Below are 72,089 nucleotides of genomic sequence, written 5' to 3'. Positions count from 1 at the left end.
GGGGGGCAAGTTAACCACCGGTATCCACTTCTAGTAGTCATGGGTGAGGCTTGTCCATCCAATAGGAAAAGGGTAAGAGTGATCGCCGATGAGAGGCGCACTCTAATTGGAACATTCAAGGGTTAGTTGGCTAAGCATGGGCGCCCAAGTGTGAATGGATGAGCTCATATAAAAGTCACCAAAACCTAGAAATCACTCATTCTCTCATTTGTGCAATTGAAGAGTGCTCTTTCTCCTCTCCATCTTCTTGTGTGTGTGTATGCGTGAGAGTGAGTAAGTGAGAGAGAGAGAGAGAGAGAGCATGATTGAGCATTGCGATGGCACGGCGGTAGCGAGGTGGTTGAGCGTGGCATGGTGGTAGCTCCCTCTTCTTCGTTGCGAGGAATCCTCCACAAAGGCGAGCGTAGGACGGTGAGCGACACACCCTTGCTCTCTTGACCTTGCTAGATTAATCTAGTTGTGTGCTTGCAGCCATTTGTGTCTCGCACAAAGTGTACGACAAGTCCCTTGCATTGAAACGTGCGACAGATGCGCACAAATATTAGTTCAAATCTAATTTAATCTCTATGAAACTACACTGACTCGACATGGGTAAGGAGTTGAGAGCATCATTGGGCTAGTAGGTCCACTATTTTCACAGACAAGGAAGGCATAAACCTTCATTATAGAAAAAAAAAAGGTCATTCTAGTTCTCTTTCAATTTTGTCTATGCAAGATGGAAACATTATATATATATATATATATATATATATATATATATATATATATATATATATATATATATATATATATATATATATATATATATATATATATAAAGAAATTCCAAGGATTGAGTGGTTGAGCAGAATAATCAAGTTATTGCAATCAAGGGAATGAAACCATTTGCCAACAATTAAAGGGAACAAGATACAAGTACAAGGCAGAAGAGTAGTTAAAGTTAATCAATCGGTCAAGAGACTTAAGAAACATATATTCAAGCATTTCATCAACTTCAATAAACCCAAGAAGGAATCACCAGGCTTGGAATCCAAAAAGAAAAGAAAAAACTCGTGATAAATTTTATTCAAGTCCATAATATTGTATTTTTCATGATTGTTAGCCCTAGGGGTTTTAAGACCAGTCCTCTCAAAAGCATGAAGTGGGAGATCTTAGCATTTAAAAAATCCTAAAGAAGTGTTTCTATTGATCGTTACTTATTTCCCCAAATGTAGTTTTAGATGTGATAAAGAGAATCCATCTTTTGAAGTGTCTAACTTTTTTAAGAGGCCCTTGTGTATTTGTGATATTTATGAACCTATCACTAAGAGGAAGTGGTTTTTTTTGCCATTCCCATAAGAATATGCCACGTAAACTCCCAAGAGATAGAGATTCTTGGGACTCACCTGTAACTAACACTTTAGATTCGGTGCTTCCTAATACATAAGCACAACCAACACTTGTCCCTGTACCAAATCAGATGTCACTTGCTACAACCCTTGTAGAGGATTTTGGATGTGACAAGGATCTGAAGGCCCTGCTCAAATCTATGCAACCACATTCATTTTTAGGCACGAGTGATGGTGTGCCTATCCAGCTAGAAGAATAGATAATTTAGCTAGTTGACTGCTTTGCTCTTGCCGGCTATAATGTAGTTGCTCCACGAATAATGGGGAGAGCTAAGCTAGAAGGACAAGTAAAGACATGGTGGAAGCTTAAGTGCCAATCTCGCCAAGTAGCTGAGGTGACCCAGAGTTGGGATGAGTTAAAGCATCATCTCAAGGAGCGATATCTTCCCCTAGACTACTCTACCACTAAGATGAATGAGTTTCTTTCTTGCAAGCTGGGGAATAGGTCTGTTGAAGCTTACTATGAGTATTTTGTCCAATTTTTCATGATATTCTTCTCTCATGACAGAGGAACAAAAGCTAAGTCGCTTCATCCTTGGGCTTGAGAAGATTTGGCTCCCGAAGTAGAGTCCCTTTGACCTGCCTCACTCCAGATGCTCTAATCTGGGTCAAGTCAAAGCATAAGAGCCTTTTCAGAGAGGCACTATAACCAATAGGAAACAAGAATTTCCTTCCTATCCCAATCAACCTTGTCAAGCAACCGAAGTACCATTTATACGAAAGGTTGTTGTCCAACCCCAATCACCACTGCGCTTTGTTCACGTGAATGCTCTTCGAGTGACTCTGAGGACGGAAAATGCAGAGCCATGAATGCCTAGAATTTGGTCATAAGAAGGCCCAGTTTCCTAAAGGAAATGACCCTAGTAATTCAAGCCTCCCTATTAACCTTCAGAATCCACCCAATCAAGGGGGACAATTCAAAAACCTTGGATCAAGAGGAAGAAATCCAACCCAAGAAAGAACTCCCCCTACCACTTGTTTTCATTCTCAAAGGCCAACCGTCAATCCACCTAGATCAGCAATAGTATACTTTGTCTTAGGAAAGGATGAGATAGATGAACAAGCCAATGTCTTTGGTGCCTTGAATGCTAGTGACAAGAATAAAAAATCTCTCTTTCTTGAGGTTAAGGAAGAGTACAAGGAAGGAGCTAGGGAAAATTTTAGACATGAAGGAGCCCATGCTGCTCCATAGAGAATTGTTTAGGAGATTTTTGGTACAATGGGAGGACTATCTCGCTGAAGATACTTACTCGGAGGAAAAGGAATGCCTTACTTCTCAGTTTATCATCTTTTTGATGAGAACTTTCCTCTTTTTTTGCTCAAAATGGACCCTACTAGCCCATGTAATTACCACAACAAGCTCTATCTTACTAACATTTTGTGTCACCCAAGCAATATAACCTGACTATTTTGCTACATAATAACAATATTAGTGTTATCCTTTGTAGCTAAGCTAGCTACATTTGCATTTCTCTCAAGGGATTCTACAAAATACTAGACGTAGGAAGATAAGAACAAATTTAATTGTGTTTGTCAAGAGAAATAAGAAAAACAAGGATTTAAGACAAGAACCAGGATCTTAATAAACAACAAACTTGTTAAGAGATACAACGAAGATGGATTTTTTACAAGTCAATTATAAGCCCATCCATTACATGATCACAAAAGAAACTATCACAAGCATGACACATATTAGGCCTTTCAACCATAGGAAGAATTTGTTGTGAAATTGTTGCACTGATCTCTTGAGTATGAGGTGAGAAATTAAAGGGCCCTCTAAGAGGCAAACCAAAGTGAGAGAAAAATTATATCTTTTGATGAGGAAGAAACTGTGCAAGCAAAAAGACTCGCTTGGAGAATCCACGATACATCGATCTCATCACGCAGTAGTATCGAGGGCCCAAACCCTTGTTTCAATTACCATAGTATCGCTCGGAGAACCCACAATACATCAACCTCATCACGCAGTAGTATCAAGGACCCAAACCCATTGATTCAATTACCATAGCCAAGCGGACATTGTTGCAAAAGTGATCTCAATCCCAAAAGTGTCACCCTTGTTATGTCTCGGAACATGCACCATTTGGTTTGAGCTACTGAATTTCCCAAGTGAGGGAAGAGCAGGCGCTCATATCGTTTCACAAAATATCTCCTCATAGATTCACTTGTTTGTTGCAAATGAGGAATGGCCTCAGATAAAACCAGCTCTTGCCACTGATCCATAAAGTAAGGTAATGAGCAAAGAGACAACGAAAACGGTTATAAGAGACAATCCTAAGAAGTTCTTGACAAGGAGATGAGAAGAAAAGAGAAAGAGTAGGGTAATAATACCATACGAGATGATGAGGATAGATTGTACCTTATATAGATGAACCCGCTAGAGAAGAACAAATTAGAGTTACCTAGAAGTTAAAGGTGTCACTTGCAGTTGAAGATTTACCACCTTCCTCTATTGTTTTAGAAGTGCAAGCTTAAGAGTAAGCTTGGTAAAGTCATAGCCAAAGCTCTTTCACACACACCTTCTACACACACACACACCCCTCCAATAGAAGCCATGTCCAAAACCCTAATCAATTTTTTCAAAACTTGATCTTCTTCTTCACATTACCACCCCCATCCCCCCCCATTCTCCTCTCTCTCCTAATTATCAAGCTTTCCATAGCTTGAATTCCTTTTACCTCTTGCTATTCTCTCATACTAAGTGGTATAATTGGTGGTCTCCAAGCAAAGTGAAGAGGGAAAAAGTCGAATACATCAATATCCTTCTTCAATACTCTCCCAAATCAAGGAGAAGACACTACCATATACACACAAGGTAATGTTTTTCTTGTTCTCTTTATGCTATTGCACTTTTCTGAAAGTGGTTTACTTTCATGCTTACTTAAATTCATGCTTAAGCTCTCACATTTTCATAAGCAAGCCTTTTTGTTTAGGAAGAAGAACTAACTTCTTAATTTTTTGATTTTTTTCTAATTATGGTTCATTACTAGTCATAGCTCGTTAACCACCTTGCTAACAACTAACCATGATGTTATTTGAACTTCTATTATTTCAAGTTTCTTAAACTACCAAACTCATATGGCATAGAGAGAGTAGAAAGCACTCTCTTTAACCATAGGTGATCGGAATTCATAATTACCTAAATATTTCAAGTTCCAAGTTTCTTAGATTACCAGATTAATATGGCATAGAGAGAGTAGAAAGCACTCTCTTTAACCATAGGTGAATGGAGATCATAATTACCTAAAAAGTATGCATGATAAAATGGTGACTTATATCCTTAAATATCCTTTAAACTCCCGCATAAACCTTTTTATTGATTTTAAAGTTACTTTTATTCTATTACCTACACTACTCTTATAAAGGTAAATACTACAAATCAAAGCTAACTAGAAAATGGAGTTATTTTTGGAACTAACGTTATTTTTCAAGAAGAGGAATTAAATTTTTTCTGAAAGAGATGCTCTTGATTTTGTATAAATTTTGTGTGTAAAAGTTTTTTTTGTGACATAAGTTAATATCTAAATTTCAAGAGAAGTTGAGGTTTGAAGGGTAAGTTTATAATTACCAAAGAAGTTTTCTTTGAGAAAGAAGATTCTCAATTTTAAATTAGGTCATTCTCTTCCTTCCCTCTTGCCAATTGAAAAGTTCCCAACTCTTTAATCCTCTCTTAGCTACTATTGATTAATCCTCTCAACAGAATCAAAACGTATGCCTAAATCCTTCTTAGAAAAGAGTTTGTTAATCATTCATACACTATTGCATGAACATGTTTCACTACACTAGCATGTCCACTCTTAGTAACTTTGTATTTTTTAATGCTTACACTACCATGCATACATGGAAGCTTTTCACTCTTGCATAATCACTCAAAGGAGGTTCCATGATTATTTGTCTCAAGATTGCAAGTTGGTGCATTCCAAAGTTTTGTGTTTACTATGCATAGATCACACCAAAGCAAAACTCATTGTAGAAAGCATATGCATTATTCATTTCAAGTTTGATTTGCAAATTCAAAGGGGGGGAGTAAGGGGATAGCTTCAGGAAGTGATGTGCATGTTTCTTGAATATAAAACTCCCATTGCTTCCATGGAGATGCCCCATGGATGGCAAGTGACGCAAAGAAAACATATGGGATTCGTTTATGACAAGGTTAACTTGTAACTTATGTAGAGACAAAACCTTAAACTTTCAAGAGACTCGTTATTTTCTTAAGGTCTTGTTTGAGTAGACATTAAAAAGAAATAGGAACTAAGGGATTATAAATCAAAGGAATTCACTCTACATTTCAACTAGGATATAAAGTTTACCAAGAAGATTTGACATGGATAGCCCTAGCATAAAATAGAAGAAGTTTAAATGTGAACTTTGTCTTACATGTTTGGAAAAAGGCCGGCGTAGGTGTTTACCTATGGAATGCAGCGGGGGATGGTCCTTTTTGGCTAGGACTGATAATTGTTGGTCTATGTTTCGAGATTGGGTTCATTCAATGCCCTAGAAATGGAATGAATGGGAGTGAGTCCGGACCGATTGATAGGGATCCGCGGATGCGTATGAAAATTGTCCTAATCCGAGTAGGCTTGATGCCGACAGGAAAAAGAGGAAGAAAAATGGACCCATCAAGGGATCAAGATAAGGGAGGAGGATGTGATTTAATTAAGGCACTCTTCTAATTGTTTGGTAAAAAGGAACCTTGAAAACACTAGGAACCTAAATGAGCTATTCCGCAATTTTCCTCATCAACGGGACCTTTGTTCTGCTTCTTGGGTTATTGATTTAAAAAGAACCTAAAGTAGATTATCTTTAAAGCCTTTCCCACACAAGGTAAAGAAAAATACGAATTGGAAATTGCGTCAAGGTGCTGCCTCCACATGTGGCGGAGAACACAAGATAACCAGGTCCTGGGACGAGGATAGGGATATACCTGGAGAAGTATATGTGATTTCTTGAGAGATAACTAAATAAATTTAATAATACTAAAGAAAAAAGAAAGTAAAATATTCTAAAAGAAAAAAGGTGGGAACAACCTGATAAATGCACATTTGCAAGGGTATGCAACAGTTTGTGTGCTGCTTTCAAATGTTTGATATGTATTCTTGGTTTGACATGATTGGAACACTGTTTTCTAGTATCATAATACTACCTTGGGAAGGTGCATTTATCAAACGGTTTAGTGGGTGGGTGGATGCCGGAGGGTTAATTTGTTGGCCGGAAAGTTGAACCCAGTTTTATGTTGTCCATTTAGTTAAGTCAAAAACGGGATAAGGGATTCCAATCTACGCAGCGAGAATCAAACTTGGGAACGAGGTCTTTTTGTAGCTATTGAATACACTCATCTTAGGGGAAAGTTCTGACAATTGTGCTCGGCCATAACCGAGGTTGAACTAGAGAACTCCCACCAGTTGACCCTGGAAGGTTGAGTTCAAATTTAGTTTGATGAATTCGAATAGATTTTGGGGTTAAGGGTTTTGTGAGAGAAAAATAAATGTTATCACTCCATTTAGTTTGTATTGAACAACGAGAGGAGTCTTGTCTTGGTGTCAGTCTCAAGCGGGAGGGTTGTCAAGAATTGTGATGTATACATTTGGAGATGGTCCAGTCGACGGTCCCTGGCATGGCTCTGACAGCTAGAATCACAAATTCCTGCCAAAGATCCTTTCTGAAGAGATTAAAATATTTTCTAGATATGATAGTATTACACTCAATATGCTTAGTGTGAGTGTTCAAATGTGGTGCGTGGTTACACAAATTGTGGCTGCACATATGCAGTGCATACGTGGAGAGGGATAAGGAGAGAGAGAATCAGAACACATGGAGAAGGTTGCCCCAATGAGAACACATGAGAAGGAGAGAATGAAGCAACTTAGCACAATGTGTGAGAGAGAGCCCCTTATTATTATTATTTTGTAAAGAATAAGGTGTGTACAAGTGATGAGCAATCGAACTACTCTCACGTGTCTAGGCTACTGGGGAAGACGCACACCGTTTTTACCCCAACAATCATCGTTTTTGCCATCCTCGATGCCCATGGCAAGTGTGAGGTTGATACCACCACCTCCCATGACGATGATCTCCTACTGCCCATGGGGAATACTTTGGCGGACACAGTGGAGATCGCACAAGCCGAGGTGGCAGCGGCCGAGCAGGCCAAGGTCTCTGAGGAGGAGTTTGTGGCCATGCAAGCCATGTGTTTGGCTAAACGCGCAAGAGTGGATTCACCACCACGTGCTGCAACACTTGTTTTCCTTGATCCAAAGGGGAAGTCAAGTGTGGATCTTTACTTGCACCCGGATGCCGATGAGGAGGATCGTAGACAAGAGGTATAGATGCTCACTTACATTTGATTGTTACAAATGATTTTGTTAATGTTATATCATAATTCTGTGCCATATCTCAGAAAACCTATGTTTTGCAGGATGTTCTGGAGGTTGATGCCTGGGCGCAACGGTCAGGGGGGAGGAGGACGCCGTTCCGACCTCAAGCGGAACTTGCTCACTACCTCGGCACACTTCCCACTGGTGTCGTGGTGTTTGTCCATGCTGACTACTCTCCCAATGGTCGCTACAACATTTTTGCTCTCCGTTCACTCTCCAGGCTTTGTGTTTAACAACACTTGCCCAAACGGCCAACCTTGTAGTGCTTGTAAAGAAAGATTTTGCAATATCCACTTTCGGTGTTAACTTTCACGGGCGCCTTATTGCCCATGTTGGCATGAACCAAGCTGTATGGGTTAATGACACCCAAGAAATCACAACCACTTTACTTAACAGGGAGCAACCCCAAAAGGCCAAGCGCCAGAAAATTGTAATTCAAAAGATCCTAAAGCAAAAGCCGGATATCATGTAAAGCATTGATTTCTTTAATGAAACTACTTTTTGCTGTCTATGACTCTCTTTCTTGCAAGGTTTTGAATTTCTTATATGTTGGGATTCCATAAAGTATGAGAAGCACCATAATTTCTTCTATGACTACTAAAGGGTTTGGCAAGCATTAAAATTAATAAAATGCATACTTTGTTATATATAGGCTTCCAAAGTTATGGATGTGCCTAGTAAAGGGCTTGGAAGTCCCTAAAATATGCTGCCACAAGGGCGCGCATTGGGGCCTTCCATCAGCAGATGAAGTGTGCAAATGCGCGCCCTTGTGGAAGATGATTTTGGACCCATCTAGGAGCATAGCCAGGTGCAAAACAGAGTGACAAGACATTAATATCCAATTGCAAAACAGAAAGACATGCATACCCAGGTAACCTTAAGCCCATCTTGCCCCAGATACCAAAAGTTGTATTAACAAACCACAAGAGTAAACTATGTGGCAATATCTAGCCCATTTTGGAGTATAGGACTGACATGGACTAAGGGGGGATGATTGCCAGAAGAATCTATGCTAATTGAAGCATTGAAGCAAACAAAACATACTTATTGCTTGTCAAAATTGTCTAGAAACCACTAAAAAGTGTTTGGAAAGCACTAGAAAAGACTGCCACAAGGGCGCGCATTGTGTCCATCCATAGGCCTCTGGAAGCCCCAAATGCGCGTCCTTGTGGCAACCAATTTGGGGGCATTCCAAGCCATTTTCAACACTTTGTAAATGCTTTTTCCATGAAATAGTGAGTCACATAGCATGGATACATCAGGAAGTGCATGCCCCACTTAGCCAAGGTGCTAAACGTAGGCAATTTTTCACAATAACAAGCTAATGGCTACATACATACAATAGAAGGTAGACAAAACTTGGACCAGTGCTACATCGAATGGTACAGAATCAAAACAATACAATGCGCAGTGGGGTATACAATAAAAGACGCTTATTCAAATTCTTCCCAATACAATGCAGAGAGTGGGGTATACAATCAAAAGACGCTTGTATTCAAATTCTTCCCAATCTTGGAGTTCCGTAAATACAAAAAGGTTTGATGCCTAATTACAAGCTACTCCTCATGGCGCAAACGGTGAGCAAGCTGCATATCCTTGGGCATAATGGTTACACGCTTTGCATGGATGGCACAAAGGATAGAATCCTCGAATATGCTAGTTAAATATTGCTCTGCTGCCTCTTGGACTGCCTCTATGGCCACGGTGCCCATCCGAAACTGAGTGTTGTACAATTGCAAAACCTCCCTGCATAGACTTGCAAAAGGGGCCCTCCGAATCAAGAGCTCGGCGCTCTTTTGATAGTGTCGAATCTCCGCAAAAGCACAGTTGCGCTTTCGTACCTTTTGAGGTCGACGTGGAGGTGCATTTTTAGCACGAGTTGGGGCAGCTTGCTTCCTCTTCTTGTAGACAATGCTCTTTCTCTTTTTTTTCTGCACAGGCACTTCCAACACCTCATAATCTGATTCCACCCACTCTCCATCTGATTCGTGCTCTTCACTATTGAGTGGATGTGATGGTGTAGGTCCACTCCCTTTAGGAAGTGTCTTACCCCCAATAGACATGTGAGCCTGATAAGTTTGTATTTGGACGCCAACCCATGGGGCATCTTCATCCGTTTGCGTCTCTTCGGAGCCTTCTACGGTTGCTTTTGGCTGTTTGTTTCTTTGCCTTGGTCGCTCTCATCCTCCCTGTTTCCATCAGAATCGTTGGAGTCTGATGAATAGACAACAAGGCAATGCTTCCTTCTCTCTTTTGCAATTGTAGAGGATTGGCCATGCTGATTTGAAGCTCCAGCTTCTTCTGTGTGGACTTCACCTTGAGCTTGTGAAGTTTCAGCTTCTGTTGCTAGACCTTTGAGTCGTTGGCCATCCGGCCCCTCTGGATATGAAATCCTAGCCATTTTTTTGTTCTTGCCATGGTAGCACCTAGCAGGGAAAATGACAAAATGAGCGCCTTCAACCTTTAAATAGGTTTTTTTGAGATTTGGGCCCTTTCACACTATGCAGCCAATTGAGTGAAACTCAAATAAACCAATTGAATTTAACAACTAAACCTGGATCATGCAGATGGATGACGCGATGCCCAAACGCTGCCTTTTCGATACTTAATTGCACGCCAAGCTTCATGGCCCAGGGACGCTCACGAGCGTTTCCACTTCTCGGATGCTGCAGTACGGGAGGCGTTGCATAACTGCTTTGCTAACATCAACTCTCTTGCTTTCTCAATAGTACGAGTTCTCCCAAAGGTGTGCCTAAAAAACCAATTAAACATCTCTTGGAGGTAGTTGGAGTGTGAACTACCACCACCATGTCGAGTATTCTTGAAGTAAACTCCTTTTGCTCGATAGTGGGACTTCTCCATGCCTTGTGTACTCCATATATCAAGCAAACCATAGCGGTCCATGAAGTATGCACCATGCGCATAGAGAATGTGCTAAAACAACCAAAAAGGAGATAAGCCAATAGAAAAGTTGCATTTTCAAACATTGCATATGTATTAAGTCCGTTAAAACAAACTATGTAGTGTGTAATCTTGCTTTCAGACCATCTGTCCTTAGCGGCCTTTGTGAATTCATAAAGCACCTTCTTGAACTCCTCTCGCTGCTCAATGGTGTTGCTTGAAAGATTCATCAATTGCACAACCTTTTGAAAGGATGACCATACTAGCTTGCGTTGGTTAGCAACCTCCACATTGGGATCTTTGTCCGTTGTGCATGAACACAAATCTTTCCACAACTCCCACCGCTTCTCATTTGCTAGATCGACACTTGCCTTGGATACCTGCATTGGAGACTTTGACATCTTCTTGAAAAATCGACGTGCCTTGGCTCCATTCATGGAAACCTTCTGTGCCACCTTATATGTCTTCTCCCTACAAGTCTCTGCTACAATGTTCACCCTTGATCGGTGACATCCAATCTCATTAAGGAGCGTCTCCACCCCTTGCAAGGAGTCTTTTGACCATTGAGGGGCTTCATTGTGAAATCATAATCAATGTGATGCTTTAGGATCCTATCAAATATTCGCATAAACGCATGCAATGTACAAAAGTGAACTTTGTTGAGGGAGAAGGGAATTATGGGGTTCCACCCAGGATCTTTGCTATCCCTATTGGGCACCTGCAGCATATCACATGAAAGAACCGAATTTTGCCACTTCCTATTTATATGGTCATCATTATCTTCGTCCTGACCTTCCACTTGAGTTGCTCAACTTGTCTTGTGCCCTTTCGTACAGAATGGACAGGGAAGTAAAGAATTTGCACCTTGTTTGCATCCAAGCATGCACTTTATGGTCTTTAGATCACCACCTAAATGCCATTCAACATCAAACTGCCCACGTCCTGGAACCATGAGCTTCTCACCGTTTATTTGAGCTTTAATGACCTCTGTGACCCATGGGATTCTACTGAAAATCCATGCAAGGACTTCATGTGTCTCTTTCGGAACTTCAATTGCACCAAGCCACCATATATCCTTCTCTGATTGCACACTAAAAGAGGGCTTTGTCGCTTCACTCGAACTGCAGATTGCTTGGCATAAGCTAGGGCTTCATTCATAAGCGTGATGCTCATTCTCTCCAACTTTCTCCCTTTAACAATTACACACTCATCCAACTTCAGCACGAACAAAAGCTTGCCTTCAAGAACTGCCAACAATATAAAGCCTCAGAATGCATGTTATGACACATCATAGAGCATGTAGGCAACTCTAAACTAACCTGCATCACTCAAATTGTAGAAAACATCCATGGACTGTTGCAATCGTATCAAGTCCACACAGATATTGTTGAATTTGGTGTAAACAAACCCTTCGATCCGCAACACACTGTTAGAAACAACACCGCTTCTCTTCCCACGGCCCTTCCTTCCTTGTGATTTTCTACGGAGCGGTTGAAGAGGCATCGTGTCTTCAATATACAAGTAGTCCCCTAATCAGTGAACAACATCTTCATTTGACACCTTCTTGGAAATCGCCACTCTGTGAGGAAGTGGGAATAGGTTTTGCGTGACTCCTCGACTTCTTAATGCATCTTTTAACACTTGATGTATTGCTTGATAGCCCTTCGTACTAATCCCAACAGCATCACAAATATCCTGAACATCTAGATCAGTGACAATATTAGAAAAATCACTAAGAACTCTCTTAGTGATTGCATCTTTCAAGTGTTTTGCCTCTGGAGCATTAAGCATCCCAATAAAATCCTCTTTGTTGAAACAAGAACGAAGTAAAGTAGCCCTAGCTGCCGCATTCTCACTGCCGCACGTTTCTTGAACGAAGTTCCTATTGCCCAAAACAACAATGATGAGCGGTATTAGACTTAAACAACATGAGGGACAAAACATGTTACCATATGGCTGTCACCCTTCGTTTTCTTGCACCTCCACGTGGTGCAAGAGTCTAAATTTCGGACAACTCTCGTTTCCTCACCCTACCTCCCATGGCAGTACTCTTCATGTGTAAAAGAGTATCCTCAAGCTTTTTAATTACATTTTCCTTGGTTGTGATGGTGCTCTTTGCCTCCTCAAGCGCACTAGTAGCTGTTTGCATCTGATCTTGAAGATTGTGGAAACTCCCATTGAGCAACTGCCAATGACGCAAGTAGATCTCGGACCGCGCAATCTCGTGTTTGTTGAGTCTCTTGCAGTAGCCCAGCAAACCTTGCTCTCCATTTCCAACGTATTGCAACAGTGATGGAATGTTTGTAAAAGACGGATGAACATTGAGAGAAGGATCCTTTGGATACAAGCATCCGTCTATCCAGAGATCCACATTCTTCTCCCCTTGAGCGCGGCGTTCGTTGGCTGAAGGTAATGTACCCAAGCATGTTTTCTTTGTTGGAACATACTCTTGAGGTAGGTGTAAGGAAAAGCCCTAGAGACCTACCGCGTGAAGAGCTTGCTGGGACATTGGTCACGTCGTCAAAAGGCATTGTAGGATGGAGAGATGGAGCTTGAAGGATGGAGAGATAGGTGTGTAGGTGCAGCAGCAGGTGCAGGTGCAAGGGGGATGGGTGTAGGAGAGGAGCTTAGATTAGGAGGGAAAGTTTTCAATTTTGGGAGGAATTTCCTAAAAGTTTTGGAGGGAGTCAAAAAATGTTGAATTATGAGTAATTTAACTTAAAAATATTTTTTTGAATATGTATATATGTTGGGGGTACTTTTTAGGAGGGAATAGAGTTTTTTTGAAAGTTTTTGAAAAAAGTCATTTTTTTGACCTCTTTGACCCACGGATTTGCTTAGGTGGCATGGGAGAGTTAAGAGGCCACTTACAAGTTGGCCAAAAAGCTAGAGAGAGAAGACCCCCTACCCCCCTACTTTTCAAATGGTTTACCCCCCCCCTTCCTTACTTTTTAAATGGTTACCCCCCCCCCCCCCCCCCCCCCCCCTACCTTTTTAGGGGTCAAAGGTGGAGGAGACCCTACCAAAATAGCCGCATTCAAAGCCTTTGTCCCCCTTAATCTTGGCAGGCTTCCTTGAAATTAGGGATTCTTACAAGGCCCATGGAGAGTCTATTTTTTTCCTAATGGAAAAGAGATGTCATGCTTGACACTATCTTGGTTGATATGTACGCGAAGCGAGGCTCTCTCTTCCATATGCAATCACCTACGCATGCATCTTGAAGGCATGTGGCTCTACACAAGATGCTGATATTGGCACAAAGATTCACAATTATACTGTTAGTTAGAGGCTCTTGAAAAGAGATGTTGTGCTTGGCACTGCCTTGGTTGATATGTATGCAAAGTGAGGGCCTCTCTCCAGCTGCAATCACCTACACATGCATCTTGAAGGCATGTGGCTCTACGCAAGATGCTGATACGGGCACAAAATTCACAATTATATTATTAGTCAGAGGCTATTGAAAAAAGATGTCGTGCTTGGCAATGTCTTCTTCAACACATATGCCAAATGTGGTGCGCTTGAGAAAGCACAAAAAGTGCTTAATGAGCTTGTTGTCTGCCAACACTGATTGCGGGATGTGCACAAGAAGATCAGCTCGAGAGGCTGTTGAGAAAATATGTCATGCTTGGGATTGTGTTAGTTAAGATGTATGCCAAATGTGGTGCACTTGAGAATGCACAAAAAGTGCTTGAGGACCTTCCTATCCAGAATGTTGTCTCTTGGAATGCACTGGTTGCAGGATGTGTGCAAGAGCAATAGATCCAAAAATATCTAGGCTATTTTTAAGGGATGCAAAGTATGGGAATGCACTGGTCACAGGATATGCACAATAGGAGCAGGGCCAGAAAGGTCGGGAATGTTTTTCGGTTCCTACACAAAGAGTGGACTCTTAGATTCCACTGATTGCAAGATTTGCCATAGGAGAAAACTCTAGTCTGTTACCACCAGTTGCAATCACGTACAAGTGCATTTTGAAGGCATGTGGCTTTACGCAAGATGCTGATATGGTAACAAAAATTCAGGCTGGTATTGTTAGTCAGGGGCTGTTGATAAAAAAAGATGTCGTGCTTTGCATTGCCTTGGTCGATATGTATGCTACATGTGGTGTGCTTGAGAAAGTACAAAAAGTGCTTTAGGAGCTTCTTGCCCAAAATGCCACCTCTTTGAATGCACTGATTGCGGGATATACGCAACAAGAGCAGGGCCAAAAAGCTCTAGGTTGTTTTCAGCGGATGCAAAGCATTGGAATGCATTGATTGTAGGATGTGCACAACAGCAGTATTGCCAAAAAGTTGTAGGCTGTTTTCACCTATACTTGCACCTTGAAGACTTTCACATGGGTATCAGAATTTACAATGAGATTTCTAGTCAAGGCTTGTTGGGGGTACAATGTCATGTTTGGTAGTATTTGATCAATTTGTATACCAATTGTGGTGTCCTCACAATAGCACAAAACCTTCTTGAAGCGCATCCTCCCTGAGATGTCGTCTTTTGCAACAGGTTAAGTTCGGGAGATGTCCAATGTCATTGATGCAAGGAAGTGCATTGGTGATAGACATTCAATCACGTGGTGAGTAAGCATTATCTTTTTTTTATTTTTGACACTAAGAATGCAGTTAATGAACACACTGAAAAATTGCACCCTGCTGTGGGAATGGCACGTTCCCTCGTATTATAAAAATTGGGAAGGACTATGCAAACTCCCCCATGCAAGGAGACTTGCATGTTTTCTTTCTTTTTGAAACATAAAAATGGAACAACAAATAATTAATAACATTGACATCTTGTATGATCATGAACAATGATCTTGAAAAAACTCTTAACACTCCTTGTGGTTTTTGGCGAGGTACCCCTGAGAAGCACTATGATCGGTATCCAATTAATGCAAAGCTACACCTGTGGACCACGACGATCAATATCCCAAACACTCTCAGGTAGAAAAAACTAAAACGATTTTATAAAATCTCTCTCTCTCTCTCTCTCTCTCTCTCTCTCTCCCCAATATTTTATTTGATTCAATGCGAATGCAACTAACAAAGCACTCTAGTTTCTGCCACCCTTCATTGTGGTTTTTGGCTTTCTAAAAGAAACCCTTAGTGTTCTATTCGGTTAGGGAGGCTTTCATCGTTTTCAGTGCATGATGGAGATTTCCCTTTCATTTGAGATCGTGACATGTCTTTACTTTTCTTGCATTCTATTGTTTTAGAATGCTAAAGTGAAGCTTCACCTTGCATGATTTTAGTAAATTTTACACACACACACACGCATATGTTTTTTTTTTTTTGCATTCTATTGTTTTAAAATGCTAAAGTAAAGCTTCACCTTGTATAATTCTAATAAATTTTATACACACACATATATAAATTCTATACACACACATATATTAATTAATTTTTTTTATTTCACCTTTCATTTCACTACTTCACATGGCTTTACATTTCTTGCATTTTATAGCTTGATTCCAATCAGCGTTAACGTTCGAGAAAGTCTGTTTTATTAAGCGACTGCTGATCGAGTTTCCTCCTCACAAAAAACAAAACCAAAAATACTGGTAGAAATTTTGAGATTTGTAGAATTTTTGGACAACTTTCTCACATGTTTCATCGGCCGTTTACCATGGTTTGCAGCTAGCTAGTCTCGATTTTCAATCGGCTCAAGACTAAGATGAGGCAATCCTTTCCCGAACACTGATACCAATTTAATCCAACCTAACAATTTTATCACTTTCTTATTGTTTTTGAAAGCCTTCGTGACCCTTTCACTTGTTTCAATGTAACTGGATTTAACTTGTATACTCGCTCTTCTATTACTGGGAAGTGGCAAATAAAATTCATTAGTCAAAAGATGCCTCCACATCTTCGAACTGATGATTTTACCTCAGTAATAACACACATAGGCGTAGGGAACTGAGAGGTCGAGCAAGCCTCGATGGGTGAAACTCTGAGAGCGAACTCTTACACGCAGTAGGCAAAGAGCATCCGCGATTCCGCACAACCACTCTCGCACACACACACACACACACACACACACACACACACACACACACACACACACACACACACACAAAGAGATCCCCGTGACCTCTTATAGGCAAGAACAAAAGAGAGCACACACGCGTGTAGCTGCCCTTTGCTGATCCCCCTCCACGCCACCCACAATCTCTATCACCTCGTTGAATCTCTACCCTTTTGTAGTCAGAGAATCCCCGTGACCTCTTATAGGCAAGAACAAGAGAGAGCACACACACGTGTAGGCTCGGTCCTGCCCTTTGCTGATCCCCCCTCCACACCACCCACAACCTCTATCACCTCGTTCAATCTCTACCCTTTTGCAGTAATTGTTTGGAGAGATTTGGCATGGTAGCCCACGTCGTGTGTGAGAGAGAATCGACTTTCCAAAACTTTTCAATACATTTCTTATAGTAACCTTGATAATTTCACCCTTCTCTGTTACTTCTAAATTTAATGATCCCATTTTTTGATTTTCTTCCAGCTAGTACCCCCTACTGGCAACTACGTAGTTTTATTCAATTAATTTAAAGATTCTTGCTGATTCCGCTTCACAGGTCTGAGCCTCGTTACTATATGGTATGGCTCTAGATTTAGAGGGGATCTAGGGCCAAAATTTGGGGGGGCAAGGCGGCTTTAATCTGAGCTGTCGAAGCATGCAGTGAACTAGGGTGACCTAGGGGTGGGTGAACTGGGGGTGAACTAAGGGTGAACTAGGGGCGGGTAAATTAGGGTGTGATCATGTGCCATGCCAATATGGGCAGTGGTGCGCTAGCGTGGTGGTAGGGCATTCGTGTGGCAACCGAGAGGTCCCGAGTTCGACCCACACCCCGTGAGACGAGTGAACTAGGGGTAAACTCGGGGCGCCATTTTGCCCCTAGTTCACCCTAGTTCACCGACTCGACGAACGACTGAGATTGCATTACGATTTCCGCTTCTCTTTCCCACCATACATCCCCCCTAGCTGGAGTCGTGTCATATAGTGATGAGGAGGTCCGAGGGATTCCTCTCGCACCCTCTCAAAAGGGGGAATAGGGATTCGAACTCCCACGGACGTAAGGTTCACCACTTGTCACTATTGTAAACCACGACGGCATCCGTGTATGTGCGCTTGGGAGACTGCCATTAATTAATAAAACTATGCTTTTGGCGCCCCCCCCTACTTCTCCTGCTCTGCAACCCCCCCTCCCCGACTACACCTCAGCCTTGTCTCGCCTCCTCTTTGCGTGCTTGCTCCCCCCTGTGCGCCACCTTCTCTGTGATCCAATGCGATGGGGATATTCTCTTCTAATGAGAGATTTTCTGATTTTACGCCAGCTGGTACCCTCTACTAGCTAGTAGTAGGTGTCCCAATTTTTGGGAAGCAGGTAAATTAGGGAAATCTGGAAATATCCTCCCAAAGTTTGAAGGGGAAAAGGAGAGGAGCACATCATTATTAGAGTAAGATTAACGAGTTTGATTTTTGGAAAAGGGGAAATAAGTGGAGATATTTTGTCTTTTTGTCGTAGAGACGTCTCTGTCGGAGAATTTATATCTTGCCCAAGGGTGTGTGTGTGTGTGTGTGTGTATGTTGTGCTTTACGCATGAAGGAGGTGGACACAGGATGCGAGTCCATAGAGGCGGGTTGCGAAAAGTCGTCGTAGGTAGCACCAAATTGCAAGGTATCAGGTGAGGCAGGTTCGAGTCGGATGGGGCACAGCGAGAGGAGGTTTGGTGGGGAGTGGGCCTCAAGAAGAGCTAGTAACATCAATCTCAAAGGGGGCTTTCTTGTTGCCCACCCCGCCAACGAGGTCATGGGAGGAATGCAGGGCTAGTGGGCCCTATCATGACGAAGGGCTTCTGTCCATGACAGGCATGCTTTGTTTGCGACAATGGGTGCATGCGTCTGTTGTGAAATGATTGTTTGGGTTGTTTCTGGTGTTGGAGAGTGGCCAATCTCCTTCAAGTTGGGGTAGGGGCTACTCCATGTGGCAGATGTGGAAGACTTTGTGGCAATGGTTGTTTTACTGATGGGATCTGTTCGAGTGGACGCTTTTTTGCTACCTTCTTCACACGCTTTGACTTTCGAAAGTTAGGAAGACATGTGAGGATGAGGTGACAGCTCTCTCGTCATCCCGCTCTAGGGAATTATTAGGCTTATTGCTTTAAGTGATGGAGCTAACGACTCCCCTCTTTTGTGGTGGTTCCTCAACACCTAAGCGTCACAAGGAGCTGCTCTTGCACCTCCCCGCTAGCTGCTCCTATGTCGCTCCCTCCTCCCCTCCACAAAAGCGGCCAGCATAAACCAAGCGACAAAACTATGCCTAGAAAATCCTTTGCCAGTTTGGGAAAAAGTGGAATTAAACTGGAGGCAGGGGGAAGAGAAATGGCATGGCAAGGCTGCCCTTGGTGTGCTGGGGGGTTTGCTTTTGTGGGACTGAACAACCACTTATGAATTTGCTCCACTTTGATTTCCCTTCAACTTCAGAGATTCGTTTTGGAATCAATCAAGCTAATTAATGCATTTCTTGTAGAATAGACGGGAAAAAAAAAAAGTGTCCAAAACGTTCTTTTTAGGTTCAATTAAAGGGAATATTGAAAGATCCGTTGGGCTGAGAGAAAAGGAAAAGCAAAAGGAAAACTTTTCCTTTGTTGATTTGGGGTTTTTTTTTTTGTGGGGGTGGGGGTTGTTTACGCAAGCGACCACAAGGCAACCAACGGGGGGTGTGCGAGTTGGGGTGAGGAGGGAAAGCTGTCGCACTAGCCAAGACACGATATCAGCTTTGTTTTTTTTTAAGTTGTGAGTTCATGGTTGCGAGGCTATGCACCGAATCTTTGGAGACTTGATTCAAGAAAATTACAAAAATATCTCTCAAATTTCAAAAATTCCCAAAATGCCTTTGTATCTATTTTGGTTGGATTTCTTCTAGATTTTCTAATTGTTTGAAAATTGAGATCCATTTTTGAGTGCTTAGCATGTAATTTGTGACAAATTATGTCGCAAAAATGCAATTATGTTTAAAAATAATGACCAATTCATCACCAACTCCAATTTTAGTTTAAGCATCTTGTACGATAGACAATCACTCTTCTTATGAAAAACTCCAAAAGAAATTATTTTTGAAGAAATTTACTCTCTCAACCAGGGTATGTTGGGAATTTTTGAAAATTTGAAGGGCATTTTGGGAATTTGTGACAAAATACAGGGGGTGTTTTGGGAAATTTTAAAATTTGAGGGGTATTTTGGGAATTTCCACAAATCAGAGGGGAACGTGTGTAGAAAGAAAACTATCACTGGAAGCTTCTTCTCCTCTCTCTCTCTCTCCGCTTTGCTTTCCAGGTGTCTCTCTCTCTTGCCGCCATGCAGGGAGGGGTAGATCGACAGAGTGCAGGGTGCAAGAGGCATGGGCACAGAGCGAGGTGGGGCTGCAGGCATCCGTCGCGAGGTAGTGCCTCTCTGTGTCTCTCCTTCATGCTATCCTGCTTCGCGTGGCTGAGACGGAGAAGCATCCAGATGACGCATTCCCATTCCTTGAGGGGAAAGGACCATGGTGTATGAAGGGCTTTGCAACGATCGAAGTAAAGGGGGTCAAGGAGCGCGCACAGGCAGCCATGCGTGAGGAGTGCAACCAGTCGACGAGGGGATTTCATCGTGCCATGGTTTGCTAATGGTGAGTGATCAGTTTGTAAGCTCAGTGCGATGCCTGACGGCCTTGCAAGAGAGACATGGGAAGGGAGAAATGCAGGCAGACGCAAGTACAAGTACGAAGGAGGGTGTGAATGGCCTACACAGGGCGCTGGTAGCGACATGCAGAGAGACTTTTGGTTCAAATTCCAGATTCGTTTAGAATCTCGTTGACTAATTAATGGGGTTTTGGTACCCAAATAGTCCAAGGTAGTGGTGTTGTAAATACTGCATCCTTTTGTTGCTTCCACTTGTCGGGATTCTCGCGCGCTGCTTTCTTCGCATTCTTCCAATCTTCTTTGGCCAACCAATCTGGCCTGTTCCACCCATTCTTGATTGCTTTTTGCACTTCGGAACGCTTGTGTTTGCAGTATTCGCGCATTCGAATCTTCATCAGGTCTTCATTGAAGCGCTGATCCCGTGTTGGAACGGGAAACTCATCATGAAGTATGCTGATGACTCTGTTCTTTAAATCACTTGGTACTTCACTCCATTTGTTTAGTATGTAGTGTCTAAACAGCTGGGAGCAAAGACCACGCATGCGCGAGATCACCTTCTTGCCGTCATCATCCATGATGATGCCGCCGCTGATGTCGACGGAGTAAGGCAAGCCCTCTAGCCGGTGACGCGTGAACCTGGGTGTCCCGGCAGGGGTCTCTAGCGGCGTGTCGATGGGGGTACGGACGTCAGGTGTCTCCACCGGCGTCTGGGCCCCGAAGCGAGGAGTGTCGAGTGGGGTGGCTCCTGGCGGAGTAGGTAGAGGTGTGTAGCTTCTAGGAACAGTCAGCCGTGCAAAACCTGGCGTAGATGGCGATGCCGTGGCTGGTGTGGGGGCGGGCAAAGAAGGGGAGGGTAAAGAGCCTCGTCGAACACGAGGCGGTGTGGAGGCATCGGTGGCGGAATCCCCACAACAACCGCCACCGCCACCACTAGAGCGCCGGTGTCTAGACGAGTGTGAAGCTCGTCTCGTCGACGCCGAAGCTTCGGAGCGCGCCGAATGCTCTGAAAGAGAGGGAGATGCGGATGGTGTAGGAACGCGCGAACGCGCGATGATGCGCTAGAGCGATGACGCTCCACGTACCACTGTCTCTACTGCGGTGACAAAGAAGAAAGAAACTCCTCATCATCCATACCTGCATTAAATACACGAATATTTAAACTTAATATTGAATGAATAGAGTAGACAATGACGCAAAGACCATTAAATACAATGACGTAATGACGCATATAAATACAATGACGCAATGAATCGAGTGATAGAAGAGGCAAGTCGAAAACTCAGAATTTTCAATCAAAAGATGTGAGCGCGAGTAGAAAAGAGCGTTATACACCATGGAAGGTACTTAGAGAGCCAGAGCTTTTACAACACGGAGCAAAATTGTTCAAATACAATATTTGTGGCTTTAAGAGATCTCTCTCTCATAATCGCATAACTCAGCATAACTTCCTATACCTATATAGAGCTCTCCGTTTAAACACATATCCTCTGTTTCATTTTGTAGCTCCTCTGCATGCACCCCATATAGAGTAGTAGCATCTTGATGCTCGTCTGGCACCACCGCAGCGGCTTCTGATTGAGCATCTTCTCTGATCTCCTCCATTGATGTCGTTGTGATTGGCACATGGTAGCCTTCATACGTCCTTGCACTACGAGGGGCTACCTCTATGACGTACCACCAGTTTGATGTAGACTTTGTAGGATGAAATATTACCTGCCAGAGCCACATAGCTTACATGAGAGCTTTCAAGCACATAACTTGTAAAAGGGGGATGTTAACTATTTATATACTTACTTGTTCACAATGCTCGGGTAGTACGAAAGTGTCTCTTAGGTCAGTCCATTTCTTAGTAGAATCCACCTCAAGAAAACCAGACTCTCCTCTACGCACAGTAGCGTTGCGACCCTCCATGATTATCTTGAACCATTGCACGTCGAACAAGTCGACAAAAAATCCTCTGTAATCGATCCTCAAAATCTCTTGCAGCGTGCCGAAGTAAGTGAGTTCCGCTACCACAGGATCTGCATCAGAGGAACGTCGTCGACTAGACTGTTCAAATTTTGCCATGATTCCACAATCTTGAGTAAAACGCTTTTGTCGATTCGTTCCACCCTAAAATGTCGACCTTTACACCATGCTGCTGTGTATGACTTATACTACAACGAACAAAGATTATGAGTGGCCGTTCAAACGTTTAGAAATAAATTCACTAGCTAGTCGTACATTGCAAACTTACCTTGGTCGCGCAACCCCGAGAGTACTCCCACTCTTCTTCAGTCACTTCGTCACCGCATTGTTGTGCGCTTTTCAATTGGTTGTGCAACCATCTTAAGCTCATGAAGGTTGGTAGGCTCTCCAGAACCGCTGGATAGTGCATCGGTGGTCGTCTTCCCCGTCTCCACTCAATTCGTACCCTTTGTCGCTCTTGCTTTGCATCCTCATATTGTGAAATCCACTTTTGCATCACTGGATTGTGAAGCATGCAAAATCGGTTGATTTTAGCCTCTAGATCTTTCGTCATCTTCTTCTCAACACCAAGATTGCACATGACAATCCCAGATATGCGCTCATCATCTATGGTTCGCCATAGCGTGTCCCGGGATTTATCAAATCCGTCTAGCCACTCTTCAATGTACACTAGGGACTCTGATACCAACCAACCTTCTGCCATGCTACCCTCCGGACGTGCCTTTTGATGCACATATCCCTTAAGCGTTTTCATGAAACGCTCTAAGAAGAACATCCATCTGGAATGAACTGTGCCAACTATTTCCACCTCATCAACTATGTGAACAAGAAGATGCACCTGAATGGTTAGCATGGTAGTAGGAAAATGTTTCTCAAACATGCACACAAGCTCCGCAACATTTAGTTTGGCGAATGGTATGGAGTCTACGTTGATCTCCTTTTGTGAGATCCATTGCACCAGCTTTGCAAGTTTGTAGATTGTGTTACGGATGTCGAGAGACAAACATCCCTCAATGGCAACCGGTAAAATAAACTGTATAGTATGTGCAGCAATGATATTAAAGTCCACATTTTATGCAATGATATTAAAGACCACTATGAACGTACCTGACACATTTTATGCCAATCGTGTGACTTCAAACCGGTAAGCTTTCCTTCTTTAGTAAAACACGTTCGGAGCGAGTGCATTACGCTAGTGGGGGTCCGCAAAGATCGAATGGCCTCTTTTACTTTGCGTTCTTGGGCTCCTGTGAAAATCCATGGTGCTTTAGGGAGTTTTATCGATCCATCAGACGCTGTTTGCGGACAATATTTCTCCATACGATCCACATTTCTAAGGTCAACTCTGGCTCCCAAAGTATCTTTCTTGCCGGTCAAATGGTCCCATAGTAGATTACCCACATTCTTAAATATGTGCATTGGATCGAGCAAGTGATTGATCATGAGTCGGGGCCAGTATGGTAACTCGTACCATAGAGATAGTCTCTTCATCCCTGGAGGCAATCCGTCATCGCACATCTCCTTCTGCTCTAACCATGCTTGTGCAGACATCCTTGGTGGCTCTCTTCCCAAAAAGCCGTCGCGTAACACATGATTCTCTGGAAGATACGCTTGATGACCTTCGTAGATTTGCTTCTTCAGTGAGGGTGCCCTACGTGCATTCAGTCTAGGTCCACATGTGACACATGCTCTATATCCGCTTGTTTGAAGCCCTGCATGTATACACATGATAATAGATCAACTATGGGAAAAAACAATATTTACAGTGAGTGTCTGAGTAGTGAGTGTCAATAGATCACCTGAGCATTCTGTTAGCCCGGGATAGTCATGCATGGTCCACATTAAAATGCCTCTGATCAAAGCATTCCGTCGTCCTGTGTGTCGGCTCATATCCACCACCTCTATACCAATCCACAATTGTTGTAGCTCTTCCAATAGTGGACGAAGATACACATCCATATTCCCCACTTTATATCGCCCTGGCACAATCAAGCTTAGCCATAGGTGCCCCTTCTTCGTAGTCAACCACGGGGGAATGTTGTAGTTGACGATGACAACGGGCCATACACTGTAAGATGTTGATCTTTGACCAAATGGATTTACGCCATCCATAGCCAGGCCTAAGCGCAAATTTCGAGATTCCCTGGCAAAATCCGACCATGTTCCATCTATATGTTTCCAGGCTACGCAATCTGCAGGAATTCGTAGCACACCATCCGAAGATTTATTCTCCTCATGCCATGATGCTAGGGCGGCCATGGACTTACATTCGAAGAAATGCTTGATGCGAGGAAGCAGAGGGAAATGTCGCAAAACCTTTTGTGGAATTTTTGTCCCGTGGAGATCTACTCTATATCTTTCGGAATCACATTTCGGACACTTCTCCATGTCTGTGTATTCCCCTCTGAAAAGAATGCAGTCATTAGGACAAGCGTGGATAGAATTGTAATCCATCCCCAAGTTTCGCAAAATCTTTCTTGCTTCATCTCGGGAATCTGGCATCACATTGTCAGCTGGTAGTATGTGCTCTTTCAGCAATCTACACAACATAAAAATATGATACAGTCGTGTAAAAATCTATCAGATCATTGTACATTTAGAGTTCTATTAAAGTAAACTAATTGTAATAGATCACCTGAAAAGCGCTGTGACGCTAGTGTCACTCCATCCAAACTTTGCCTGCATGTTGAGAAGAACCAGGAGTGCTTTCAATCTAAACATACGTGCTCCATTATACAATGGCGTATCGGCTTCACTTTTCATATCATCATAGATAAGGCTTCCTGAATCCATGATCGTCTCGATCATTTCATCAATCTCGGGCTCAAACATTGCCTCGTTGGGAATGTGCTCTGCATGATCATCCCCCGAGCTGTCAGAGGCTACATCTTGTGGCCTCACATATGCTGCTTGACCAACGCGCCTGCGAACACGTCTATTGGGTTGCAAGATTGCTGCTTGTTGGCCAGCGTCAGAGTCCGACGAGTTATAATTGGCAACAACTCGATCTATAATAGATGGATCAAACTCGCCAAATTCGCGAACGTGCTGCAAAGAAACACGTCTTGTCCGTCGCACAGCATGCTTGCATTGATTACAAGGACATAAGACCCTCGTTGAGAGATAGGTGTTTCGGTTGGACGGTCCCACATCCTCGTCGCTACTCATAATGAGGATAAAAAACTTATAACCTGGACAACAAATTTAATATTCTATTGGCATTCTTCGTCTTATCTCTCTCTCTCTCTCTCTCTCTCTCTCTCTCTCTCTCTCTCTCTCTCTCTCTCTTTACCTCACATTCTCTAGTCATGTCCAATCCCCGCACACCTTGGTCTAGAGGTGCACGGAGATCAGAACCACCGGGTTATAATCTCGTCTTTATTGGTCAATACCTATATTTGTGGGTACAAGAAATCTACACACCCACGTCTACATGATACTGCATGTAGTGGACAAAACCCCTTTGCCTCTTCTCTAGCTGTAGCACTTCACTTCATCTTAACATCTTTTCACAGTAGATCTTTTCACTGTTCGTCTAACTCTAAACCCTAAACCGTAAGTAATTCTTGCGTGGACTCGATCTAACGTAAATAAGCGTAAATCTAAATAAACGTAAATCTAACTAAAAATAAAGCTAAATCTAATTTAACGTAAGTCTAATGACTAGAGGTTGTCTAGATGGTCATTGTGTCGGGGATGTAGTGACTCTTGCCGCCCTGAAGATCCACCTTCTTCCCTATCTTCTGAAGACATTTCACCAGTACTTTTGGATCGACGGAGCCCACCATGAGTGAAGGCAGCAATACCCTATATTCCATTGAGGGCTTTCTTCACCCGCTTCATGCAGGCATCGCAGTCTATGGAGACCTAAATCTAATCTAATATAACGTAAATCTAAATCTAGCTTAAATAAACGTAAATCTAGTTAAAAATAAACTTAAATCTAATTTAATGTAAGTCTACATATAACCTAATCTTTAACGTCTTTTAAGATAGTTTCCTACGACGTTATAACTCTCTTCTTCTTGTGTGTGCGCGCGTGTGTGGATGTGTGTGCCAATAAAAAGAGATAAATGGTATAACCTTTCTATCACCCATGCCAAGTATGATAGATCGATTATGCCATTTCCCTCTTGAATAATAGGTCTTGAGTTCAACTCTTCGTCGGCTAGATCTTTAGGTCTTTTAATTTTAATTAGTTTCCTACGACGTTAAATTAGTTTCTCTCTCTTTCTCTCTCAATGTGTGTGCGTTTTTTTGGATCGTATGCACGTTTTCTCTCTCAATGTGTGCGTTTTTTATTTATGCATGTTCTCTCTCTCTTTTCCTCTCTCAATGCGTGCGTTTTTTGTTTATGCATGCTCTCTCTCTCTTTTTCTCTCTCAATGTGTGTGTGCATTCTTTGTTTATGTATGTGTGTGTGCGTTTTTGTTTTTGTTTGTACTCTCTCTCTCTCTCTCTCTCTCTCTCTCAAAAACACTATGTGTGTGTGTGTATGTGTGTGTGAGAGAGAGAGAGAGAGGGAGAGAGAAAGAGGGGAAGGGAACATGAGAATGAGGAGAGGGAAGGAGCATACCTGGCTCTCCTTCCTCTCCTCGTGTGTGTGTGTGTGTGTGTGTGTGTGGAGAAGAAAAAGAGAGAGAGAGAGAGAGAGAGCGTTACCTGCTCTTTGCTTGAGGGCGCCGAAAAACTCAGATCTGAGATCTGAGTTTTTGGGCGCGCTCGGTTATTTTTTTACCCCAGCGGGCGTCGCTATGAGCGTCGCAAATTTCTTTGTAAATTTGCGACGCTCATAGCGACGCCGGGATTTTTTTTTTGGAGCGTCGCTGTGTGAGCGTCGCTAATATGAAGAGCCTCTTGTAGTGCAAGTTGGCACGAGGGACAATGGCGTGTTTTTATAATGGTGCGCTTCACAGGCTAGACAGCGAGGTCGCCGAGGAGGGTTGGCTTAGTCTATGGACTTCAACCCATACGTGCTTTTGCGAGTTCAAGTACGACCTCTTGCAGGGCCATTATCTGCACATTACCAACTTACCAGATTGGGGTGGCGAGGAATCCTGAAAGATTCTAGCTAATAAGAGGTATGTATGCTACCTATTCAGGTACGTACTTAGGGACATAATAGTATTCTTAGGCTCCTATGGCTCTACTTTTGTTTTTCATTACATAGAATCTTCCCAAGATGCTTTAACATCTCCAATTAAGATGTCCATGCACGTCACCATTTAAAACCAATCTTAATGAGTAGGATTTGAACACATTACGTACATAGTATAAAACTCAACCTTGACCACTAGGCTATATGCTTGTGCTCGTCCTTGAGCTCCCTTTGAGCCATAAAAAAAAGAATACAGCACAACCCCCCCCCCCCCCCCCCCCCCCCCCCCCCTTCTCCTTTCCCTTTTTTTCCCCACCCTTCCCTTTTCCTTTCTTCCCCCGACCCCCCCCCAAAAAACTAATTAATGCGTTTCTGAAAAGTTGTTTTGGCTACCTGCTTGGTCCACGGAAACTCAAACTAAATTAATATGTCTACCAGATTTCAAAGAATCTTTTAATTGTAAAGGAAAAGCAGGGGAGGTGTCCCCATCATGGCATCTGTGCAACCCTCGGACCTCGCCATCGTTGGCTACGCCAAGAGCTCGCTCACTTCCTCTCTCGGCTTGTCATCTCGCTCACAATTTTGCTGCTTGCTTTGCTGCTTCTCATGGTGAAGGAGCATTCAATCAACGTCGCACTGGGCACAAGTACTTCATCTCCTTTGCTCCTCGTTCGTGAGCACTCCACTTACAATTATGCACTCACACACCCCTATTGCGGCTGCAATAGTTGTGCTTCTCTTTTCGTATTCGTCCTCAGAGAACTCATCTCTCTCTCTCTCTCTCCCCTCAGTTGCACGTAAGACCTCGTCTACAATTGTTACGTTGATGTTCTTTGCTCTTGTTCTCACCACATCAATCACAAGAAGTTTTGGACAAATTCTCACGATAATTCACACATTGTGACTTACCTTAACATCATGAGCTTCTGTGAGGGAGGAACCGCATACCTAGCTAGGTATGTGGTACCTCCCGAGCAGAAGCTCATGATGCTATGCATTGTATGAAAAACACTGGAAAAGAGTCCATTTTCCTACATGAGAAAATTTCTAAATCTTCTTGTGAATGCTCCCCTCCCTCTCTTCTGCTTTCGACAAATCATGCCCTATTACTCAATTCTCTGCGGAATCTCACACACGAGGATGTGTTCTGTGTCGTTTGCAACCATGAGGATGTCTTAATCCCATCATGGCCATCCCTATTGCACAGAGAGAGAGACTCTACCGGTGGATCCGGGGTGCTAGACACACAATACCACCTGCACGCTGCCTGCTATAGTGATAATCATTGGCAGGGGCGGGGGAGAGGGAGAGAGAGAGAGAGAGAAAGAGACCCGGACCTTGTCGACTTTGCGCTCCCTCTTAGCTCCACCCGAGAAAAAAACTCTCTTCTTGCTCTTAGACGCATGCCACATTTCTCTCTCTCGTTGCGACTTGCCTCCCACACATGGCATCCCCCCCGCCCCTCCCCCCCTCCCTCTCTTCTCTCTCTCTCTCTCTCTCTCTCTCTCTCTCTCTCTCATCCGACTTGCAGACCTATCGATTTTTTTTAAAAAAATTGTCTCCTCTCTCCACGTGCCAACTTTGTTCCTTTTTTCGCTTAAAGCCAAAAAGGAACCCAATGAGATTTCCCTTAATAAGACCTCATAAAAAAGATTAGCACGGCCTACTGGTTTTGTTATCTAGTAGCAGGAGGATATCAATCGAGTAGTTAACTCTTGAGGGTGTAGGTGTGAGGATCCATGTGACGAGCAAGATTTGGGACTTCATTGGCCGTTTTGTGTTTTTGACACGTTTCACTACGAGCACAAGTTAAACATTGGTCTGAGGGCTCTGTAGGCTCTGAGGGCCATATGACTCTCTCCAAAGTGTAAGAGCTGGGTCGCGCCCCCATCAACAGGGTGAGGAGGGGTAAAGATACTCACTGGTCACACCTGCATGTGCAAAAATGGAGAAGCAAAACTTGTATAAAGCTTGTCAAAGAAACTGCGGTTTCTGATTGGAGGCATTTCACCTGCAAATACGGAGATGCTTACATTCCCTGGTTTATAGTTTAATACCTTGCTTTTTCGACATGCTAACAGAACCATAACAACGCTTCTATAATTCCGCAACAAAGTTTGGCATTTCCATAATTGGCTACTTGCTTCCTCCTACTGCGCCCACTGACACAAGGCGCGACTCGGCTCTAAGGCGAAACTTTCATTCATAGAAAGGAGCAACCTAGATGTTATTTTTAAGGAATGGTGCCTATTGTGTGAATTGCACGAGGGCGTCCTTATTGCAAAGACAAATAGAGGAACTTGCCAATTAGTGGAGGTCTAATCCACTTAACACGTAAGCGACTCATGTAGAGGATGAAGATTGTCAACCACATGAGAGATGGAGGTGATCTAGGTAGAGAGCTTAATTGATGCCGAGTACAAAGGACTGGGTGATTGATATTACACTAAGAGGGCTACTAAGCACTTGGCCCAATGTAGGCAACACAAGAGTTGGCAATTGTTATGAGACACCAAGCCCTTGCCGGTTAGCTAACCACCAATTTCCATGCATTTTAGACAAAAATAATTTGTTTTCTTGCCCGTTGAGAAAACTTAAAAGGTGTCAGTTTTCACAATAAAACTTTGGTGGGCTACAATCTATATAAGACATGCACATGCATGTGGTTTGACACATCACAGAAAAGCCCACAAAATCAGATGACTTACTAGTTGTTTCTCTCATTCATCAAAGTGGTACAAAATCCAAACGAGTCCATAAAATTGCATGTGCATGAACAATCAAAATCTCAAAATACAAAATAGAGGCCACATTGATACACGATCCAACTTGCACAACCTTTATAGTCGGGGGTCGAGGGACTGAGGATCTTGGTCTTTCATCCACAGCCCATTTCCCACCCTAATTTCAAGCACGTCTGCTAATGCTGTTCTCTCCAATTAAATAGTGCCAAATCAATCGGTGGAATGCACTGAGGTGCTACCATTTCAGATATGGTTGTGTCACATGAATTACTCGCCTATATTGCAGTCCTGCAGTTGCACTGTAGAGTCTCTAGGTCTAGCACCCCTCCCCCCGACCGTGAAGGCCACGAAAGGCCACTCAGTGACCTTTCTTGTAATCTGTACTCCCAAGCTGGATCTCGGCCTCTGCTGGTGGCCGGTTGGTCGCCCACATTACAAGGATAGGTGGCCACCTTTCCTTAGCCCTTCACATAATGTCCTTCAAATAATATCTTTGTATTATCTCACCAAGGAAGTATGTGCTAACGGTTTTAAAAAAAGAAATAGAGACTAGAATCAACAACAATGTTGTGAAAGGGGAAAAAAATGAAGAGGGGGGAGGGGGAGAAGTAGGAGGCGAATGCAGCATCGAAGCAGTCAATTGTCACTGTGGCCATGCAAGCATGCTCCTTGCCAATGGCCGCTTTAACAATCTCCAGAGTTCGAAGCTACGTTCCACTCCCACACACACACACACACACACACACACGCATAGTCCATAGCCAATTGCAACAATAGAGATGACGGGCTTCTTCATGGCTTCCACACGGTTGTGTGCCAGCCTGTAGAGAGCAGAAAGGATGCACTAGGATGAGACCTCGTAATTTTTTGATATCCCCTTGTCACATGGGATCGACAGTCCACGATCTCTAGATAATGTGGATCGTTCGTTTATTCCCAAGAATAAAAAGATTTTGGCCGGCTCTACTCTGCGACTTGCACCCACCACCTCTCACACTGGAGACACCGAATTTTCCATTAAGCTATCACGTGCCACTTGAAATGGGGTTGAGAACGTAAAATAATATGGCAAAAGTGACGGGGTGGGGATCATATGGTTTTCACTTGGAGATCACTTTGAAATGGTCAGGATCACACAGTAATCACTTTCCAATAGGTGGGTTCACAAGGTGATCGCATCTCAATTGAGACTTACAAGGGGATCACTTGGCGATCACTTGATGTTCACATTGAGTTTCCTTGGGGTTCATTTTGATCATGATCACATGATGATCACTTGGGAATTAATCACCATCGGACGGTGCAAAATCAATCCCGCTACCCCCAATTAATAGGGACCATTGATCCCACCTAACATAAGGGGTGTCAAATAGTAACGAGGAGGCCGAGACATTCATGTGTGATACAAAATCGTCAAGCTAGGCATGTGAGACATTTTTTGAATATGTAAAAAGGACGCATGGTGTTATCACTTCGTGCGTGGTTGGCTCAAAGCTGATAGAGTCACACCTAATCTACTTCATAACAATTGCCAACTCTGGTATTTCCTACATTGGGCCAAGTGCTTAATAGCCCTCTTAGTGCAATATCAATCAATCAAGCCCTCTAGCTACATCACCTTCATCTCTCATGTGGCTGATACTCTTCATCCTCTACATAAGTCGCTTACGTGTTTAGTGGGTTGGCTTGGCTCACCTTAGATAAAAAATGTATATAGATTTTTGTTAATTGCAGGTGGAGAAATGTTTATGGATATCTACAGTGCATGCACTAATACTTGCTTTGTAATGGAGTTTTGTTCTGAGAGTCTTCGATGCCTTTGACAGGTGCACCCCAAGATCAAGAAACGCTTGACAAGTCCACTGGCTTTAAATCACACCCAATGGCTACAATTGAAGAAAATGCACCAACATTTGAATGTGTTGATGAGAAGTCCATCCATGATCCAAGTCCATAACCTCGTGGATGGACCAAAAGACAAAGAAACCACCGTGAAAGAGATCAAACATTGCAGTAAGTAGATTGTTATGGAAAATGTGTTTGCATGATGTATTTGATGTTGAGCCCAGTGAAGTGTGCAAAATTGCTCAAGCTACAGTTGGAGAAAATTTTTTTGCTCTCAAGTCAGGAGCACTATGTCATTGAAAAGAACTTTGGCAGGATCACAAGTAGACAAAGAAGAAAATACAGACCATAATTTCTTACTAGACTATAAATCTTCGGTAAAGCTTGGCAAGGCTTTCCAATTAACAAGCAAAGAAAACCGAACGAAGCCAATTTCCAAGCGAATATGAGCAACACTCTTGATAAATTGATGGGAGTGAAATGGAGGCTTCAAAATCTCAAACCTGAACTAACAAATTCCCAAGTCATCATATAAAGGGGTTGATTATGGATGCTTCAAAAACACACAAAAAAAGTTAGAACTAACAAGCTTCAAGCAAGTCTATGAGGCCACTTGGATACCTACCAAAGCTTGAAATATCTCCACCTTTGTGAGTGTAGCCTGATGCACAAACTGATCATGGTTAACAAATTCCAAATCAAGGACGTAAAAGAACATGAACTAGGTGTGTTTGCAAGGCACATACATGGCATGTTTGTTGTCCTGCCTTTGGAAATCCTCACAAGTGCAAAATGAGAGAATTCTACAAGGGTGACAACATAAGTAATCCCTTCTCTCTCTCTCTCTCTCTCTCTCTCTCTCTCTCTCTCTCTCTCTCTCTCTCTCTCTCTCTCTCTCTCTCTCTAGTAAGGACATGACCTCTACCCATATCAATCCACCAAGGAATATGCTCAAGCTCCTAGAGGTGATGAATGGTTGATGAATACATGCAGCCCTCGCCATTGTCTGCATTAGTCTAAGAACGTGCAAGCACAGTCATGGATGTTTGCAATATGGCTCATGCTCAAAAGATGAGCAAAGTATCTGGAACAAGAAGTATGATAGCATTCTCAAAGCAAGTATGAATATATACAGCTCTCAAGTGAAAGATAGAGACGACTCAACTGTCACCTATAAACTAATTGTTGAGATGCCATGTAGTAGTACTCAATTTTCTTCATAGCTTGCAGCTCCACATCCTTTGTTTTATTTTCCAGTGCCACTTCAAGTGGAAAAAGGATATTTTTAGCCCTCAACAATATCTCCTAGTGCAGCTAGGCGAGATATCAATCCCTTGAGGCACATCAACATAGTCAACAAGGAGCTTGACGGGGACCCATTTCGAAAGCTGTTCAGCTTCTCCAATATGCCCGAGGGCTTTTTTTCATATAATAGGCGTTTCGCATGGGAGGGAGTTGGCCCTCGTTTTACAAACTAGGAAGGGGTTTGCATCTCTATGCAGGGGTTAACCATGCATAGCTGGTGTAGCTCAGCCCAAATGGGTAGAGTGCCAAACTGCATCAGCTAAATATTCCAAAACACATGCTCGACATGAATTGTGCACATTGACAACGTTAATTACTACATAGGGAAGAGGCACAAGTTTTGACCTTGGAAACTAATGTGAAACCCCTCTTGTGAAAAACACTTCTAAATGTGATCTGGTTTAATCAAGAAGCTAATTTAAAAAGTAAAAAACCAAAAATTATCGTAACACTGCCTGGATGGATCCATCATCACTAGTGGTGGTGCCACCCCATGCTGGAACGAGTCCGTGCCTTTGCTGAATCGTTTGGACTAGGTGATAATATAGCTTTCTATAGCCTACTCAAGGATGCAAGTAGAAGTCTTTGTAAACTACATTGGAACTCTGTACAAGTAGAAGTCTTTATAAACTACATTGGAACTCTGTGGTGCAAATTACAAGTGTCCTTTACGTCCTAATTAATTAGTCTTCTATAATTTGCACAATCTACGAATTCAAAAAAGTGTTCACAAAAAAACGTGTCTCAACTTAATATCCCGCTGTTTTGATTTCAAAAATGTCGGTTGAGGGAAAGTGCAAAAGGAGATATTCCGCCCCAAAATAGATAAAATAGTGAAAAAGTCTGAAACTTGTAGTGTATCTCACTGCCTAGCCACCGGTTATATTACATTGAATCCTGCAACTAACTTCGCCTCCCTCTGGTCTATTGCCCCTCCGTTATGTCTTGCCCCACCGTCTCCCCCCCCCCGGCTGAAAAACCTCACCCTTAGGGTATTGACGCATATGCGATCTCTCTCTCCTGTAGCACCTTCGGTGTCCCAGCTTCTGCATTGCTTTTCTTCTCACTTTGACTCTGCTTTGACTTGCCATTCATAGGGTTTCCATCATTATCATGGGCCTCCTCTAACTCAGGAGCATCATCATCGTCGTCATCATTATAATCATATTCATGCTTCTGCTGCTCAAGCTCGGAAGCAAGCTCCATTGCGCTCTCGGCTATCATCGTTGTTTAGCATGCCTTCGCGAATCTATTGGAACCAGTCCGCACCCGTGCGGAATGGTTTTGATAGGCTACAGAAGGCAAAGGCAAAGTGAGAAATGTGACTTTATTATAGAAAAAAAATTTGCATTGTATATCGTCCTATTTTAGCATGCTGAACCTACTTAAACTGGCCCACGTCGGCGCGAACTGGTTCCAACAGGTTTTTTGTAGGAAGAGGCAAAGTGAGGCCCCCAAAAAGAGGAACACAACAGGCAGAAAAGGCTCCGACAACACAACTTTATTGCACTAGTTGCCAATGTGAGCAAAAAAGGCTTCGACAATAGAATCTATGTTGCAGTGGTTGGGCGGCAATGGTTGCTAATGCGAGCAGAAAAGGTAAGTTTTTTTGCGTGCAAAGCTTCAACGAAAACTTAGTCAACTCTAAACAGCCTGTGTCGTCTATGAAAATGGTACTAAGCATGCACACTCTACACAAAAGGCACTTTCTACCCGCTTGACTTCTGCACGATAAAGCATGAGCCACTCCACTTTAGACACAGTTCTGAGAACAACCCCAACAAGGGCATCTTCAGAATGCTAGAAAAATTTCAAGAATCCAAAACACCAAGAAGGAAAGGGAGCTAAGAACAACTACTCAGATAGAAGCAAAACCCATGTCAATGCGCCAAAATTTACAATGAATGAATGTGTTCAATTAGAAAGGTTGCAGAGGTAGGGCAAGGGGTTGATTACTAAAGTGCACTACAACTTTAAATAAGTCACTACCGCAAGTCACATATTTGTCCAAGAATGCCGATCAAATTAGTGTTCTATACCATACATGCTTGAGTTATCACATTGTGGTAGCTTCTCAAAATAAATATATCCATTAAACTGTCATATAAGCTCACAAACTTTGCAATCTTGGTTGAGAGACTCGCTCATTTTGAGAAGAAATGGTTGCAATCTTGGTTGCAATCAAAGAATTTTATTGAGAGACTCGCTCGGTTTTTTTGTTGCTCGAGAAAACTCGCTCGCCATCTTGTAAAACCCAGGGTGATTGGCTCCTCTGCAAGATGGGTGAGGGTGGGCAGCTCAGACCCTTCAGACACCAAACCCATTAGTGTGGCCGTTGACTTGGCTTCCACCTCACCAAGCAAGAGGGTACGTACCGCCCTATGTGACAGGCGACGCGCAAGGCGAAAGAGGAGATTGGTCCAACTCAATAGCGTATATGGGCGTCCGGATGCATCTGATGACAGAGGCCTAAGTTGTTGGTCTCCATCCGCTCCAAAATGTCAAGGGTGTTCTATAATTTAAAGACCAGCAATTTTGTATCAAGAAAAATGGACATGCAAGCTCAACCTACAAATGGCTATGGGGTACTAAGTTTGACGAGAACGCTTTGTTGTCTACAAAATGGCGATGAAATCAACATATGTGTTGGAGCAATCAAGAAAAACTATGTGTCTATTTTTGGGTTTTGTTGTTATAATACAAGCCAGTTTATGTTCGCAATGTCATAAAACGAGTTTCAAACCAATAAAAATGGCCCCTTACGTCAACTGTAGTGGGCATGTGCTTCGTGATATTATTTTTCTACACATGAGTTCTTAGGGAAATGAAGAGCTCCTGCTAATCAAACGTGAGCTTCTTATTTTGCATAGAAAGAACGAGCTCTAGAGCAACTTTTGTTTGAAATGGCTATGTTCATGTTGTTGTTAAACTTTGCCTCAGTTGAGTCATCCACAAAGAGTAGAATTAAGGTTATCAATTCCTTCTTTCTCTCCTACTTAGCCTTCAATGGGCCGTTGCTAAAGCTGGCCAACTGCAAATGGAAAGAGATCTTGAAGCCAATTAAGAGATTCTTGTGGAAGAACAACAAAAAAGGCTTAGTGCCCTAATGGGAGACAGTTGCCATACCAATGGAGCAAGGCGATTTTGGGATTCTTGATCCTAGCATTCATGTGGAAGCCCTCTGCGCACAGTTTGTGGTTGTAGTCACAAAACAGGACCAGGTGTGGGCTATTATGGCTAAGGAGGTGATGAATAACTCTAAGATACGCTTGGAAGGTGGTCTTTGGAAAGGGCTTGAAGTCCACGACAAGTTGCTTGCCTCTCGGTGGGCCATTCTCAAACTTGGGGGTATGATAGGCGAACTCACTCAAAAATGCAATAGGGCCACGAAGTCCTTGGAATGGGGAGAGTTGCTTAGGGACTTTCATATCTCTATAACTCATTGGTTCCCTTGGCTCTCCAAGGCTAAAAGCATCCTATTAACCCCTTTCTGGAGAGAAGTTGCCAGGAAAACTAATAACAAAGGTATCAAACGTCTTGGTCAACTCTGGGATCACACCAGATGTAATTAGAAAGGAACCGACCAACTGGCTCTCTAGTATAATCTGAATGGGACAGAAAGGTTGCTGAGTAGTAGAGCTCTATAACGGATAAACAAGGTGTGTTTACGAGACTGCAAATCCAAGTTCAAGTGAAAAGTGTGGCAAAGGCCTAAGAACATGCACTTCCTTAAACCTCAAACTAAGGAAGTGTACTATACACTTATGTATTCAAAAGACTGGTTTTCACCGCTTAATAAGCAATGGGGTAAGAACTCATCGAAGTCGAGATGGGAGACATTTGTAAACAATATTTGGCGCCCGCCATGACCGTATAGGATGAAGGTTTTTGTGTGGAAGGTTCTATGGGGAGCCATGACGATTGGGGTGAAGGTGTCCAAGGGAATTGGTCCGGATAGATGCTCACAATGCAGATTAACTAGGAAAGACCTCGCTCACCTCTTCAAAGAGTGCCCGACGACTTGTGGCCTAACGAGGAAAATCTGCAAATGGATCCAAAAAAACTTAGAAAATAGGATTCTTCAACAATGACCTATTCTTGGGAGGGAAGGTGTTCAAGAGTCAAACGCTTCTCATAGTCATGCAAATTGTGAGATGCTTTTATTTCTGTTATGTCTAGAAGGCAAGGAACGGTCAAATATTCAAGAACACATTGAAGGTAGCTAAATTCAGGAAGATAGTCCAAGAAAGTAGGATCATCAAGAAAGTAGGGAGATGATCATGGCCTTTGGAAAATAGTCCAACTCTAATGAGTGGAGCAAGGCTATGGTTTTTATTGTTGTCTCTTGGGTGAAAGGGTGGTCTTGTCACTTGCATTGGGGTGGCTCCCCTTTCAGTCGATGTAAGGTTGACCTTGGAAAGCTATCATGGCTCAGCCTGAGCATGGCATGAACTTGTAAATTTTTTGATATTTTAAAATAATCTACTCTCAATTGTGAGGTTTGCCAAAAAAAAAAAAAAAACTCTACATCAGTTGATCTTTCTTGGTTCTTCTCTTGAGGGAGGAGGGTTTCTCTATGTGTTTGTCTGTTTGGTTTTCATTATCAACCAAGTAAATAGCCAACACTCAAAACCATGTGAAAAAATGAAATGAAATGTTATATTCAACGTCTTCAAAAAGCCAAAATGACCTATGAGACCAAATTGATACAATCTTCGTGTATCTAATACAGTGACTGGGTACAAAATAAAAAATGAAGTAGACTAAAAAACTAAAATCATGATCAAAATCAATACCCAAGGATGCCCGAATTCAGAAGCTATCCGAGAAAGTATTGCATCGGTCATTGGAGAGCATCATCAATTTCCGCCTCTATAAATAGTCGTATTGAAGGTTGGTACAGCTGAGGATGGTCGACCTATGGAAGTGCAAGAAGCCGAGGCATGGCAGTTTGCAGGCAAATGACGGGGCATTGAACAAGTATTTGATGCAGTCAGGAGACAGGTATACCCAGATGGAGCACTCTCTAGTCGAAAGTGCAAGTGTTTCTTGCTATCACAGGTGACAGGATCAAATGCTTATATCACAAGGTTGGAAACAAGGCAAGGGATGCTGGATGCAAATGCCATAGAGTTTATGATATGGGATCTGGAGCGAAATGTCTACAGGAGACTCTACTTGCCAAGGTATGTATGTCAAATATGGATTTTAGCAGACCAAAGGTGTTTTTCAAGCTCAACTGGTCAGGATGTCTAGAAGTGCTAGAGATTGGTGGACTTCATCGCATCCAATGATATCATGCAATATGTATAGACTGGTTGCTCTAGTTTGTCAAGTTTAAAGCATTTTATGTGCTTGAAGACTGATACTCAACAGCTCCTTGCTCGGAATGTTGTGGCGGCACAAGAGTTTTGATAGTCATAGCGGTCGTCATATCTCTCGATAGATATTTCATCATCCGGGAAACATTATTGGGAAACCTTATCCGGGGTCATCCACGCCAAAGCTTATTTTCCTAAAGTACTTTACAAGGCATGCCATAAAGAAGTTTTTCTCACTGACCAACTGAAAGTGGTGGTGGAGGTGGGAATGAAGACTAGACACAAGTCTTTTAAAGAAGGTGGCTTAGATCAACTAACGACTGAAAATTAAAAAATGAAGATGAGTGACCAATGTTGCAATATGGAGGCGCTGCTGGTGTGGGCTACAAGCATGAGAAGATGGGTGGTCGACAGAGAACTGGGAGCGCACTATAGTTGCTTGGAAAGATTGCCAGTTGCATGGGAGGTGGCACAAGTTGATAAAATGGGGCATGGCAAGGGCAGGGTGGCCGATCAAATGGGAGAGCTCAAGAGGGCAGCACCAGAGGAGGTGAGGAGGGGGCGGGCCTAGAGCAGAGAAAGAACGGGCCGTCGACTGAGGGGCTCATGGGCCATGCAGAGAAGGGCCGCAAAGGGGTGGCAGTAGGAGGAGGTGGAGCGCGATCTGATGCATGGCAAGGAAAGAAGGAGAGCTGCAAAACGGGACTGCAGGGCTCAAGAAGGAGCTGCCACCAAGGTGTTGGGGAGTCCAAGGGGCCGGAGCCTGCATACAAAAAGGAAGGGCGGGGCCGTGAGTAAACAGGGAGAGCTGAAGTGCTAGCTGCATGGAAACGGAGAGAGGAGACCTACAAAAAGGGGAGGCCGAAAGCATCAGCAGAAGAACTAGAGGGCGTTGTAGGAAGGGAGCGCTCTTAGGAAGAGTGTTGGTTGCATAACCACTGCCTTGAGGAATCAGCGCTGCAGTTTGTGAGTTGGTGGGCATGCACGCAAAGAGGTTGAAGGCCGCCAGTGCGGGCTGCCTTTAGCCGAGGAAAGGGTGCCGGATTGCACCGAATCGATCATCGCCATCATTGTACATACACCTTTGTGAAATCTTGGTTGTCTAGGGTCTTGTTCACTTATTCGATTTCTCTCGTCTCTTTCGTCTTGTTTTGAACGGTAAAATCCATGGTAGCGTGTGGCTCCGGAGTGTGTGTGTGAGTATGCTAAGAGGGAGGGAGAGAGATAGTGTGAGCTTGGTGCATGCATAAGCAGTTTGTGTACAGTTGAGGCTTGTGTAGCCTCCCATTGATTGTGGATGAGAAGAGGTAATCAAGGGTGACGGTGTGCTGTCGGTCAGTTAGGTGCCATGTTGTTCATGGGCGAGTGTGTGTAGCCGTGATTGCTCGAAGGCAGTATGTATTGTGAAGGTTGGCAGAAAGTGTGCATGTGTGTGATTCTGTGTGGGTAGGGGTGCGGACTATTACCTTGGGCTATAGAGGCAGTGTATTGTGTGTAGGGTTTGTTCCCATTTCCCCCTTTTGATCAGTGGTGCCCCACTGAGGAGCTACTGATTGATTCTTGGTGAAGTCGAAGACGGTGTCGCGGTTTGAAGAGCAGGATCTAACAAGAATGGCATGGTCACGTTTTCCCACTTTTACAGGTGTTGAAGATGTTGAGGTTTGGCTGCAAGACTATGGCCTTTTTCTGATGGAGAGCCGCTTGTCAAGAGGAGAGGGAGTGGCCCAAGCTTTCCCGCTCCTGGTTCGTGGAAAAGCAAAGGTATGGTACGAGGGCTTGCAGGCTGAAGAAAAACACGATTGGATCACATTGGAAGCGGCATTCCGAAGCCAATATGTGGCCAACATATAGTGGAGTGAAGTGAAGCAGATGATGGACAACCTAAAGCAAAGCCTTGATGGTGATTTCTGAGCATTCATGTGGGAGTTCGAGGCCATATGGAGCAAGTTGGTTAAGGTAACTGCTGTAGAGAATGCCGATTTTTTTGAAGATGACCAAGTTTGTGGACTGCTTCCATGTAAAAGTGAGGGATAAAGTCGAGATAGATGACCGTGCACGTACGAGGAGGCAGTAGCTTATGCACAGAGCAGGAGAAGGTTTTAAAGAAGCAACAAGCAAAGTAGGTTCTGGTGAGTCCATCGGTGCCAAGGCCAATTGCTAGGGAAGAGCTTTAGGTAATCCGACCCTTTGTTGATGCACATGTGGTAGCAGCGGATAGGCGTGATGACAGAGTAGAGACGATACCGTGTGGGCCTATGAGGCCTCAGCAGCTGTAGAGAGGAGTCTACCGAGTACCGCCTGATGTGCTTGACCAAGTGACTTCCGAAAAGAAAGCAGTGGAGAAGATAGCTGATGTGCCAAAGCTGGTGAGTTTTGTGGAGAAAGTCGAGGTGTATTCGAGCTATAGCAGTGCCTTGGATACGGACAACACATGGGAAACGGAGTCTACTTTCTCAAGGTATGAGACATATGATGTTATGCATGTCGATAAGGTGGTCAAAGAGCAACAAACTGCAGATAAAGAGACATTTTTTGCGGACCAGGGGGTTGGGAAACCCTCTCTCTTGCCTTGTTATGGTAAGGCCATGTTGACTGGAGAAGAGTGCTTCAATGGAGCAGAGTGGGGATTCGATGATCCAGTGGTCGATGTAGATGACGAGTCGCAGGTTTGGGTTGCTAAAGCTATGGCGAGAATACAAGGTATGCAAGGCTTTCTGCCTCTTCCAATGCCGTTTGAAGAATCTACAGGTGAAGATATGCCACTGTCTGCTTTGGATGATCAATTGCCACAGGTTGCCTTGCATAAAGACAATGATGTTGTGGAGAGCTCTCTAGCCGTTGGTGGGGAGACATGTGATGCAAAGGCTTTCCAGGATGTGCACGCCTGTGTTGGGCGTGGAGGTGGCTCATGCATGCAGTTTTTTGAAGGGTTGTGCTATCAAGATCTATAGGAAGGACCAATGCAAATCAGGGATGGTGCGTATCTGTTTTACAGATAGATGATGATGGGCAATATCATATCTTTGATCCAGGTGGCGTTTACACTATGCTTGGGGAAGCCTACGGCTTTCCATTTGACCCATGCGGGTGCTACTTCAGACAGTGAATCTCTCTCTATCTATCTACTGCTATTTATATAATTTTTGTACATAGTATCTATTAGTTTTCTTCTTATTCACTGATATATTATCTAAATAATGCTATGGTTGAGCATGAATTCTCAATGAGGGGTTGGGCAATGATAGTACAACTGAGGATGGTCGACCTATGGAAGTGCAAGAAGCCGAGGCATGGCAGTTTGCAGGCAAATGACGGGGCATTGAACAAGTATTTGATGCAGTCAGGAGACAGGTATACCCAGATGGAGCACTCTCTAGTCGAAAGTGCAAGTGTTTCTTGCTATCACAAGTGACAGGATCAAATGCTTATATCACAAGGTTGGAAACGAGGCAAGGGATGCTGGATGCAAATCCCATAGAGTTTATGATATGGGATCTGGAGCGAATTGTCTGCAGGAGACTCTACTTGCCAGGGTATGTATGTCAAATATGGTTAGCAGACCAAAGGTGTTTTTCAAGCTCAACTGATCGGGATGTCTAGAAGTGCTAGAGATTGGTGGACTTCATCGCATCCAATGATATCATGCAATATGTATAGACTGGTTGCTCTAGTTTGTCAAGTTTTTAAAGCATTTTATGTGCTTGAAGACTGATACTCAACAGCTCCTTGCTCGGAACGTTGTGGCGGCACAAGAGTTTTGATAGTCATAGCGGTCGTCATATCTCTCGATGGTTATTTCATCATCCGGGAAACACTATTGGGAAAGCATGGCAGCCACGGGGCAATCCACGCCAAAGCTTATTTTCCTAAAGTACTTTACAAGGCATGCCATAAAGAAGTTTTTCTCACTGACCAACCGAGAGTGGTGGTGGAGGTGGGAATGAAGACCAGACAAGTCTTTTAAAGAAGGTGGCTTAGATCAGCTAACCGTTGAAATTTAAAAAATGAAGATGAGTGACCAATGTTGCAATATGGAGGCGCTGCTGGTGTGCAGGGCTACAAGCATGAGAAGATGGGTGGTCGACAGAGAACTAGGAGCGCACCATAGTTGCTTGGAAAGACTGCCAGTTGCATGGGAGGTGGCACAAGTTGATAAAATGGGGCATGGCAAGGGCAGGGTGGCCGACGAATGCATGAGAGCGTGAAGGAAGGGCAGGTGGCTAGGAGCAGCCAGGATTGCCAAATGGGAGAGCTCGCCAGTTGTGAGGATAGCAGACGCTATCTGCATGCCAAGTGACAGGCTGTTAACGAGCTGCAGATAGAAAGAGATGAAGGCTCAAAGGGGTGAATCCATGGTCGAGGGGGGTGCCTGCTGTGAGGAGTGCGTATTGCAGAAGAGCTCAAGAGGGCAGCGCCACAGGAGGTGAAGAGGGGGCGGGCCTAGACCAGAGAAAGGACGGGCTGTCGACTGAGGGGCTCACGGGCCATGCAGAGAAGGGCCGCCAAGGGGTGGCAGTAGGAGGAGGTGGAGCGTCATCTGATGCATGGTGAGGAAAGAAGGAGAGCTGCAAAACCGGACTGCGCGCAGGGCTCAAGAAGAAGCCGCCGCCAAGGTGTTAGGGAGTGCAAGGGGCCGGAGCCTGCATACAAAAAGGAAGGGCGGGGCCTTGAGTAAGCAGGGAGAGCTGAAGTGCCGTGAAAATCCGTGGTAGCGTGTGGCTCCGGATAGAGTGTGTGAGTATGCTGAGAGAGAAGGAGAGAGATAGTGTGAGCTTGGTGCATGCATGAGCAGTTTGTGTACAGTTGAGGCTTGTGTAGCCTCCCATTGATTGTGGATGAGAAGAGGTAATCAAGGGTGACGGTGTGCTGTCGGTCAGTTAGGTTCCAAGTAGTTCATGGGCGAGTGTGTGTAGCCGTGATTGCTCGAAGGCGGTATGTATTGTGAAGGTCGGCAGAAAGTGTGCATGTGTGTGTGATTCTGTGTGGGTAGGGGTGGAGACTATTACCTTGGGCTATAGAGAGGCAGTGTATTGTGTGCAGGGTTTGTTCCCATTTCCCCCTTTCCAACGTCTCCCATGTCATTCTAGGATAGTCCTAATCCTCTAATGGAGCCTCCATTGATGTTGTGGTCACCCTCATAGATGTGGGCATCTAGCTCTCAAGAGCTCAGTGACTTTGCAACTAATATACCTCTTGTATAGATAGGGTCTGAAGTCTATTGTGAAGATTTCTCCTCTGATTGTCAAGTATATGCTGTAAAGAAGACAATGATATCCCTCTGGCTTATCTCCTCAAGAGACTCTCCCTATGTTTGCGTAGCTCTAGTCAAAACAGCCCAAGATATCTTTGATACTGATATCTCATGACTTTGACCAACGGTTCAAAGCCCTCTCTGAATACACAATGAAAGAGGCCTTGTATCTCATTGTATACAGGAAAACAACAAATGTGATGTAACGCTGTCTCTGGCTCTATATGACATAACAATCCTGGCCTCTACTAGTACTATCTTGAATCTGTAGTCTCAATCTCTAACTGATGCGATGATGTGTGCATCTGACCAATAGCACATTGTATGCCATGGGATAAATGATTGTCCATATAGGACGGTCTAATCACATATTCATTCTCTGTTTGTTAGAAAATATGCTCTCTATAGAAAGTCATCTTCGTGCCGAACTCCGATGTCGGTTGTATCCATGTGCTCCTGGTCTCCTGGTATTTAGTTGAATCAGATCATTCTAACTTATGAGTCTAGTGATCCCTATCCATGTGAGAGATAGGGAGGGTGCGTCCAAGGAGTATTGGAATGGAGGCAGTCTATCCATGTTCTCCCTATGTTTGCGTAGCTCTAGTCAAAACAGCCCAAGATATCTTTGATACTGATATCTCATGACTTTGACCAACGGTTCAAAGCCCTCTCTGAATACACAATGAAAGAGGCCTTGTATCTCATTGTATACGGGAAAACAACAAATGTGATGTAACGCTGTCTCTGGCTCTATATGACATAACAATCCTGGCCTCTACTAGTACTATCTTGAATCTGTAGTCTCAATCTCTAACTGATGCGATGATGTGTGCATCTGACCAATAGCACATTGTATGCCATGGGATAAATGATTGTCCATATAGGACGGTCTAATCACATATTCATTCTCTGTTTGTTAGAAAATATGCTCTCTATAGAAAGTCATCTTCGTGCCGAACTCCGATGTCGGTTGTATCCATGTACTCCTGGTATTTAGTTGAATCAGATCATCCTAACTTATGAGTCTAGTGATCCCTATCCATGTGAGAGATAGGGAGGGTGCGTCCAAGGAGTATTGGAATGGAGGCAGTCTATCCATGTTGAAATCATTTGATTGAAAGCATGATGTCATCTACACATACCAGCATCCTATATCCCTTATATCGCTAACTGTCGGGATGACTCAAGGGATAGCCAAGCATATCTGTCTCGAGGGAGATCCCATAAATTGTGCATGAAGGATATTGATTATGTGCCTCGACCACAAGCGGGAAAGCAGTTGGCTCAAATAATCTCATGTGGCACTGAGACCTTAACTCGAATAATCTGAGAGATCAAAGAGACTAAAGGCCTCTCCATACATCTCACTTATACAGCACATTAATGCTGGGTCGAGAACTATTCCTTTACACTCTGCGATTTTACCAAATAATGCTAAAAATTCACTTATTAATAAGTGACTTAAGAGACTTTTGCTATGCCTTTATGCTGAACTGACTATGTTTTGCACAAGAAGGTATGCAACTATGACCTACGTAAACATGCATGTTCTGCTAGAGGCTCACAAAGTGCCATGCTAGATCCTGAGCTAAACTAAGAGTGGCCAGAACTATAGCAAAAGCTTGTCCACGTGGCTTGAGTGCAATGCACACGTGACAAAACCTCTCTACCATCCTTGAAAATCAAAGCAATCAAGGAAAATCAAAGCAATCTTCCTTGATTGTAGGTATTTGCAAAACTTGAGAAGAAGATAATGAATAAAGTGAAAATAATATACATACCAAAAGACATTTACACGTTATGCCTAAGACACAAAAAGTGGTGATTTGGCATCAAATCCTATTGGTCAAAGACATGATGTGGTAAAATTGTGTGGTAGAGATGATGTGGCTCTTATAAATAGTGGCAGATTTGGACGCTTGATTTTAATAACGAAGCTTTTGGAAGTACTAGCTTTTTGGGTAGTTGATTTTTGGCTTAGGGCCTTTAAATATATGCTTTGGAGGAGAAACTTGTTTCTTCAACTAAGAAACTTTGAGAAACGTGTCAAGCAATGTGAAATAACAAAAAAAATGTGAGTTTTGCAAAAAAAGTTAAAAGTATTCCTATTGGCTTTAAAAAGAAAAGGTATTCCTAATTCAAAGATTTCTTAAACAACAACAAAAACGATGCGCTAGTCTATAGCACGTAACAACAGGCAATGACAAAGCACATAGATGTGCAATAGTATTAGTTAGGAAGGATGGATATAACATTGAGAGAGAGAGAGAGAGAGAGAGAGAGAGAGAGAGAGAGAGAGAAAGAGAGAGGGCACTTTAAAGAGAAGAAAACGCTAAAGGGAAAATAAAGAAGAAGAGTAACACCTCTTTATATGACACACAAGTGTAAATATGTAACTGTTTGATATATAAAAAACCCCTATGGATGAACTCACATGCTACACCTACATATTTTGAGGTGGACCCCCTGCGCATTTATATTAATGCATAACTACTATATGTATGCAACATACATGCATAAAGGCACCTTGCACACATGTACATGGGTTTTTAGACACTTCCCAGAAACATATTCTGTGGTAAGACCGCCCATAATCATGAGCACACATATGATGAGCAATGCATTTACAATGTGTGTATGTTTTGTAACATTAGCCATGAAGGCCTCATCCTCGACAAAACGGATCAATGACTACACAAAAAAATGAATGAATGAACAAATTTGTATTACCTAGGTCATTAATGAACCTAAGTCTCCCTCGTGAACCATAGCGATGAGTCCGGCAGAGAACTACTATGATGTATCATGGGACATTGAATCATGGTCACTGAATCCATTGAGAATCGCCACGATGTCGGGGGACATGTGTTCGAAACGTGGGCCGCGAAGGCGCCGGGCCTCTGGCTGTGAGAGGTGTGAGAGAGAACAAGAAAAACATATGCATATGGCTTTGGCAATCACCGTAGTATTCAATTAATCAATTCAATCTTTGAATACAATGTAATCGGTAGCCAAGGCGGGCTGTTAGCCACACCAACACTTGTATCAATGGTAAATAGGAGTTTAAGCTCCCTTTACAAAGATTAATCGGGCCGTTAACGACACAGGGGCTTAATAAAACAATTAATTAATCTTCAGACTGATGATGGTGATGGAAACTTTTGAATGTCACTTTACCTGCTTCAACTGCCCCCTTGGATTCTGCAACTTTAATTTAAGTTCACCATGTCAATCATCATGCTTCAATTATTTTCAACTGTCCTTCTTTGTGTGCTTTGCTTGCCTTAATTGCTGCTCACAAGCCTTGAATTTCTTCTCTAATCAACTTGCTCCCATGGCTTACCTCTCATTGCCTCACCAAGCCAAGAGCTCCCTTGTTAGCCTTCCGGCTTCGACTTCTGCTTAGACTCCGACTCCGGTTTCAGCTTCTATGACTTCTACCCCAACTCCTTCTTGGGTTGTGGATGTAGTTCCGCCCTCTACTCTTCTTTCTGCCTTACCGTTCCTCCCGTTCTTGCTCAAGCACAAGAGAGAGGAGAGAGATTGCCCCCCTTATTTTGCTAACTGAGGACGAGAGAGAGAGAGAGCGAGAGAAACCCTTTTCTTCTTCTTCTTCATGCCTCCGAGCTCTTCCCGCCTTTCTTTTCTTTAGTATATCCTCCTATCCTTTGCTCATGCATATAGAGAGAGAGAGAGAGAGAGAGAGAGAGAGAGAGAGAGAGAGAGAGAGAGAGAGAGGGAGAGGGAGAGAGAGAGAGTCGCTATGCCCTTCCTTCTCTTTGTTGCCTCCAATAACCTTTTCTTCCTTTGTTAACCGAGGAAGAGAGTGATAGAGCCTTTGCTTTGGTTCTCCAAATGGGAGAGAGAGCCCTTTGCTTTGGTTCTCCAGCATGTTATCGCCTTGCTTTGCCTTGCTTCTCAAGCACGAGAGCGAGACAGAGCCTTCACTTCCTTTACTCCTCTTTTGAGAGAGAGAGAGAGACCCGCTTTGGTTCTCAAGCCCGAGAGTGAGAGAGACCCATCCTTGCTTCTTCTTCCCCTCTTTGCCTTGATAACCCTCGCTTAACACTCGTTCCTCCTCCCTGTGGCTTGAGAGAGAGAGCCCTCCTCTTATTATGCTTTCCTTCTTCGTAACCCTTGCATGCTCCTTTCGTTTCCATCCTTTTCACGCTCACTTCGTTAAAAATAGCTCCCCCCCCCCCCCCCCACCCCCAGCGACCAGGGCACCGTCATTGCTAGGGCTGTGGGAAGCGGGAGTGATGATGTGGCATGCTCGATCTCCTACTGCACCAAATCCGGCAGGACTGGGTCCGAAATGAAATGCCAAGGCCAGCTGAGCGAAAATGTCTTCATGCTCGTCGCCGTTCACACACCATAGCGGCTGGCGCGACCTCTTCTTCCCCTGCTTGCGCCAGCTCGTTGTCTGCCGCCATATCCCCATTTCTTTTTTCCTTTGTCCACCCACACTCATAAGCTTTTATAAAAAAAAATAAAATTGGTGGGCAGCCTTAGTTTATATTGGGCGGCCACCTTTTGGGCCATCCCCTTGGGCGACCGGCTTAAGGCTTATGGGAGGCCTTTGCTTCATAGTTTACATGTCAACCAAGGAAATGCCTAGCACCGGCCTCATCTTTCTCTGGCAGCCCCTATTGACCAATCTCATCATGGGTTCTGTTGCCCGTATCAAGAGATGACCTTTTGGACAAAGAGATCATCAAGAGCTTTTCGTGCTTTTGTAACGGCACCACATTAGGCATACACTTCATGCTTTCGTAAAGGCGCCACAATTGGTATACGCATCGGACAAATCATTGTTCAGTGTGACATACCAGCCAAAGCAGCCCTTGACTAACAATATCATCGTGAATTCTACTGTCCATATTAGCGCATCTCGTATAATGTCACATGCCTTTAAGATGCAGGTATAGGTGATTGCATGCGCCGGAAGGCATTCTCTTCACACTCAGTTTGCTTGTATCAGCTTCTCGGGTGATGCCAAAAATTATCCAGCTCAGCAGTGACAGCAATTGACATCGGCCTCAAGCCGTATTATATCATCAATCCGGACTCTGTCTGACGAGCCGTAAATTTTTGTAGACTTCTCAAGCTGCATAGAACACATACAAACCCTGTTGAGCCTGTAAAATTCATAGATGGTACATTGACCAAGGCAACCGACCTTGCAGGGAACTCGTCCCCGGGAAAACTTAAACTGGTAACAACTTGACAACTAGAACTCCGATTGCTGATCTGAAAAAACCGACGCGCTCCACAAAGTGAGCACTTGAGGCCCATGTATTCACTTCATCTTCGATCCTTCAGCTGCAATGCCCAATCCGGTATGGATCTGCTATCGACTTAAACTTCAAACTGCCATAACTTTTGCACCGTAGCTCCAATCGACGAGCCGTAAAGACAGGCCGGTAGGGCACTTCAAGCACTACAGTTCCATATCATAATCTCCCATATGTGCTCACTTCAAGCATACTCTTTTTTAGCATCATTAAGACATCTGTTGGCCCTTTAAAGCCGCATCTGGCATACATTAACCGTAAAGATAGCATGTTACCAAGCTCTGAACACTGATCATTAATCAAGTAAGCTTCAAATAAGCTCGTCGTCCATTTTTCTGGTATATTTCTTAGCATGGGAGCGAAGCTGCACGACAACGATGTATCTGTTTGAGAACTGTGATGTGCTAAATTTAGTGAGAACCGCCATGATGTATTGGGTAGATGAATCATGCTATCCTACGTGTACATCGGGACATAACAAACACATGAAGTCTTTGTAAACCCCAAGTTTCGCTTCAAGGGGCGATTGTTAGGGTAAGCCCAACTTGTAGCATCATATGGGAATGACCTCTAGCCACCTAGGAAAAATTAGATGATGAGATGGTCCAATATCAAGAGGGTGCAACCTCTCTAGCCAATGATTGTAAAGCACCAAACCTATTTGAGAGAGAGTTTTCTAATGAATTATTTGCACTTTGAGCTATTATCACTGTGTCTATACTCTCTCTCTCTCTCTCTCTGTCTCTCTCTCTCTCTCTCTCTCTCTCTTTCTTAGCAAACCTAATCCTAATCTCCATATATCTAACCCTAACCCTAACACCGTGATTAATCTAAGACTTCACTTTCCAAAGTCCATAGCTTAATACTAATCATTGGTGATTAGGGACTATTCTTCCACATCAACTAACCCATCATAGTCCCTCTCCTTTGGATGTGTCATCACCTCTCTTGACTGGGGATGTTTGTATTTTTTTGACATCATTAGAGATTGAATGATCTCTATGAGCTGTTTGCACATTTTTAATCGCTTTGTTTCAAATTCAGGATGCAGATATTTCAAACATCATTGCTCCAAAGTGTGGTTGGTCTTTAGTCTTGCCTCATAGGTTTGTAGTAGAGCCTCTAAGGGTCCTAGCACTTCAAAAAACATTGTTCGCTTACCCTTGTGTGGACGAACTTGTACCCAATTATTACCTTCACATTCATAGCAAGGACCTTTCAGTTGAGCAGCTTGTTGTGCCCCCCTTGGCTATATTTTCTTAGGAGAATATCCTCTAGGTTTGTAGATTTGATTTGCTATGAGCATGAGCATATCTTCATCCATTGTGTGATGCTTCTTTATTGGTTCATCAATGTATGAAGGTTCTGTAGCCTCATCTGAGCAAACCCAGGGTAATTCTCATTAGCATACCAGTTCCTTTTGGTGATGGTCTCGCTACTACTGACCCCTTTACCCTACTTCTTTTCACTTCTTCCCAAAGCATGAGTTATGATATGTATATTACTCTCGTTTAAGTTTTGAACTTCAAAGTACGTTTTAACTCTCCCTTTTGTCATTCAGAGTGGGTTTGTGTGCCAATGGGTAGTATGCACTATGTGTATGCACTATGTTTATGGTTTGTTATTCATGGTTGGTGGAAAAAATTCTATAGTGGCATTTCATAGTCTAGCGAAACTGTTCAGAAATTTTGAAACTCGTTCCACACGAAACTTTTTGAGTGAAAGTTCATGGCTACTATGCTTGGGGGTTGCCCCCGTAAATCGGTGTGGTCACACAATGGCTTAAAAGCCTAACCCTTCCAACTTGAAGAACTCAATCGAGGGGCCTAAAATCCTTTAAAATAAAGCACAAGGCGTGAATTGTGTAAAGATGATGATGTGGTGGTTTCTATGGACTACCCAATGATTTGCAGTGGAAATTAGGGAAGCCATGCTGACTTGTGGCAGCCAATACGGATAGACCTATGGGGCACTTGCTTTTGGAGTCAGAAGATTTTCATAAGGGCCTTTATAATTGTGCTCAAGACTTCTTTTCTCCTCAAATTAGCTTGGGAGCATTGAGAAGAGCACGACCCTTGGAAATTGGACCTTGTGAAGCACAATAATAAAGAAATACCGAGAAGGGGCACCAGTCTTTGGGGCCAATGCATTTGGGAATGGAACTACATTGTGCCATGTCGATTCTCTCCTTCTCTCTCTCTCTCTCTCTCTCTCTCTCTCTCTCTCTCAATTATTTGAAGTTTCTCACGTGTGTTACAGTTGATCTTTGCTTGGGGTGTTGTGATGGGAGGGCACCATGTGCCAACATAAAGGACCATACTGAAAAGACGTTAGACGCTTCAAAACTACCGAATTGGAAGAGACATATTGCACATGAGACACGGAGTAGCTGAGTTGCACCCCAAGAGAGCACTATCCTCAAATTGTGACCCCTCTTTTAGTATTTCTTTATATCGCTTCAACATGGTACAACTTTGGTAGAACGCCTCTACACACATGGTAGGATGTCAGGGGTGAACCTTAGCACATATTTAAAGACCCTTGGCTATCAAAAGTACGCACATGAAAAGCATCAAGCTTTAAAAGTATTTAGTCCCCAAAAGCTAGCGCCCTCTCAGGAATTGTCTGTACAATAACACCATGTCATTAACTTTGGTAATTTGCTGGTGTTCGAACACTGCTATGCCAACATGTTTTATGCAAGTTCTTCACTAAGTGTGTGTGTGTGTGTGTGTGTGTGTGTGTGTGTGTGTGTGTGTGTGTGTGTGAGAGAGAGAGAGAGAGAGAGAGAGAGAGAGATTTTAGGCACCATAAAAAAAGGGTTCCATAAGCTGCTGTGGGTTAGAATTTTAACCCTAACCCATGGGCTCAACGAGGATCAATAAATTGATGAGAACTTTGTCTTCTTTTGCTTGTGCTAGGGTTAGGCCCCTTGGTTGGGATGTGCAAGTTGGCTAGAGTTAGGGCACCATCTAGGTCTTTGGTGGCTTGACATGTTAGCATTTTTTGACATCTCTGCTTCTTGAAATTAGCGTAATTGTTCTTTACATAATACCGGTAAAACCACTCAAGTTAGGGAAAAAAAATCCGAGGATCATTCAATTTATATCAAAGTTCTTGATAGTTCGGCGTAGAAAAATTAGTCATCACACCTTGACCGCACTAATCAATAAATGGGTGCTTAGGAATCTCACTCAAGTAAGATGGCACATCACAATGCAACAAAAATGCTTACATATGCATGTGAGAAGAAAAAAAAAATATAGTTAGTGATGAAATCCTCCCCCCAAATAACCATCCTAGTAGACGTGCCCAATTTTGCTAGCAGGTCTCATTAAAAAGAATCAAGCAAGATTCCTCGACTGTCGAGTGAGGCGAGAGAAAAGGCAAGGAAAAGATGACGTGACGGTGGCCGGGTGGCACTAATCGAGCATGGAGGTGACAAGTGTTGAGAGCAGCGTAGAGAGAGAAAGAGAGTGGGATATTTGCTTGTGCATGAGATTGCGAAATCCAGACAGTATCCGGGTCTGTGTGTGTGTGTGCGCGTGTTGAGTGTAACGGGTGTGTCTCTTTGTCTCATGCGCAAGGCATTATGGAAGGAATGGTGTGCTCCGTTGGCCTGTCACAGCTGCAAATCGGCGCAAGTGCCTGGTTTCTCCAACAATTGGGCGCATCGTGGAGGGCGGTTTCCATTGGAGCTGCAGGGCAAAGAGGGTCCTTAGATGCAGAGCGATGGCGCACCAGGCGGGAAAGAGAGAGACGAAATATTGCGCGTTTTTTTTTTTTGGGGGGGGGGGGGGGGGGGGGGGGCGGATCTACGGAGATTCTCGTTAATGAGAGCACAGACCCAGTAGTATGGGCCACGAGTTTTTGAATGACTTTGTCGAGCAATGAGAGGGCTTTTTTTTCATGATTGAAGGGTTTAGGACATTGGCATGTAAAGAAACAACTCTGCTCCTACGATGGTTGCTCTTGTTTACTGTTAACCCTCACGGCTCACGGACACCCTATCACCTACGATGGACGTTCTAACCTACTGCTGACATTGTATTATTTATTTGGTAGAGTTAGGTACCAGGCTTGTCGGTCCAATAGAAAAGAGTAAGAGTGATCGCCGATGAGAGGCGCACTCTAACTGGAACATTCAAGGGATTAGTTGGCTAAGCATGGGCGCCCAACTGTGAATGGCGCGAGCTCATATAAAAGTCAACTAAACCTAAAATTCACTCATTCTCTCATTTGTGCAATAGAAGAGTGCTCTTGCTCCATCTCCATCTCCCTCTTCTTCTTCTTTATCTCCTTGTGTGTGTGTGTATGCGAGCGAGCGAGAGAGAGAGAGAGAGAGAGAGAGAGAGAGAGAGAGAGAGAGAGAGAGAGAGAGAGAGAGAGAGTGCGATCGAGCATTGCGACGACGGCAAAGCGGTTGAGCGCGGCAAAGCGGCGGCTCCGTCTTCTTCGTGGCGAGGGATCCTCCACGAAGCAAGCGTAGAGCGGTAAGTGACACATCATCGCCTTCTTTGAGCTTACTAGTTTAGGCTTGTTGTGTGCTTGGAGCCATTTGTGGCTCTCACACGGTGTATCGGCAAGTTCCTTGCATTGACACGTGCGACATACGCGCACATTTTTGGTGCCGTTGCCGGGGAATGCCGTGCATTAAGCTCGAGTAGCACTCTGTGCTTCTCCGTGGTGCAATTTCAATTATAGGAAAGGTAGGGAAAGAGTGTGCGTGTGTGTGTTGAGAAGAGGGATTTGGTGTTATATTGGGTGTTTTTTTTGTTAATGGAGTTTTCAAAGGTTCTGTGTTTCTTCTCTGTGTATTAAGGTAGTTAGTTTTCTTTGTTAATGGAGATTTCAAAGGTTCTGTGTTTATTCTCTGTGTATTATGGCAGTTAGTTTTCTGTGTACAGTAAGTAGGAAGTAGATTAGTGAGAGTTAATAGAGTGTGTTAGTGTGTAAGAGTAGGTGTATGAGTTAGAAGTAGGTAGATAGAGTGTGTGTGTGCTCTCGCGCAGGCCGCGGCGACCTTATCCTTTTTTTTAAAAAAAAAACTTTTAAAAAAAATTTAAAGGTAGGACCGGGATCGGGAATATCTCCCAGACCCAAGCCCAAGCTCACGCTCAGGCTTAGGTCTCAGTCTCCTTTAAAAAAAACGAATTTTAGCTTCACACGTAGCTAAAAATCGATTTTTTAAGGACCAACGGAACGTCAGATGCCCGAAAATTGTGTTGTAAAGCACACAGCGACCCTCTAAGTGATACGCTCGTTTCGAGCTATCACACACTTTAATTAAAAAAATCAAACATTAAAAAACATTCAAAAAACATCAAAAACAAGAAAAAATCAAGTAGGAAACAGGGTGCAAAACACCCACAAAACAAAGCCAGTAACCTTTGAGGGTACTTGCCGACACTTGTAGGGCACCCAAAGCACATGTATCTATGCTCTGGTCGTGTGCTAGAGTCCAAACAACTAGCTAGTGCTTCGATTTACGGGGGTACTCACTATCCTTCCACGCTAGGGTCTACGCCCTCGGCGGGGACCCAAGGTAGTGCAACCCAAGACCCAAATATAGCGGCTAGCGACTCTTCCTCTGACTACGATATTATGGAAGAGCATCTTACACAAAGCCCCGGGGGAACAAATGAAACCGTACCTAGCTGGGCCCAGCAACTTGGAACTAGTGTTTTTAGCCGTTTGATGGAAACTTTTAGTAGAGCTACGCGCTCTGAACCTACGGCTAGTGAAGTAAACGAAGGGGGTGGGGAAGTAGAATCACCATTCACATCTCCTATAGACCCCACACTCCCTCAGAGTGTCCACTTGGACATTCTACCTACCTCATTTAATGAGGGCCTTACCGAGCTACCACCTTCTAGAGTTGCCTCCAAGGTAGCGGTGACTAAAAGTCAAAACACGGGAAGCAACATTGCATCCACCTCACGACAACCCTCTAGTAGACCAAGTTTGGACGGGGTATTTCTCAATGAAAATTGGGAATATGACCTACACACGGAGACTTTGACCGACCTATACATGGGATACACATACCATGTGGGTTGGTTAGAAGTTGTACAATCTACATCTAGTGCCACTAGTCTAGAGGAACAACAACGCATGATCTGCAATGTCATGCATAGGGTTATCCAGTCCGAGAGGCAAAATCGGGGAATAAACATACCTTCGACGGGTCCTATGCGATTTTTAGACACGGGCAAAGAGAAACAACCCACTCTATCACAAATGGAGACTCCCCCAGTGAGTCCCATCGATCCCCCATATGTTGTTTTGCCAGGGGTCTCAATGCAATCTGAGCCCACAAGTGATAGCTTTACTTTTCCAAGTCTAGCTCATCTTTCCCTTGATGACACCACGGCTACCATGCCTACCCCAATGATGGGCATGCCAAGAAACACGCCATGGACTTCGTTTGTTAGTAAAGCACCGCTACATGGTAGCTCAATGCCTGCAACAATAGTACCTACAAGTGCGAACCAATCATATGCACCTATGGGTCCACGTACTCATGTAGTCCCTACCCCTCCCATTGTTTCAACTACCTACGTTCCACAACGACAATACACAAGTTCTAATTTCCATGTGACTATACTGGCTAGCATTAGCATGTCACATCCGACGTCTGCTATGCCTAGGGCCACTCATATGAACTATGGACCACCACATGGCACAACATCGTACCCAACGTGGAACCCAAGGGCTTCCAATGCGCGAAGCCCAATGCCAATACCTACTCCACATGTAGTCTCTGGAGCACCTTCACCCACGGTGCCTGCTCACTTAGGTGACTTGGCAACATTTGATCAAGCTATTGGTCGATCTATTGCTGAGAATATGCGTAACACACGTGATAGAGAGCCTAGAAGTAAGGCAGTACAAATAGCCAAGCTCACATAAAAATTTAGTGGAGATGGGGATGTGAGAAAGCATATCGAAGTGTTTGAACAAATATGTGATTCTCTAGGAGAACACAATGACCTACATAAGAGCAATGCTTTAAGCCTAACCTTAAGTGGAAAGGCTGGGGATTGGTATAGAACCCTAAGGGTGGAAGAAAAAACGATTTACCCTACTCTTAGGAGATTGTTCTTAAAAGAATACAACGAGAGAGAGTGCTTTGGGGTGTAGCCTCTCAGCTCTAGAAAGCCCAACGAGAGGAAGGAGAGTCGGTGAGAGACTTTATAAGTTGCTTGAAGCATTTGAATTCTCGTTGTAATCCAAATGAGCGCTTCAACAATAACCAATTGCTTGATAGATTCATTAGGGGATTACGACATGAGGATATCTACAATGGATTAGTCATTAGAGGTATCACCACTTGGGAAACAGTCACCACCAATGCGATCCAATTGGAGAATAATTTAATGATTCAAGGAGAAAGAGTGTCTGTTGAGACTAAATCTATTAGCTCGCAAGCATCAGGCCATCAGCCAATGACCCTAAAGCCTATTGCTAAGGAGCCAAAGATATCTGAGATGACTTTAGCAGATCTCACCAAGGCTATTCAAGAGAGTCTTAGAGACAATCGTGCTCCACAAAACAATCATATGTATCCAAGAAGGGAGCAACAATGGTGCTCAGTATGCTATGGACCACATAGTACCAGTGAATGCCCTACTTTTAGAGTAAAATTCAATGGGAATTGCAATGCATGTGGGAGGTATGGTCATCAAGCTAAGGATTGCATAGTATTTAAGCGTGCGATGGCCAATAGACCAACCTTAGCATGGACAGACACACCTCGAGTGCCTCCCTTGATGCCGGCCCCACCTCTTGAACAAACAGCACAACACATGGTCCCTAGTGTTGAGATGTCGAGCTCTACACCTTGAGCTGGCATCCACTACGGGTCTTGGCCGCTTACGGCATTTACTCACTGGCGCGTTAGGTGACCGACACGGAGGATCTCTGCCAGTGATTCTACAGATGGACTACACTTATAGTGCCAGCCTAGTACGCTTCTAGCAAGTTCACACTTAGTGACCGCATGTACATATGTGCTACTTTTCAGCTTTAGCACTTAGTCATTTTGTACTCTCTTTTCTGTGAAGAAGAAGAAGAAGCTTTCCATCTCTATGTGCTTTGTGCTTGTCTTGTGTAACTCTCTTGCATCCTCATTCTTTACATGGTATCAGAGCCTGGTGCAGGCAAGAGAGGCTAAGAGAGCAAGAGCATCACAATCCCTTCGTTCGCAATCCACGACCAAAAAATTTTAGGGGTTTTTCTCACAAGTTTTTGAACAGGTCTCCAAAGTGCAGTATACAGAGATTTACTGTACAAGTACAGTGGTTGTATGTACGCTTGATTGTGGACACTCGTTGAGTGTAGAAAGCATTACAGGTACCACAATAGCAGGTTCAGCAAATTTGCAGGTTTTTGTAAATTGCAGCTATTTTGTCTTAGTGCTTCAAGATGTCTGACGGTTTCAGTCAGATTGTTACTGAGAAGCTTGAGAAAAATAACTACCCTGCATGGAATTTCAGAATAACAAATTTCCTAAAAGGAAAAGGTTATTGGGACTATGTAGAAGGAGACAATGAAAAGGAACCAGAGATTCCCGAGGCAAATGCTACAGTAGAACAAAGGAAAGCTTTGAGGGACTGGCAACAAGGCCAGAGCAAAGTGATGTATTGGCTTTCTATGAGCATCACAGATGGCATGATGGGCTATCTACAGGATGCTGAAACCCCCGCCATTGCATGGAGAAACTTAGGCAGAGTGTTCGAGGTGAACACCAAGGCCAGGAATCTTCAACTAAAGTCGGAGCTAAATCAGGTTAAGAGGAACAACCTCTCAATCAATGATTATGCCTTGAAGATCAAGAGTATCATTGAGGCTCTTGGATCTATTAAAGTCTCAGTGGAAGACGATGACATTGTCCGTGCATGCTTGGATGGTTTAGGAGATGAGTATGTACATTTTAGGTCTTCCATGAATACAAGAGACGACATCCCCGTGTTCCAAGATTTGATTTCTATGCTTATTCTTGAGGAGAAGAACCTTGACACATCTTCTTCTCATGGCAGAAATAATTCTGAACAGGCCTTCTATTCTAACTCCAACAGAGGTAGAGGTAGAGGTCGTGGCCGAGGCCCAAGGGGTGAAGTCGCGGAGCGGAGCGTGGGTCGACTCTCTCTCTCTCTCACACACACACACACAGTGAGCTTACACAGTACACAGTACGCAGAGATCTGTTAGAAGGGTTATCTCCCAATTCCTTAGTATTCACAAAGAATATGTTAGTATATACAAAGAGTTAGAGGTAAGTGAGTTAGGCGGGCGGCCGGCCATATCCGCATAAGAGGCCACTTGGGCTTTAATCCCAACAACCTCCCACTTAAAGTCCAATGTGGCACTTTAAGTAACTGTAAATCTATGAACATAAATGTACAAAGATTTACATGGCTGCCATCTATCCAATGCCCAATAACTCACGACAATGCACAAAGCCCTCTCCTGGAAGTCCCTTTGTGAGTAGATCAGCAGGATTGTCCTTGGTGTGGATCTTCAGCAGTTGTATCTGCTTGTCTTCAAGTACTTCCCTAATGAAGTGATACTTCACATCAATATGCTTAGTCTTCGAATGGAACACTGGATTCTTTGCCAATTGTATAGCACTTTGACTATCACAATATAACTCTGGCATATCTGCATTGATTCCCAAGTCTGCAACCAATCTACCAAGCCAAATAGCTTCTTTGCATGCCTCATTTGCTGCAACATACTCAGCTTCTGTAGTAGACTGCGTAACACAATCTTGTAATCGAGATCGCCATGATATGGCACCTCCAGCCAATGTAAAGACATAGCCTGATGTAGATCTCCTCTTATCCAAGTCTCCTGCATAATCTGAGTCAGTGTATCCTCTGACACTCAAATCCTGACTACCATAGCATATGCGCATACTCTTTGTATGTTTTAAGTATCTCATGATACCTTTCACTGCCTCCCAATGTTTCTTGCCGGGATTTGACATATATCTGCTAACCACTCCCACTGCAAATGCAATATCCGGACGTGTAGCAATCATTGCATACATCAAACTACCCACTGCAGACGCATATGGAATCTTATCCATTTCAGCCTTTTCTTCCTCAGACACAGGACAATCTTGTTTGCTAAGTTTCACATATGGTGGCAATGGAACACTCAATGCCTTTCCCTTCTCCATATTGAAACGTGGCAAAACCTTGTCAATATACTCGGTTTGAGATAACCAAATCAACTTCTTTGATCTGTCTCTCTCAATGCGCATACCAAGTATATGACTTGCCTCACCCATGTCTTTCATGTCAAACGATTTTGCCATCTTTGACTTCAAAGCTGAAATTTCTTCCAAGTGTTTGCCAGCAATCAACATGTCATCCACATACAAAATAAGGATCAGCCAACTGCCATCCTTAGCCTTCTTTGTATATAGATAGTGATCGAACTCACTACGTTTGTAGCCTTGAGAAAGCATAAACTGATGGAACTTATGGTACCATGCCCTCGGTGATTGTTTTAAGCCATAAAGACTCTTTAACAACTGGCATACCAAATGTTCCATGCCTTTCTCAACAAACCCTTCTGGCTGCTGCATGTAAATTTCCACATCTAAATCACCATGCAAGAACGCTGTCTTGACATCCATTTGGTGCAACACCAAATCCAATATAGCAACCAATGCAAGAAAGCATCTCAATGTAGTCATCTTGACCACTGGAGAGAAGACTTCATCAAAGTCAATGCCTTGTTCTTGCTTAAAGCCCTTGGCAACAAGCCTTGCTTTGTACTTCGGCTGACTATCATGAGCGGTGATCTTATACCTGTAAACCCATTTACAAGGTAGAGCCTTTTTGCCCTGTGGTAATTTAACCAACTTCCATGTCTGGTTTTTATGCAGAGCTGTCATCTCTGACTGCATGGCCAACTGCCATTTTTTCGAGTCAACCACTTGTAATGCTTCCTTGTAACAAGATGGTTCTCCGCAATCTGTGAGCATGACATAATTTAGAGATGGCACATAACGATCAGGTGGTTTGGAGACACGCTCAGAACGTCTCACCACAACTGATTCTGCCTCTCTAGCCACTATAGGCTGTTCCTGAGCCTGACCATGCTGTCTTGATGTGCTAGCACTAGGTCCATCTTCCCTGAAGACAACTCTTCTGATCTCCTCTGTCTTCTCTGGCTTAGCGTGAAACTTGGCTTCATTGAAATGCACATCATTGCTACGAATAAGCTTTCTGGACTCAGGATCCCAAAGCCGGTAACCCATCTCGCCCGATTCTCCGTAGCCAAGAAATATACACTTCTTGCTCTTTGGTTCTAACTTATTTCTGAACTCTTTAGGAATATGGCTATAAGCTTCACAACCAAAGACTCTGAGATGCTTATACGAAGGTGCCTTGCCTGTCCATAGCATCTCGGCCACTGCACTCTTATCCAGAACCCTACTAGGAGACCTGTTGATCAAATGGACTGCTGTAGCCACTGCTTCCGCCCAAAATCCATCAGGCAACTCAGCATTTGACGACATGCTTCTGACCTTCTCTTGTATGGTCCTATTCATACGTTCTGCAACCCCATTCTGTGAAGGATTATATGGTGCAGTAAGTTCCCGCTTAATCCCTTTTGCTTCACAAAAGTCTTGAAAAGCTTTGGAAACGTACTCTCCACCATTGTCAGTTCTCAAGCACTTCAGCTTCTGACCACTCTGATTCTCCACCAGCTGCAAGAATGTCTTAAAGACCTTGAGCACCTCATCCTTGTGCTTCAAGAAGTAAACCCATACTTTGCGAGAATAGTCATCTATGAATGTACAAAAGTACGCTGCTCCCCCTAGTGACAAACTAGGCATTAGTCCGCATAGGTCACTGTGTACAAGAGCTAACCGTTCGTCCCTACGATTCCTCTTTGATCTGTGCGGTTCCTGTGTTTGCTTACCATAAACACAATGCTCACAAAACTCGAAATCTTGAAATGAAAAGCCAGGCAAATAATCATAATGAGAAAGTATTTCCATTCCTCTTTTTGACATATGTCCCAACCTACGATGCCACAGTGACACACTTGGCTGCTCAATCACATTAATTACATGGTTTTTAACCTCTGAAACATGTAAAGTGTACAGAGTTCCTGACTTGCTGCCATGTGCTAGAGTCATCGAACCTTTGGAGATCTTCCAAGCGTTGTTCCCAAAAACTGTCACATAACCCGCATCATCCAACTTCCCTGTACTAATCAAGCTCTTTCGGATTGCTGGAACATGTCTGACACTCTTGAGCCATAAAGAAGAGCCATTCTGAAACTTCAACTGCACATCTCCCACTCCAAGTATGTCACAAACCTGCTCATTGCCAAGTCTGACATAATCTTTAGTAGCCACATATGATGTAAACCACTCTTTGTGCGGAGAAACATGTAAAGATGCCCCTGAGTCGATAATCCAATCACTCATAGCATGTCCATCCTCTGCAGTCAAGAAAACAGAATCAAGATTGCTTGTAAGGAAGATGTCACCAGCTGCTATACCAGAAACACTGTCTGAACCAGATCCTGTGACATTCACCTCTTCAATCTTCACTGAACTCTTCTTTTCATCTTGCTCAGAACTCTTTGTTTTGCCTTTTTCTTGTTTCCACTTCGTACAGTCTCGCTTCATGTGACCCTTCTTGCCACAATGGTAGCATTCTATGTCATCCTTTGACTTCGAATCACGAGACTTACTTCGGTTTTGTGCCTTCTTACCCTTCTTCTCTTTAAACTGTTGTCTCCCTCGAACGACCAAAGCACTATTGCCTTTGCCTTTGTCAATGTTCTTCCTGTTCACTTCCTCTGTGAGCAAGCTGCCTTCTACATTGGCACTTGTAAGACCTTCTGGCGCGACAGAATTACTTAACGCTGTACGAAAAGTATCCCAACTGTCTGGCAAAGTGATTAAGAGAAACATAGCCTTCACTGAATCTGGAAAGACTATCTCCTGTGCTGTTAACTGGCTGAAAATTGAGTGAAATTCATTCAGATGATTTGACATGGCTGTCCCTTCCTTCATCTTCAAATCCACCAATTTCTTGAGCCAGTAAATCTGAGAAGCAGCACTTTGTTTCTCGTACATATCACATAGCTTTTGCCATACGCCATACGCTGTAGTCTCTTCTGCTACGTTGAAGTAAACATTTTCTGCCAGTGTCAGCATGATTGTGGAACAAGCTAACTCGTCAAGCTCTTCCCACTCATCTTGAGCCATAAATTCTGGTCTCTCCCCTTTGAGCTTCAGTGGCTTCACTTGTTTTTTCTGCACCAAAACCTGCCAAATCTGCTTCTTCCAGAATGGAAAGTTTGTGCCATCCAGCTTCTTTATGTTGTAAAGAGTCTCACTTTGAGAAGATGCCATATCTGCCAAACTGTTTACTCCTGAGAAAAATCCGGCAGAGTTTCCCCTGTAAACTGGTCTCTGTACACAGTAAACAAGCTGTAATCAACAAGCTGAACACCTCTCCTCAGGAACTGTCAGTATTTTGAAAATTTTTGACAGAGTCTCCCCTGTAAACTGAGCTCTGGGAACCAAAAGATAGCTCAAGAAACAATCATAAATAGCTGACCAATGACAAATCTAAAAAATCCCTGTAATATGCTGTCCTGTAAGCATACACTGTCTCCTCTCTGGGCGATGACAGAACCTGTATCTGTCTCAAGACTGAACTCTGAACAATGCCTCAACGGCCTGACGCATAAGATGCAATCCAGTGTCTACACAAAGTCATACATCCTAAGGGATAAAAGTCGTCGAAGAAGATGCGTGTAGAGGGGAACTCCAGCAACCTAATCCACCTCACACTGGGTAACCCAGCCCCCAGTGCTTGGCTTCAAAAAACCTCACACACGACCCTCTCAGATGGCTCAGCAAACTGCCCAGAACTAGCATACATCCTATAATAGACCAATCACTGTCCTATGACCACTGCGGCGGTCTGTCTGCTAGCGTGACTCACAACTAGCAGACCCACAATCACAATACATCAATCTGCAATACATGCCAGTGGTGTCAAGCCGTCGTATGGCCACACCTCCCCTGGAACCTGGCAAGCACAAGAAGTAGCAATGCAGACTGCAATATATATATCTGATGATATATATGTGTACCTGGTCTATAGATGATGCTCTGAAGACGAATAAGTGATGTATGTCGATGTCGATATTGATGTCGACCACCTCCTGCTTGCCAATCTACACAAGACGGATTTCTTTGCGGCTGAAATCTATCTTCTGCTGTAGTGCTCAGAACGAAATTCTGAGGGCATAAACGGCTTCGAAAGGGGGGTAAAACTCCAGGTCGCCTGCTGGAAACGCTCCCGGAACGCCGAGTGTGAATTTTCGAACTCCGGATCCAGAATCTGCCGGAAAAGTGCGCGCGCGCGCGATTGCGCAAATCCGCACTGAACCAAGGCTCTGATACCAATTGAAGTCGCGGAGCGGAGCGTGGGTCGACTCTCTCTCTCTCTCACACACACACACACAGTGAGCTTACACAGTACACAGTACGCAGAGATCTGTTAGAAGGGTTATCTCCCAATTCCTTAGTATTCACAAAGAATATGTTAGTATATACAAAGAGTTAGAGGTAAGTGAGTTAGGCGGGCGGCCGGCCATATCCGCATAAGAGGCCACTTGGGCTTTAATCCCAACAAGGGGTTGCAGGGGCCAAATTCTGGAAGGTCAATCAAATCAAAACAATACAGGTGGCAGGGGAAACCAGTCTCAAGGCAGGGGGAGTCAAAGAGGTCGTGGTGCAGGATCAAGCAGGCAGCAACATACTTCAGATAGCAGAGAATGTTGGACTTGTGGTGAAAGAGGTCACATGTCACGTGACTGTCCAAAGGGAAAAGCAAGTGGAAAGAGAGAACAGGGCAACTATGCATCTACTAGCAGAGATGCATATGATAGTGATAGCCGTTTTTCGGCTCTCCATAATTGCCATACTAAGTTACTCCACCCTACCAAATTCACCCAAACACTATGGCTATCCCTACCATTTCACTGTAAATAGGCGTGTGTAAATTAGGGGACTTTTTCCATATCTTCTTAAAAAACCCTCAGCTAGCTAGTCACTGGGCTAGGTGAGCCAAAAAAAATAAAAAAAATAAAAAATAAAAGTATATTATGGCCTCTTTGTGTGTAAATATTTCATTGTATATATGGCCTAAATATAGAGATTTTTTATAATTATTTTGGTATTTTATTTAAATATTTCTACTTAGGTGTGTGTTTTATTAAACCTATGTACACCTTCTTTCATCCTCTTACACCATAATTATATTTTTTGCCAATATGAACATACTCTAACCTCATATTTTTCCTTTATACAAATCACTCCCACATTTTCACCCTCACCCTCGTGAAAACAAAAAATTGATTTCTACTCATTGGTTACTTTTATTATATTATTTACTTGCATACCTTTTCCTCTTTCACCCAGAATAATTCAAGGAGGGACCATATCATATGATTCCAATATCTTTCCATATCCATAACTCCTCCATATTTTTATTATTATTTTTACTCATTATTCTAACACCATGTGCTCATTGAGCTAAAGTCCATGAATAGTCCATACACTAGTCCCACCATGTATATATTCCTTATTTCACCAATAATCCTCCTCCATGCATGGGTCAAGGGCAACTTGAATGCTTTGTATTATAATATGACAAAGGAGGGGCTCACTCTTGGATGCATTGTACAAATTCAACAAAGGAGGGGACCACTAAAAGACTTTTGCAGGCCTAAAAAACAGGCTTTTTGGTGAGAATTTTGGCACCTATCTCCACTCTGAATTTGGAGCGGTGGTCAAAAGAGAAAATGTAGCCCACGCTCTGAATAATCACCCCAAATTTTTTCATGATTTTTGGAGCTACCAGCTGTGAGCTATGATTTTTTTAGTGGACCCCAGTCTGCCCACTTTTCTCACAAGTAGCCCATAGTCTTCTCTCACCTCTTTCCACACTTCTACACACACACACACACACATTTCTCTCAATCCCTCACTCAAACCTGCACCTTCAATGGTTTCTCTCACCTTCTTCACCATTAACCTCCCCACTTACTCCCATAGCTCTCATATGAGCTCTCCATGTACATACACCATCTCTATGCCTCTCTCTATTATCTCCAAAGTACAATTCCATCTTACCCCTTATATATATACATAAATTCAGCATGTGTACCATGCTTAACCTCTGCCAATCAAAAGATCTCATCAACGGAATTACCATTTTCATCACGATGATCAACCTTGGCGGCGGTGGCATAAAGAAGAGAAGACGAAGAAGAAGATCGATAGTCATTTTGAGAACCTACACAAGTGAGTTCAAGCTTCTTCAAAGCTTCACTATCTCAATGATTCTCTTTTAATTCACCCCTCTTCCTTCATCAAATCAACTCACTCTACCCATTGTAAATGTAGCATTAACTTTCTAGTGATTACTAACGACTAACATGCTAACACAAAATAGCATTGACCTAACCATAAAAGACACCTCACCTCAAGACATGTGTATAGTAACACACTCTCTCTCTCTCTCTTTCTCTCTCCTTACTGACTTTCACCTTATTTACCATCAATAATGCTCTCTTTTGAGCCCACACCCATGACTCAAGCAGACAAAGAAGGCCCGCAATGTTTTGATATTCAAAAAATTCATAATCCTGATTTGTTAGCTTGTAAATTAGGATTTCCAATAATCTTTATGAGGGGTCTCCAACCTATAAATAGGCCCCTCTCCTTCTTGTAAAACAACCTCCAACATCTCACACAACACCCCAACACTCTATGCGTGAGGAGAGACTTAGGTGTAGCAACCACTTGTGAGCTTCACTCTTGGTGTGAGAGAAGCTTTCAAGCTACACATTGCAAGTGAGAGAGCGTGAGTTCCACAAATCTCAAAACCACTATTGTACATGCTCCTTCATCATCAATAAATTGAGGTTTGGTGCATCAAAGACGTGATTCGACGTTCAAATCTTCGTCCTTCCATTTGTGCAATACGGTTTGGTGAATTCAAGGTGACTTGTGTATTTTGAGTTTTTATCAGTTGATCTTGATTTTAGAAAGTGTTTTAGTGTGTTTTTCATTGCCAGTTTTGTGTCCATTGTAAGAGGGTATTGTGGTGAGAGGTCTCCCACACCCTAAGACAATGTGTGTGTGTTTTGGCAATGTTTAGCAATCACTAAGCATTGAGTGAGTTTTATACAAGTTCTACAATAGCATCATAACGAACCATCTCCATTTGCAAGTCACAAATAAGGTATTACGCAAGATCCTTTTCTCTCTCTCTTCCCTTTGCTCTAGCTCTCTCTGGTCCAGTTGGTGTGTGTCTTGGTGTGAGGTTGTTTGTGTGTGTTGTGTGGTGCATCTTCTTGGTTGTGCCAAAATCTCTCTTGCGTCCTAGTTCGCATACCATAACTAGGTGGTGCCCCTATCTTGTTTGGGTTTGGCTGTGGGTTTGTTGTTGTGTTGTGCTTGTGGTTGCCCCAGCCCCAATTGAGCAGCACGGGAGCCTTGAGGGGTGTTTCGAGGTCGCCTCTCTTGTTGCCCGCCCCGGACCGCCTCAATAGCAAAAACGAGCGCATGTTTGTTATGCAGCATGTAATGAATACAATGACTGCAGAGAATTCCACCCAAGATGATGTTTGGTATGTGGATTCAGGTGCCTCTCAGTCACATGACGTCTCGTAGAGAGTGGTTTAGAGATATGCGCAAACCAGATGTGTCAGGCTATGTGCAGACAGGAGATGACACAGCTCACCCCATTGCTCATGTAGAAGACATACCTCTAAATACGAAGAGTGGGAAATCAAAGTACTTAGCAGATCTACTTCATGTCCCAAACATTACAAAGAATCTTGTTTCTGTTGGACAAATGGTTGAGCAGGGTTTGCAGGTTCACTTCAATCCAAATGGTTGTTATGTAGAAGATTTCCAGAATGGCTGTAAGCTGATCGCAGAGGGAAAATGTGTGGACAGAATGTTTACGCTGAATGTAGACATGCCTGAGGTAAAAGCTGCATTATTTTCACAGGGCACAGGTGTTGTGGCTGATGTTGACATTTGGCACAAACGCATTGGCCATGTCAATGAGCAGAGATTGCGCAACATGCAATCAAAACAGATTGTAAAAGGTTTGCCCAAATTCAAGGTGGATGGTATGCATAAAGTGTGTGCAGCATGCCAGTTTGGAAAACAGTCAAAGGGCTCATTTCCAGATGAGCGCAATGTATGTAAAAAGCCACTTGAGGTGGTGCACACAGATGTTTGGGGTCCAACCGATACTGCAAGTATGCATGGTTGCAGGTATTATGTCTCTTTCATTGATGACCATACAAGGAAAGTATGGGTCTACTTCATGCGTAACAAAAGTGAAGTGTTTGGTCACTTTCAATACTTCAAAGTCATGATTGAGAAGGAGACAGATATGCAAATCAATACATTGAGGTCAGATGGAGGGGGAGAGTACTTCTCCAATGATTTTTCAGATTTTTTGCGAATGCATGGTATACGCAGGCAGTTTACATGCAGATATACTCCACAACAGAATGGGGTCGCAGAAAGGAAAAACAGGCACATTACAGAGGTTGCACGTGCATTGATGAATGAGAAGAACATGCCTCATCATTTCTGGGCTGAAGCTGTAAATACAGCTGTAAACATTATGAACAGGACACCTACAGTTGCGGTGCATGATGTAACACCCGAGGAAAAGTTTACAGGTACAAAGCCTGATTTGGCACACTTGAAAGTGTTTGGCTGCATAGCTTACGTGCATGTACCAGATGATTTGCGTAGGAAACTGGATCCTAAAGCAGAGAAATGTATTCTTGTGGGATATTCCCTTGAACAAAAGGGGTACAGGTGCTACAATCCTACTACACGAGAATTACGAGTGAGCAGAGATGTAATCTTTGATGAGATGAGCAGCTGGTACAGTAATGCACATGGCACTATTGCGGCTGATGTAAAAGATGACGTGGTTGTACAAAATGTGAGGCCACAGTCACAGGTTTTGAGTGGACCACAAGAGTCCTCTTCTCGTGGCTCTGTTGAGAAACCATGGAATGGTAGACTACGTAGGCAGGTTACTCCACCAACAGGTGCAGGGAATGTATCACGAAAAGGAAAGGAAAAGGTTGATGAACCTCCCTTTATGGCTGATGCATCATCAGGTTTTTCACATGTAGACATGGATTCAGATGGTTCTGAACAAAGTCTTGATGAGGAATTTGGAATTCCGGCTGTCAGGACACCTGGTGTAAGGAAAGTACAAGAAGATGCTAAAGGGCAAAGGAGTGACCCAGGACCGCACAGATCTAATAGAGTCAAAAATCCAGTTCAGAAATTGACTTATGATGGGTATCTAGCGCATCACCAAGCCTACATGGCTAAGGTGATACAGGATGTGGAGCCCACATGTTTTGAGGATGCAGTTGGAAATGTGCATTGGGATGATGCAATGAATGAAGAGATGGATGCATTGGAAGCAAACGACACATGGGAGTTGGTGCCATTGCCAAGTGGCAAGAAAGCTATTGGCTGTAAATGGGTGTATAAAACCAAGCATAAGGCTGATGGTAACATTGAGCGTCACAAGGCAAGGCTGGTCGCAAAGGGTTATGCACAGACGTATGGGATAGACTATGAGGAGACCTTTGCTCCAGTGGCAAAGATGACAACTGTGAGAGCTTTCATAGCAGTGGCTACATCTAGAGGATGGATTATGCATCAAATGGATGTAAAGAATGCCTTCTTGAATGGTGAGTTTCAAGAGGAAGTGTATATGGATCAGCCACCTGGTTATGTCGATCCAGGTTACCCAGATTATGTATGCAGACTTCTCAAAGCTTTGTATGGTTTGAAGCAAGGCTCTAGAGCATGGTATGACAGGATTGCCAAGTATCTTGTCAGTATTGGTTTTAGGAGAGCTCATGCTGATCATTCACTCTATGTACGTGAGAGTGATGTGGGGATTGTGGTCATTACCATATATGTAGATGACCTTATTATTGTTGGTGACAATGCTATGGAGATTGACCATGTGAAGGGTCTTCTCAAACAGGAGTTTGAAATGAAATATTTAGGCGAGTTGCGCTTCTTTCTTGGCATTGAGGTGATCAAGACTCCAGAGGGTGTATGGATATCAAAAAGACAGTATGCTGTGGACATGTTGTCAAAGTATGGTATGGCTGATTGTAAGCCAATTTCTATTCCCTTGGATGTGAATGCAAAGCTGAGTGCAGAGAAGGGTGATGTTGTTGAGGATGTCAACATGTACAGGAAGATTGTGGGTAGTCTAATCTACTCGACTATCACGAGGCCAGACTTGAGCTACACAGTAGGCCACATTTGGATGGAGTACGGCGCACACTTAGGTATGTGCAAGGTACTCTTGACTACGCATTGTTCTATGCAGCAGATGCACCATTAGCATGGTATGGGTATACAGATGCAGATTGGGCAGGTAGCATTGTTGATAGGAGATCTACGAGTGGCTTCATGTTCTCTTTTGGGAGTGTTGCTATTACTTGGAGAAGCAAAAAGCAGCCTACGGTTGCTTTATCGAGCACAGAGGCCAAGTACAGAGGTGCAGCAGTTGCGGCGTGCGAGGTAGCTTGGCTACGCACATTACTTGAGGACTTGGGAGTGCAGGTGGACCAACAGATTTTCATCCATTGGGACAACCTCAGCAGCATGCAGTTGGCTAGGAACCCAGTGTTCCATGCCAGGCCCAAACACATAGACGTCCATTACCACTACGTTCGAGAGCTAGTGCTGGCTGGCGACATTGACTTGGTCTACGTCAGCACAGAGGAGAAGATAGTGGATATCTTTATCAAGGCCCTCGGAGCTGAGAAGCTTCGACATTTCCAGACTATGCTTGGACTCTGCGACATGCAGAGCTCGAGGGGGAGTGTTGAGATGTCGAGCTCTACACCTTGAGCTGGCATCCACTACGGGTCTTGGCCGCTTACGGCATTTTCTATCTGGCGCATTAGGTGACCGACACGGAGGATCTCTGCCAGTGATTCTACAGCTGGACTACACTTATAGTGCCAGCCTAGTACGCTTCTAGCGAGTTCACACTTAGTGACCGCATGTACATATGTGCTACTTTTCAGCTTTAGCACTTAGTCATTTTGTACTCTCTTTTCTGTGAAGAAGAAGAAGAAGCTTTCCATCTCTATGTGCTTTGTGCTTGTCTTGTGTAGCTCTCTTGCATCCTTATTCTTTACACCTAGGGCCCAAAATGTTGTTCAAACAACACCCTTACCACCTCCAGTGCTAGGACCGCAACCACCACATCCGAGAATCACTTCTGTGAATCAAGTGGGTTGTGAGCCATCTATTTCTTGTTTGGAAGGCTATGAGGAAGATATAGATCCTAATATCGCCTATGGGATGGATGTGCTTGAAGAAAGTCCACAATACTACATGGAGGACTATTGGGGACAAGTCAAACCTGTATATCAAGTAGCTGCTCTTGCGGCAAGAGGCCAAAATATCAATTACACTGCTAAGAGACCAACTCTTCAATGCTATGAGTGTGGAGGTCCACATCGTGTAGCCGAGTGTCCTATTAGGCTACAAAAGAACGCCACACTAATGCAAACCAATCAAGCAAGCACGTCTACAATGCCGATACTCATGTGTAATCGATGTGGCATAGATCATTTGATTGCCCAATGTCCAAATAATCCAAATGCACCGAAGATCATGCCATTAAACTTGATTGAAGTTACCGAGGAGCAATCACCAAGTACACCCATGGTACCAGTAAACGTACTCACACGATCGATGCTCCAAAAACAAAATTACATTCTTGAGGAAAGAGACACGGCATCAATTGCCCAATCTCAGAAAAAGAAGAAAACACGAAGAAAGAGATCGCAAAAAGCAGTGAAGTCAAACTCGAGTTCAAAGACCAACATAGGGACTGGTGACGACCCCGTATATATGAACGATGTTGAAGAAGATTCTGATTCAGGTGAAACCATGGAGACCAAAATGACCACTAACATAGAAACCAACAAGGAAGATCTTCATGAGCCACAATGGCCAGGATCCAAAAAGAAGATAGGAACTTACCCAAACCCTACAGAGGATATTGAGCGAGTCAAGCAATTAAGGAGATTGGTAGAAGATACCCAAAGGGATCTAGAACCAACACCTAGGAAGATCCAGATTACAGATACCTTGTTCCCTACGCAACAAAAACCTCACCAAGTCCATAGACCCTTGGACATACCTAGTGTCATCCAAGAAGAAAGTGACTGAAAGTCATGGGAAAGTGGGCGTACTCACTTCTTGATGGAAAGAATGTTTACAAAGGGACTACCTGATCCTATCGAAGAAATGGAGATCCTATCTTCCCCACGTCAAGGGACTCAAGGCCAAAAGGTGCCGTTAAACATTGCCAAATTGATGGATTTCATGTCTTCAGAAGTTAGAACCACCATCATGTCCAAACTATATAAAGACCCCGAGCTAGTCTCGGCTCTTCTAGCCTTCCTCAATGGAGAACTAAAGTTTGGGCTACCACAATTTGCACAGATGGATGGAGATGGGGAGATGCCAATAGAGGAGGAACACTTAGATCCACAACCCAACCTATATGAGAACCTTGTTATAGAAATACCTGTTAACAAGTTGGGACAATAGTTTGAGGGTGATGAATCTAATGCGACTATACCAATCACTACTAAGGGATTAACTGTGAAGGGAATCCTTGATGGTGGCGCTGGGGTTAGCGGCTAAAAGCATGCTTTGGTGGTACAAAAAGGATTGTCCTTGACATCACCTTTGACAAATCTTTGAGCTACAATTTCTACATGTCACATGAAAAACTACCTATCATACTATATATCAATAGATAGATCTTC

At 43.5% G+C, this 72,089-nt stretch overlaps 1 protein-coding gene across 1 annotated transcript; it reads left to right on the top strand.

The window, feature by feature from the left end:
- Nucleotides 1-39,411: 39,411 nt before the first annotated feature.
- Nucleotides 39,412-42,077, top strand: LOC147464391 (uncharacterized). The gene has a single exon (XM_086514591.1). The coding sequence runs from the start codon at nucleotides 41,093-41,095 to the stop codon at nucleotides 41,564-41,566; it is 474 nt and encodes a 157-aa protein (XP_086370717.1). The 5' UTR covers nucleotides 39,412-41,092; the 3' UTR covers nucleotides 41,567-42,077.
- Nucleotides 42,078-72,089: the final 30,012 nt, after the last annotated feature.

Source organism: Adiantum capillus-veneris, chromosome 1 (assembly GCF_014529385.1).
Source record: "Adiantum capillus-veneris isolate H3 chromosome 1, ASM1452938v2, whole genome shotgun sequence".
NCBI classification, from domain to species: Eukaryota; Viridiplantae; Streptophyta; class Polypodiopsida; order Polypodiales; family Pteridaceae; genus Adiantum; species Adiantum capillus-veneris.
The sequence above is the reverse complement of the archived record's forward strand: the minus strand, read 5'-3'. Positions and strand labels throughout refer to the sequence as shown.

What these genes read in the sequence shown, in the direction of transcription:
- LOC147464391 (XM_086514591.1), top strand. Translation starts at nt 41,093, where the DNA reads ATGCATGTCGATAAGGTGGTCAAAGAGCAACAAACTGCAGATAAAGAG.